We start from the raw sequence: 71,779 nt of genomic DNA on the forward strand, positions 1-71,779 counted from the left end.
GCCCTAGTGCCAGGCCAGGGGACCTGTGGCCATGCTCCCCACCTGGCGGGGCTTGATGGGGGACCTCAAGGTGTGCTTCCTGTCCTGGTGCTGGGCTAGGGGACCTCAGGCTGCTCCCCTTGCCCCAGCGCTAGGCCGGGGGACTTCCGGCCGCACCCCCCACCCTGGCACCAGGCCGGGGGACCTCAGGCCACACCCCCACCCCAGAACTGGGCCAGGGGACCTGAGGCTGAGCCCCCCTGCCTGGTGGGGCTTGACAGGGGACCTCAGGCTGTGCTTCCCACCCAGCGGGGCTTGACAGGGGACCTCAAGGTGCACCCCCAGTGCTGGGTCGGGAGAACTCAGGCCGTGCCCCCCACCCAGTGGGGCTTGACTGGGGACTTGAGGCTGCACGCCCCTGCCGGTGGGGCTTGACGGGGGACCTGAGGCTGTGCCCCCCTCCCAGTGCCGGGCCGGGGGACCTGAGGCTGTGCCCCCCCTCCCCCGCCTGGCGAGGCTTGACAGGGGATCTCAGACCATGTCCCCCACCTGGCGGGGCTTGACGGGGAACCTCAAGGCATGCCCCCACCCTGGTATGGGCTGGGTGACTTCAGGCCACGCCCCCCTCCTGGTGCCGGGCCAGGGGACCTGAGGCTACGTCCCCTGCCCGGCGGGGCTGACAAGAGTGGGACTGGCTGGGTCTGGATCTAGCCCAATGGTGGCAGGGTCCGGACAGGTCTGGGTCTCACGCGATTTTGAGGCGCATGTGGGTGGGCGGGGACTTGACTCTGGGTCCCGTGGCGCGCCCCAGACTCTGACAGGAGGAAGGTTTTCATATACATTTTACTAATTTTCTTTCATCTCTGACACTTATATTATAGAGAAAGGGCAAATAGCAATACCAAATTATTTCCTCTAATTAATCCCCTTTTAATGTGCACGAATTTCGTGCACCAGGTCACTAGAAAATAAAAAAAAGTAAAGACGTGCTATTTGAGCAGCAGCAACCTGATAGAATCTGGTGCGGATCTGGAGGAAGGAGAGAACCTGTGCAGATCGGGAGGAAGGAGAGAACCTGGTACAGATCAGGAGGAAAGAGAGAACCTGGTGTAGATCAGGAGGAAAGAGAGAACCTGTGCAGATTGGGAGGAAGGAGAGAACCTGGTGTGGATCTGGAGGAAGGAGAGCACCTGGTGCAGATCAGGAGGAAAGAGAGAACCTGGTACGGATCTGGAGGAAGGAGAGAACCTGTGCGGATTTGGAGGAAGGAGAGAACCTGTGCATATTGGGAGGAAGGAGAGAACCTGGTGTGGATCTGGAGGAAGGAGAGAACCTGGTACAGATCAGGAGGAAAGAGAGAACCTGGTGTGGATCTGGAGGAAGGAGAGCACCTGGTGCAGATCAGGAGGAAAGAGAGAACCTAATACAGATCTGGAAGAAGGAGAGAACCTGTGCGGATTTGGAGGAAGGAGAGAACCTGTGCATATTGGGAGGAAGGAGAGAACCTGGTGTGGATCTGGAGGAAGGAGAGCACCTGGTGCAGATCAGGAGGAAGGAGAGAACCTAATACAGATCTGGAAGAAGGAGAGAACCTGTGCGGATCCGGAGGAAGGAGAGAACCTGTGCAGATCGGGAGGAAGGAGAGAACCTGTGCAGATCGGGAGGAAGGAGAGAACCTGGTGCAGATCGGGAGGAAGAAGAGAACCTGTGCATATCGGGAGGAAGGAGAGAACCTGTGCAGATCCGGAGGAAGGAGAGAACCTGGTGCAGATCGGGAGGAAGGAGAGAACCTGTGCAGATTGAGAGGTTGGCGAGAACCTGGTGCGGATCCGGAGGAAGGAGAGAACCTGTGCATATCGGGAGGAAGGAGAGAGCCTGGTGCAGATCGGGAGGAAGGAGAGAACCTGGTGCATATTGGGAGGAAGGAGAGAACCTGGTGTGGATCCAGAGGAAGGAGAGAACCTGTGCAGATCGGGAGGAAGGAGAGAACCTGTGCAGATTGAGAGGTTGGCGAGAACCTGGTGTGGATCTGGAGGAAGGAGAGAACCTGGTGTGGATCTGGAGGAAGGAGAGAACCTGTGCAGATCTGGAGGAAAGAGAGAACCTGGTGTGGATCTGGAGGAAAGAGAGAACCTGGTGCGGATCTGGAGGAAGGAGAGAACCTGGTGCGGATCAGGAGGCAGAATGTTCTTAGCCCCAGGGACACACCTGGTGTAATCAAGAAGGTCAAGAAAGCACAGTGCTGAAGCAGAGTGACCAGGGAGTCATGGCAGGGGATGAGCTTGGTGGTAGAGGGGAGCCAACTGCAGGGCCTTAGTGGTCTTTGGTGGGGACTTTGGATTTTATGTCTGACGGGAAAGTTTTGGAGAAATTTGAGGAGGGAGATGTGGGCCTATTTATGTTTGAGAAGATCACTTTGGTTGCTATGTAGACACTAGACTGTGGATAAGCAGGGATACCATGAAGTAGGTGTGCAGAGTCTAGACAAGAAAAGATGGTAGCTCGAATGGGACTGGAAACTGTGATGATGGTAGATATGGTTAGATTTGGGATGGAAGCTATGACGGTGGGAATGGCTGTATTTGGGATGGGAACTGTGATGATGGAGGGAATGGCTGTATTTGGGAAGGGAACTGTGATGATGGAGGGAATGGCTGGATTTCAGATGGAAGCTGTGATGATGATGATGGGAATATATAATTTGGGATGGAAGCTGTGACAATGGAGGGAATGGCTGGATTTGGGATGGAAGCTGTGACAATGGTGGGAATGACTGGATTTGGAAGATACTTGAATGATGAGTCCATGATGCATTGTGAAGTGGCTTAAATGGTGGCCCCTAAAAAAGATATGTCTACATCCTAACCCTTGGAACCCATGCCCATGACCTGATTTGGAAAAGGGTCTTTGCAGATGGACTTCGTTGAGGATCCGTAGATGAGATCATACTAGATTGCCCGGGTGCATCCTAAATCCAGTGACATGTCCCCTGAAGGAACAGAGAGACACAGACACAGAGAGAAGAGGAGAAGGTTGGGAAGAGGGTGGCAGGAGGCAGACACTGGAGTTCCGTAGCCATAAGCCAAGGACGGTGGGGCTCAGCCGGAACTGGGAGAGACAAGGAAGGTTCTCCCCTTGGCCCACGTCTCGGTTTCAGACTCCTGGCCCCAGACCTGTGGCTGTCAGATGCGGACTCCGTCTGTGAGCTGACTTGGAGCTCAGGGAGCGTGCAGGGCTAGGGACGGGTCTTTGCTAACAGCCTGAGTGTAATTCCACTGCCAGCCTCTGCGGGATGGGTGCAGGTGGAGAGGAGGGAAGTGGTTCCCATGCCTGGAGCTCCAGTGTGGGGCGGGCAAGAAAAGCTTCTGCAGAAGTAGCAGAAGCATGTGGGTGTGGGAGCGGGACCATGGACCAGAGGACGTCACTGATGCTGAGGCAAGTGTGGGAAAGAGTAGACAGCCAGGACGACAGTGCCCACAGCTGAGAGAGGTGTGTGTGTGTGTGGGGGGGGGGGGGGGGGGGAGGGCTTGAGCATTGTGTTTGCTGAGGAAGAGGTAATTGTGGTCTGCCAAGGCTGGTCTCAATGGTGAGGTAGAAAAGTGTTTTCAGCGACTTGCCAAGGGCACTCAGCTAAGGGGGCGGCAGCGCTCAAAGAGATAAACCTTTAGAGCGTCCTCATCCTTGATCTTGTCGGTTCCCTGGTTTTGTCATGCTGCTTCAAATGGCATACACAATAGAACAATAAAGTTGGGTCAAAAGCTCCTTACCCACTTCATTGAGATAATAGCAACCTCGTCATCACCACTGTCCTTTAGCAAATGCTTACTTTGTGCTAACCCTGTGCTAAGTGATATGAAAATATACTTATGTAATTTTATTATTCCATCAAGTTTGAGAAGTAGCTTTTATTCCCATTTTTCAAAAGAGAAAAAAGTATAGTCAGAATCCCTATCATCAAACAACTCCTATGTAACATCTGAGGTACTCTACATAATGTTTGGTTAGGAAATTGTTACAATATCTTTTGTTGGAAAGAGAGAGAGAGAGAGAGAGAGAGTCAAAGTCCTCACTCTTCCCCATTTCCACAGAATTTCTGCAACTCCAGAGCACAGGTATGGACGGTCAAGGTGCACCTGAAATTTGTGCTGCCCTACTTGGCAGCTGGCGCACTGACAAGAAGCCAACATCCACGAGGAGAAAATGTTCTGGAGTGATTATTATGTGCCAGACATTTCACATGCGTGGATGTAACAGTGCTCCCAGGGCCCGGAGTGCGGAAGTGACTTTAGCCAAGGACCCATACCTCCTAGGCAAGACTAAGATCTGCATCCACGGCGGTCCAGTTCTAAAGCCCATCCCCTTCACCACGAACTCCTTAAGTGGCCTACACACCGGGATGCTTGTTACCATGGAGAGGGGCACTCGGTTGGACAGGAGGTAGAATGCGTCAGGTCTCTCACTACTTCCTCGCGCTCTGTGCGTGCTCTCCTACACAGGCCCTGTGTTTTAGAAAATGCCTTACATTTTCCTGCCGTTAAGGTTTTGCTCACCATGGCTCCCTTTGTCCTAAAATTCTATTTACCCTCGAAAACCCAGTGCAAATGCTAACCCCTGCACGCGGGCTTGGCCCTCTCATCGCTGGCTGCTCTCCAACGTCCAGTGCCCTCTTACAGGCATTATCCCTAAGTGCCTGGTGCTGGCATCATGTGTTCATGGTTTTTGTGTGTGTGTGTTTTAAGTCTCTTACTGTGGTTTATAATAATACCCTTTAGAGGCAAAGGCTATCTTCTCTATCTCTGAATATTGTCAGTAAGGAGGTTGTCATCTAAACAATACTTAAGTTATAGACTGTGATTTGAAAAGCGATTCTTACTCTTTCATGAGCTGAGAGGAAATGGAGCAGGGCCCCTTTCTCACAGGGTAAGCACAGGGCCAGTGACTTGCTTGTCATGCGCCCCGGAATCCACAGGATGATGCTAAATGCAGGCACTGACTATGGGACTCGAGAGCTTGGCTTGCTCACAAGCTCTGGAGGATGTCGATGCTGCGATGCACAGACACAGCTGGAGCAGCGAGAGATTTCATCCTAAGGAGACGCTGCAAATTACCTTGACAACGGGGTGTGGCATCTACCTGACCAGCGAGAAGTCCCTCCCTCCGCAGGCTGACCAAGCGCCCTCATGCTTCTGGGCGGCCTGTCCCTGGATGCAGAGAAAGAGTGGGTGTGGCTGATCGCCGAGTGGATGTCCTGTCGCTACCGCTACCGGGAGGACTTTGGTAGGGAAACACTTCTCCACAGACTTCTGGGTCCCTCCATGTTCATCTTTGGAATAAGAGTGAGCAGTTCAGCTTGGACATTTGTTAAAATATGGGATTAAGGTTGCTGATAAAGTTTGATGAGTAAAAAGGATTTGCGATTTTAAAGTTTACACAGTATACGCAAGACGTGGGGGGAACACTCACATTTCCCTTTTTATTTTATTTTATTTTTGGTTAATCCTCACCTGAGGATATTTTTCCATTGATTTAAGGGTGAATCGAAGAGAGAAGGAAAGACAGAGAGAAACATCCATGTGAGAGAAACACTTCAATTGGTTGCTTCCTGCATGAGCCCTAACCAGGGCCCAGGCTGGGGAGAAGCCCGCAACCAGGGTATGTGCCCTTGACTAGAATCAAACCCAGGATCCTTTGGTCCACAGGCCAACACTCTATCCACAGAGCCAAACCGGCTAGGGCTTATTTTCCCCTTTTTAACAACTAGTCGGACCTCATCCCTGAACAAAAGTGCCTCTGCCCATCATATGGACCCCTGGGAGCTGCCTTCCCACCTGTGCATCTGAAAGGGTGGCTGGAGCCTTGGTGGGGGCTGCCCATCCCAGGGAGCTGGGACCCTGCCCCACCCCAGGCCATGATGGGGAAGGGAAGCTGCAGAGCACAAAACTGGATGGATACAGGGGGGAGAGAGCTGCCTGGAGGCCCAGCCTCCACCTGCAGGGAGAGTCCCACAGAACAGAGGGCAGTTTAGACACAGAGAGGCCAGAGCTCACCAAGGAAGCCCCTCCCCAATACTGCAGGGCGCTGGGCTTTGGGCAGAAACCTCTCTGGCAGAGAAATGGAAAATAAACGTGGTAAGTGACTGCCTGGCTTTCCCAGCTGTGCAAGTTACAGTGGGGAGACCTGCTTTCTCTCCACCTGCACCTGGATTTCTGAGGCAGGGCTTCCGTGATGGAGGGGAGAGAGAGGAAAGGGAAGGAGGCAGGTAAGAATATCAGGACATTGAAAGAGCACGATTCCTCTGTCTACTCAGGACCTCTGGGAGTACCCCACAGGAGGACCCTCTGAGCCCCTGGGAGCCCCGAAGCCCGGGTGCTGAGCCCATGCTCCCCTTTCTGCTGCTGGTCCTGTGTGCACTCCCCAGTGCATCCTTGGGAGCAGCTCCAGCAGGAGGAACCACACACCTGTGCTAGAGCCATGCCTCCTGGAGAACAGAAGAAAGGTTTCTAGGAACCCAATTATGTAAAGCCTTAATTAAAGAGGTGCCTGCTGCCCTGCTCAGTAGGTAGAGCATGCCCATGCACTGAGGGTTAGGGGTTCGATTCCAGGCCAAGGGCATGTACCTGGGTTGTGAGTTTGGAGGAGTACGTGTGGGAGGCAACCAATCAGTGTCCCTCTCACCTCTCTCTTTCTCTCTTTCTCTCTCTCTCTCCCTCTCCCTCTCTCCATCCCTCTTTCCCTCCCTCTCTCTCTGAAAACCAATAGGAAAAATATCCTTGGGTGAAGATTAACAACAACAAAAGAGGTGCCTGCTACTTCAGATGCAAAAGCAGAAGCACATACCTTTGAAAAAAAATCAAGGCACTGTGGTATCAGAAAAGGAAAATGAGAATTCTCCAGCAATCAAACTCTAGGACCTGAAATACTACGATCTAACTGATAAAGAATGCAAAATAGCTTCAATGAACACATCCAATGAACTATAAGAAAACTCGGAAAGCCAAGTCAATGAACTCAGGAATAAAATTAGTGAATCTGGGGTATTACTTACCAAAGAGACAAATGAAAAAGAACCAAACAGAAATTTTGGTGAAGAATTCAACGAATGAGATGACGAATCCAATAGAAAGCATTGGTAACAGGGCAGACCAGATGGAAGAAAGAATAAATGACTGGGGGATAAGGATATAGAAATAAGTCAGTTAGAAGAGGAGAGAGAACTCAGATTTTTAAAAAGTGAAGAAACCCTATGAGAGCTACCAGAAAGGCAAATATCAGAATCAGTGTTGTACCAGAAGGTGAAGAGGGAGAAAGGGGCAGAGAAGTTATTTACAGAAACAATAGCTGAGAACTTTGCAAACCTGGGGAAAGACTTGGGCACACAAGTCCACAAGGGCAATAGAACACCCTAGTATCTCAAGACCTTCTCCAAGAAACATTATAATAAAACTCACAAGTTAATGATAAAGAATCTTCAAGACAGCCAGGAAAAAAGAAAGTACTTACAAAGGAAACCCCTATCAGCTTATGTCTCAGCAGAAACTCTACAGTCCAGGGGAGAGAGAGATGGAATGCAGAATGTTGAAAGATAAAACTACCGGCTAAGAATACTATATCCAGCAAAACTATCCTTCAGAAAGGAAGGAGTTATAGGCTTTCCCAGACAGAAAAAGCTGGGGGAGCTCACCACCACTAGACCAGCTTTGCAAGAAATGCTGAGAGGATTTCTTCAAGCTGAAATGAAGAGATGCTAATCGGTGGCATGTGAACACAGCAGACTACACAACACTTGGTGAAGGGGAAGAACAGTTTAGGAAACTGTACCTCTTATGAGAATGGGGGAAAGAGCACGATTCCTCTGTCTACTCAGGACCTCTGGGAGTACCCCACAGGAGGACCCTCTGAGCCCCTGGGAGCCCCTTCATTTCAAGCTGAAATGAAGAGATGCTAATCGGTGGCATGTGAACACAGCAGACTACACAACACTTGGTGAAGGGGAAGAACAGTTTAGGAAACTGTACCTCTTATGAGAATGGGGGAAAGAGCACGATTCCTCTGTCTACTCAGGACCTCTGGGAGTACCCCACAGGAGGACCCTCTGAGCCCCTGGGAGCCCCGAAGCCCGTGCTCACAACCACTTATTTATAGGAGAGGAATCGTGCTCACAACCACTTATTTATAGGAGAGGCGTTAAAAGTAGTAAACATAAAGATAGCTACTATAATTTGTTAACTATGCAGCACAAAGTGAAATAAATTGTGATATCAAAAGTACAAGAGGGGAAGAATGAGAGGGTGGAGCTTTTACAGGGAAATGAAGATAAGTTGCTATCAGTATAAAATGGACCTTTTCTATCTGAGATGTCTTATGTAAGCCTCATGGTGACCAGAAATAAAAAAATCTAGTGCAGATCCACAAAACATAAATGTAAAGGAGACTAAGTATACCCCCAAGGGAGAACCAACCAATTTACAAGGTAGGCAGAAACAGAGGGGGAAAAACGGGGAGATGTAAGACAACTGATAGGCAAACAATAAGAGGGCAGTAGTAAGTCCTTACATATCAATAATGGGGCAGGGGGAGCTGGAGGAAAGAGGGTGAACAGATTAGACAAAGAACATATATGCACAGTCCATAGACAGACGATAGTGTACTGAAGGCCAGAGGGAGAGGGAGGTGGGGGCTGGGTGGAGGTGGGCAGAGGGGGTGATGGTGGAAGGACATCTATAATAGTGTTAACAATAAAAATAAATAAATAACTAAATAAATATTTAAGAAATCACTCTAAATGTTAAAGGGTTAAATTCACCAATCAAAAGGCACATATTAGATGAATGGATTAAAAACAAAAAACAAGACCCAACTCTATGCTGTCTATAGGAAACACTCATTTCAGCTCTGAAGACACACATAGGCTCAGAGTGAAAATATGAAAGGAGATTCTTATTACAGGCAAGTGGAAAGCAGAAAAAAGCAGGCTAGCCATATTTACATCAGACAAAATAGACTTTCCACCAAAAATGGTAATAAAAGGCAAAGAAGGTCATTATATAATGATAAAGGGGTCATTAAGAAGATTTAACAATTGTCAATGGGTACACACCCACCATCAGAGAATCTAAATATATTAAGAAAATATTAACAGATCTGAATAGAGAAGTAGACAATACAAAAATAGTAGGGGACGTAAGACTGTAAGTTAAAACCTAATGCAAAAAACTCCTGGAAGATATCAAGGGAGAGATCCACAACAATACAATCATAGTAGGGGACTTTAATACACCACTGACATCACTGGATAAATCTTCTAGACAAAAAATCAGCAAAGAAACAGCAATTCTAAATGACTCACTAGATTAGATGGACCTAATTGACATCTTCAGAGCATTTCACCCCAAAGCCACAGAATATACGTTCTTCTCAAGTGCACATGGGACATTTTAAAAAACAGACCACATATTGGGTCACAGACAAAGTCTCCCCAAATTCAAAAAGATTGAAATCATATCAAGCATTTTCTCAGACCACAATGGCATAATATTAGAAATAAACTACAATGAAAACATTCAAAAAATTCAAACACTTGGAAGCTGAATAGCATGCTATTAAACAATGATTGGGTTATCAATGAGATCAAAGAAGAAATTAACAATATCCTGGAGACTAATGACAATAAAAACACAACAATGCAAATACTATGGGACACAATGAAAGCAGACCTGAGAGGGAAGTTTATAGCTCTACAGGCCTACCTCAAAAAAACACACACACAAAAAAAAAACTAATAAATCATCTAACTCTACAACTCAAAGAATTAGAAAGAGAGCAACAAGAAAAGCCCACAGTGAGCAGAAGGAAGGAAATAATAAAGATCAGAGCAGAAATGAATGACATAGAAACCACAAAAACAATACAAAAGATCAATGAAACCAAGAGCTGGTTCTTTGAAAGGATAAACAAGATTGATGAACCTCTAGCCAGGCTCACCAAGAAGCAAAGAGAGAGGACCCAAATAAACAAAATCAAAATGAAAGAGGAGAAATAACAACAGACCCCACAGAAATACAAAGGATTATTAAAAAATACTATGAACAACTCTATTCTAACAAACTAGACAACCTGGAGGAAATGGACACATTCCTAGAAAAATACAACCTTCCAAAACTTACTCAGGAAGATTCTAAAAATCTCAATAGGCCGATAACTATGGAAGAAATTGAAGCAGTCATCAAAAAGCTTCCAGCAAACAAAAGCCTGGGGCCAGATGGCTTCACAGGGGAGTTTTACCAAACATTCAAGGAAGAACTAAAATCTATCCTCCTCAGACTATTCCAGAAAATTCAAGAGGAAGGAACACTTCCAAGCTCCTTCTATGAAGCCAGCATCACCCTAATACCAAAACCAGATAAAGATAACACAATGAAAGAGAATTATAGACCAATATCCCTCATGAACATAGATGCCAAAATGCTCAACAAAATTCTAGCAAATCGGATCCAGCACTACATCAGAAAGATCATACACCATGACCAAGTAGGATTTATCCCAGGAATGCAAGGATGGTACAATATTCGCAAATCAATAAATGTGATACATCACATAAACAAATTGAGAGATAAAAATCACATAGTCATATCAATTGATGCAGAAAAAGTATTTGACAAAATCCAACACCCTTTCTTGATTAAAAACTCTCAGCAAGGTGGGAATAGAAGGATCATACCTCAACATCATAAAAGCCATATATGACAAACCCACATCATAGTCAATGGGCAAAAACTAAAACCATTTGCCCTAAGAACAGGAACAAGACAGGGATGCCCACTCTCACCACTCCTGTTCGACATAGTACTGAAAGTATTAGCCATTGCAATTAGACAAGAAGAAGAAATAAAAGGCATCCAAATTGGAAAAGAAGAAGTAAAACTGTCCTTATTTTCAGATGACATGATACTGTACATAGAAAACCCTAAAGACTCCATCAAAAAATTATTAAACTTAATAAGTGAATTTGGCAATGTAGCAGGATACAAATTAATGCCAAGAAATCTATGGTATTTCTATACACCAATAATGAACTTACAGAAAGAGAGACTAAAAAAGCAATCCCATTTACCATCCCACCAAAAAAATTAAGATACCTAGGAATAAACTTAAATAGAGAGGTAAAAGACCTATACGCGGAAAACTACACGACACTGAAAAAAGAGATAGAGGAAGACATAAACAGATGGAGAACATACCATGTTCATGGATTGGTAGAATCAACATCATCAAAATGTTCATACTACCCAAAGCAATCTACAGATTCAATGCAATCCCCATTAAAATACCAACGGCATATTTCACAGACCTACAACGAACTTTCCAAAAATTCATCTGTAATAAAAAAAGACCCCGAATAGCTACAGCAATCCTGAGAAAGAAGAACAAAGTAGGTGGGATCTCAATACCACATATCAAGCTGTATTACAAAGCCACTGTTCTTAAAACAGCCTGGTACTGGCACAAGAACAGACATATAGATCAATGGAATAGAATAGAGAACCCAGAAATCAACCCAAATCACTACACTCAATTAATATTTGACAAAGGTGGCGTGAACATACAATGGAGTCAAGACAGTCTCTTCAATAAATGGTGCTGGGAAAATTGGACAGATACATGCAAAAAATTGAAACTAAACCACCAACTTACACCATACATAAAAATAAACTCAAAATGGATCAAGGACTTAAACATACGATGGGAAACCATACAAATACTAGAGGAATCCATAGGCAGAAAAATTTCTGACATATGCCAAACCAATTTCTTCACTGATACTGCTCCTAGGGCAATGGAAACTAAAGAGAAAATAAATGGTACCACATCAAAATAAAAAGCTTTTGCACAGCAAAGGAGGCCATCAATAAAACAACAAGAAAGCCCACTGCATGGGATAACATATTTGCCAATGATATCAACAATAAGGGTTTAATCTCCAACATTTACAGGGAATTCATGCAGCTTAACAAAAAGAAGATATACAACCAAATAAAAAATGGGCAACTGATCTAAATAGACACTTTACTAAAGAAGACAGAAGGAAGGCTAAGAGACATATGAAAACCTGCTCAAACTCACTATTCATCAGAGAGATGCAAATCAGAACAACAATGCGGTACCATCTCACACCTGTCAGAATGGCTATTATCAACAAATCAACAAATGACAAGTGCTGGCGAGGATGCGGAGAAAAAGGAACCCTCGTGCGCTGCTGGTGGGAATACAGACTGGTGCAGCCACTGTGGAGAACAGTATGGAGTTTCCTCAAAAAACTAAAAATGAAACTCCCATTTGACCCAGTCATCCCACTTCTAGGAATATATCACAAGAAACTAGAAACACGAATCAGAAAGGATATATGCACCCCTATGTTCATAGCAGCACAATTCACCATAGCTAAGATTTGGAAACAGCCTAAGTGCCCATCAGCAGATGAGTGGATTAAAAAACTGTGGTACATCTACACAATGGAATGCTACGCTGCAGTAAAAAAGAAGGAGTTCTTACCATTTGCAACAACATGGATGGAGATGGAGAGCATTATGCTAAGTGAAATAAGCCAGGCAGAGAAATATAACTATCACATGATCTCACTCATTTGTGGAATATAATGAACAACATAAACTGATGAACAAAAATAGATCCAGAGACAGAGAAACATCAATCAGAACGTCAAACCTCAGCAAAGGTAGGGGACAGTGGGGATAAGGGGGAGAGATCAACCAAAGGACTTATATGCATGCATATAAGCCTAATAAATGGACACAGACAACAGGGGGGTGGGGGCATGAATGGGAGGTGGCGGGTAATGGGGGAATAAGGACACATATGTAATACCTTAATCAATAAAGAAATTAAAAAAAAAACTAATGCACAAATGCAAGATTATCACTCACTGCACAGGAACCCATTCCAACTTCATTCACACTCACAAACTATGGTTTGCATAAATTATGCTATCTAATAAAAAGCTAATATGCAGATTGTCCCCTCAGGAGTTTGACTGAATGGGAGTTCTACCGCTCGCTATGACGTGCGCTGATCACCAGGGGGCAGCATGGAATGAAGGAAAGCCCAGGGCCAGCAGCCAGGAGGAAGGCCCCAATTGGCCCTGATCGCCGGCCAGGCCTAGGGACCCTACCCATAAACGAATTTTGTGCATGGGGCCTCTAGTATTATATAAACAGACATGTATATTCAGTCTAAAAGGAATGGGGATGCGAAATGAGAAAAGGTTAGGCAAAGCTGTGGTTTGAATATTTTCCTGCAGAATAACTGAAGTGTGCATGTCAAATTTTATTAAACATTATGTATAATGCACACCAATTTTATTTTGCATATCATGTATTGACAGTAAATAAAATAAACCATAAAATAATATTAAAACAACACACACACCAAAAAACACCTCCCCACAAAATAGTAGGGGACTTTAACACCCCACAGTCAGCAATGGATAGATCACCTATACAGAAAATAAGTTAAAAAATTTATATACATATATATATATATATATATCTGTCTCATCTTATCCAACAGCCACAGAATACACATTCTTCTTAAGTGCACGGAGAACATCCTTCAGGAGAGATCACATGACAGGCCACAAAGCAAGTCTTAGCAAATTTAAGAAGATTGATATCTTTCCTGATCACAATGGTGGAAACTAAACATCAACAAAAAGAGGAAAGCTGAAAAATCTACAAATGTGTGGAAAATAAAGAGCACACTTCTGAACAACCAGTGTGTTAAAGAAGAAATCGAAAGGGAGAAAAAAAAATCCTCAGAACATAGGAAAATGGAAACAAACATCCAATCCACGGGGCACTGTGAAAGCAGTCCCGAAGGGAAGGTTCCTGGCGATAGAGGTGCGTGTTAAGAAATAGGAAGGTGGGAGGCAGCTGATCCATGATTCTCTCTCATCATTGGTGTTTCTATCTCTGTCCCTCTCCCTTCCACTCTGAAATTAATAAAAATATATTAAAAAAAAAAGAAATAGGAAGGTGCCCGGCCAGCATGGCTCAGTGGTTGAGCTTTGACCTATGAAGCAGGAGGTCATGGTTCAATTCCCGGTCAGGGCACATGCCGGGTTAAGGGCTCCCCAGTGTGGGGTGTGCAGGAGGTAGTCGATCAATGATTCATCATTGATGTTTCTCTCTCTCCTGTTCCAGTCTTCTGGAACTCTCTGCTTGGCTGTCCAGCTGGAAGAATCAGAGTTCATATTTTGCATTGAACTTAATTGGATTCTTAATATTTGTAATTTTAAGATTGTAATAGAAATTCAAACTTTATATAAAATTATACAATTTCAAGTAAAAATTTTCTTTGCCTCTTCCTCATTCCCACATATGTGTAGTAATTGCTAATTTTCATATGTAAAGCAAAGAAAATTAAACATTAAAATTTAAACAAAAATATATACTGTAGCCGTAACTGTGAAAAGAAGTATTTAAAAATTCCCAAATTAACTTTGTACTTTGTGAGTAGAAAATCAACTTTAAAAACAATTGGTTGAGCTTTGTCCCATGCACTGAAAGGTGGCTGGTTCGATTCTGGTAGGGCACATACCAGGTTGTGGGTTTGATCCTCAGTTGGGTGTATACAGGAGGCAACCAATCAATGTTTTTCTGTCACATCTATGATTCTCTCTCTAAAGAAAAAATATCAATAAAAAACAAGTATATCCAGCCCTGGCCGGGTAGCTCAGTTGGTTAGAGCATCATCCCGATACACCAAGGTTGCGGATTCCATTCCTGGTCAGGGGACATACAAGAATCAACCAATGAATGCATAAAGAAGTGAACAAATCAATGTTTCTTTCTTTCTCTCACCCCTCCTCTCTCTCTAAAATCAATAAATAAAAATTTAAAAACCAAAACATAAAAATCCCAAGTATATCTATGCACAAATAGAGAAAGAAACCAGCATTCCACTTTGGGAACTCAAAAGATGAAATTGGAAGCGGTTCTGTTGACTTGTGTCAAGGCCCATTTCCAGTAGTTAATGCCCTTGCTAGTAAGTCAGTCTCTGGGTCTTAGTTTCCATAATCCTAAAGAATAGCAGCTAACACCACCGAGTGTTTATTACGTATCAGGCACTGCACAGAGGCAGGTACTGGTCATTCCAGTTTGTGATGAGGAGACAGAGACAGAGAGAGGCAACAACCTGCTCACATGTCACAGCAAATAAATGACAGCTGAGGACCTCACACCCTTTGTGACTGCGCACGGAAAGGTAGAGGATGCCCGACAGCCTCCTTCCAGAGTAGATATGAAGACAGAAAGAACAGTGCATATGAAAGCAACTCAAACACTGGATTCAAACCATTAAAGTACTGCAGGTGATACGGGGGTAGACATGCACAGAAGCTGGAAAATCTCAGTGAACGCTGAAGACGAGAACAAAGTTTGATCACTGCCTTACAAAATAAGGCATATTTTTTAATCCTCATCCAAGGATATGTTAGTTGTTGAGAGAAAGAGAGAGAGAGAGAGAGAGAGAAAGGGAGAGAGAGAGAGACCGGTGGCCTGCCCCGACCCGAGATCGAACCCACAACCTGGGTATGTGCCCTGACTGGAAATCAAACCCACAACCTTTTGGTGTACAGGATGACACTCCAATCAACTCAGCCACCCGGCCAGGGCCAGGCATATTTTAAAATTAAACTGATGTACATAATTTTAATATAAGTGTGTGCATAAGGCCTGGAAGCTGATAAGTCCACCAAGTTTACAGTGTACTTTTATATACTTACATTCGACAATATTAGCTGGTTCATAAAATTAAGGAAACCATAAAATTAGGATAAAGACATTCTGCTGCAAATACTTTCTCCGTATTATTATGCCCTTTCTAAGCAGAGTGGGAGTTGGTCATTTCCGTGAGGATGGCTGGTCTGTTTGGGATTTGGGAGCAGGGCTGCAGACATAACACAAGAACACGCCCCCTGTTCCTGCTTTCCAGTCTACCACAGGAAGCGGACACTGAGAACTGAGACCGGAAAGTCTGCCCGTGGAATGCAGAAGCTAACGGGTGGGCGGGGCGATCTAAGTGGCCCGCAGCTCCGATGGCCTGGCTGCACACACCGCAGCCCTTTTGGGGTCAACTCGGCGACCATGACTGCCTGAAGCCACCCAGATAGCTCGGTCACAGCTCCGGCCCTGACTGTTTCTTTCTTTTTTTTAAAAAAAATATATTTTTATTGATTCCCAGAGAGGAAGGGAGAGGGAGAGAGAGAGATAGAAACATCAATAATGAGAGAGAATCATTGATCACTGCCCCCTGCAGGCCCCACATTGGGGATGGAGCCGCAACCTGGGCATATGCCCGGACCAGGAATGGAACCTCAACCTCCTGGTTCATAGGTTGATGCTCAACCCCCAAGCCATGCCGGCTGGGCGCGGACTGTTTCTTTAATAGGTATATCTGCAACTGTTTTATTAACACGACCTCCATTTTCCAGGTGACCGTGTGCACACAGACCCGTCCTGCAAGTGTGGCTGGAAGGAGAGGAGCAGAGGGAGGCAGGAGTCCCGTCTGGAGGGCGGCCCCAATGCATTCATTTGGCTCCCTAAGTAGCCAAAAGCTCAGGAAAAGTCCCTAGGAATCCTGGGGTCTGTGATCACTTGGTTTCCAATGACACGGGTGTTGCACACGTTAAAAAGGATGAAAACTTCACATCTCAGGGGGAGGGAGTCCATCGCTTATGACACCAGCACTGAAGGTGATGGCACTGCCCGGCCCCACCACCCCCCACCAGCTCTGCGGCAGGTGGGGCGGGAGCTGGGGAGTCAGCCGCCCACGAGGACCTTCAGCCATTTCTAAGACAGGGTGTCAACAGTGTCCTGCCCCGTGAGGCAGTCACCGACAGGCTGAGCAAGGCCTGTAGCCAGTCACCCAGAGCCCTGGGGCAGATGTCACAGATCCACGAATCCCACGCCTCTCCCAGACCCTGGAGAACTTGGGCTTCCCTGTCCATTCCATATCAAAGCACCAGACCCCTGAGACGGTGTGGCCCCAGCCAACTGGTTTTCCTTGGTGGACACCAGCCAAGACCCATCGCTGAAAAAGCTGTCCTGCCCTAGCATTGTTGACCCCAGAGAACTGAGAAGCCACTGAACCCAAGATCTGCCAGCAAACCAGCAAAACCGCCAGCAAACAGCAGGGGGCGCTGAGATGGGGGTGACTCTCGCCTGCTCTGCTATTCTGGAAGCCCAGGAGCCTCGACTCACAGCCTGTTTCCCCACCTGAGATCACTGGCGAATGGCATCCTCGGTTCTTAAAGGGTGCCCTGCCTGCCCGTCCCCCTCGGAGAGGCTCCTGTAACACCCCGCGGCTAGGAAGGAAGACCCTGGTAGCGCATTTCCGCAGCGGCGCGGAGGCAACCAGGCGGTTTACAAATGTGGATTTTTTTGAGAAAAGGTACTCCGATGGTGTCTGTTTTACAGATGAACCAAATGCCCAGTGTCCCCAGCAAGCATGGCAGAGCCAGGGACTCGGACCCGGGCATGTTGTGTCCGCCGGCTGTGTGGCCCTGGCAGGGACCTGCTGAGACTCAAGTCAGTGAAGGTGTTGGGACCAACACCTTGTCGCTCAGGTGATGCATGAGGTCGTAAGCAGGTGCGGATGGATGGATGGCCGCTACCTGCTGGCTAAGGGAGGGGCAGCTTGGACCAGAACCACTAAAGAGCTCTTCCCACCCAGCTGGTGTGGCTCAGTGGTGGAGCGTGGACCTATGAACCAGCAGGTCACGGTTTGATTCTGGGTAGCAGGCTCCATCCCCAGGAGGGAGTGTGCAGGAGGCAGCTGATCAACGATTCTCTCATCATTGATGTTTCCATCTCTCTCTCCCTCTCCCTCTGAAATCAATAAAAGTATATTTAAAAAAAGAGCTCTTTCCTAAGCTGCCTGGCCCTCCATTCCGAGCCCCGATACAAATCATGGAGAACTTCCCTGCCTTTGTTTGTGGCCCCACATTTGGTGGCTAAACAGCACGCAATCCATTTCTTCAGAAAATGTCGCTTCCTCCAAATCACCGTGTGCAGTTCTGGCTGCCGCATGGCTCGCCCACCTCGGGCACTCTCACCTGAGTACCGTGCCACGCGCTACCTGGTGGCCGGCCTCCCTGCAGGCCCCAGCTTAACCCGAGCGAATGAGCAACACATGCTCCAATCTCCCCTCAACCAAAAGAACTGTCCGCTCCTCAGACTCTGAAATGGAAGCTGATTTCCCCTGCATGACCCCTGGCGTTCCCGGGGAGATGACCTCTGGCTTGCCGGGGAGATGCAGCCTGGGGAACTATTTTTGTAGGCGGGCCCTGGGGGAGGCCTTTGGTGTACCAGTGGCATGCACGCTCCATGGTCACACGGGTCAGTACTTGTGTGTCACCTCTGCCGTCAGCCAACCACAGGCCGCAGGGCACACACCCACTGAGCACCCTGAGCAGAGAGGACTCTCCCGTGGGGCTCCCCATGGAGTGCCTGCTTGCTGGTCCCTTGCTCCATCCACCTGGCGATAATTTCTTGCTGTGCATGGTTTTCACTGTCATCCTCACACATGAGAATCATAAGCCCAGCATCATGGCTCAAAGCTGACACCTCCCACGTTTGGGTCACCAGGAGGTTCTGCATCTGCAGTTTGATCAGTGTCATTAGTGGAGAGGTCAGACTCATCTACAATAGAGATGATCTCTACTTAATGAAACAAATTTCCCTAAGTAGCACGGGGAGTTCTGCACAGTTGTGATTCTCAAACTTGGTTCCGCTGTGGGATCTCCTAGGAGCTCTCGCACTCCCCGACACCAGGCTGCGCCCAGATCAGCTGCGCCAGGGGCCGGGGGGCTTGCGTCTTAAAGTCCCCAGGAGAGTCCCCTGTGCAGCTGAGTTTGCGACCCTGATTCACAGGGAGGCTGTGAAATGGTGATGCTTACTAAGACTCGCCATCACCGGGACACTTGCTCCGTGCTCTGTTCCGTACCCTGCTCCAGGCCCTGCACGGTTGTGAGCGTGTATGCGTGCAAACTCAGTGAGTCCTCACCACCACCCTACGGTACTGTCCTTACCTCGGCGTCACGTTCGAGGGGATAGGGGCAGAGTCAGGATTTCTGCTCTGTCAGCTTTCCTCTTAGCCCTCATATTATTCGGCCTCTCACTGTATTTTTCTGTCTTTAAACAGAATGGTTGTGGCAGGGGCAGCTTTCTCACACACACACACACACACACACACACACACACACACACACACACACATGCTGACAGAACCCGGAGTTCCCCAATAATCCCCGCTCTGCCCAGTCAGTGCTTGACCTGATTCCATTTTTACTTCTTCAGCCTTGGAACAAACTCCTTCCGGGCACTTCAGCCCCTGACATTAAACCACAGGCTCTGCGCCAGGGACTCCAGCTTACTGCCATTGGTTAGCGCTGGCAGTGTGCTGGCTGTGAACTCTGTTAATAGAACCATCCTGCCTTTCATTCTCCTAAACAAACAAGGGGTTCTTCGCCCCAAAGGAACAAGCCAGCAAGCCTCCATGGAGCCTGGGAGAGCTCCCAGCCCCCTCCTCCGGCAGCTGGTCGGACCCCATGCTGGCTTCCCAACCTTCCTGATTCCCCCCCTGTCGGCTTCCTTGACCCCAGCTCAGCACAGAACCAGCTGCTCATGGGCCCACAGGACCCAGAGGGGGAACCTGCCTTCCCTCCTGAGGTGTCCCCGGAGGCGGAGCTCCCCTAGCCCTAGGCTCCCCCAAACCCAGGCTGCCCCAGCCCCAGGCTCCCTCAAACCCAGGCTCCCCAGCACCAGGCTCCCCCAAACCCAGGCTCCCCCAAACCCAGGCTTCCCCAGCCCCAGGCTCCCCCAAACCCAGGTGCCCCAGTCCCAGGCTCCCTCACACCCAGGCTCCCAAGCCCGAGGCTCCAGGCCGGGCTGCTCTTTCTGCTTGGACTTAGTCCACATGCCTGGTGATGACCGGCGGGCACTGATGGGGGCCCTGCAGCTGCTGACAGCCTGGCTGCTCCCCGGAGAGGGGCGGCAACGGAGTCCCACTGTGAAGTCAGAGAACACGGTCACGGGTCCCAGTCTGACCTTGAGCCCTGGGTCCCAGTCTGACCTTGGGCCCTGGGTCCCAGTCTGACCTTGGGCCCTGGGTCCCAGTCTGACCTTGGGCCCTGGGTCCCAGTCTGACCTTGGGCCCTGGGTCTCAGTCTGACCTTGGGCCCTGGGTCTCACTCTGACCTTGGGCCCTGGGTCCCAGTCTGACCTTGGGCCCTGGGTCCCAGTCTGACCTTGGGCCCTGGGTCCCAGTCTGACCTTGGGCCCTGGGTCCCAGTCTGACCTTGGGCCCTGGGTCCCAGTCTGACCTTGGGCCCTGGGTCCCAGTCTGACCTTGGGCCCTGGGTCTCAGTCTGACCTTGGGCCCTGGGTCTCACTCTGACCTTGGGCCCTGGGTCCCAGTCTGACCTTGAGCCCTGGGTCCCAGTCTGACCTTGGGCCCTGGGTCCCAGTCTGACCTTCAGCCGCCCTCAGTTAGGCTGCGACACACTTCCATGAGTACATCTTTCTTAAACCTTTGTTTTAAGAATTCTCTCTCTCTCTTCTTTGCACTTACCTTCCGTCCGAGGCTCCGGTTCAGGCTGACCCAATAGAGTGGCCGATTCTAGCCCCCTGTCATCCCCGTGTCACCCCTGTGGGGTGTCTTCCATGTCCCTGAGTCCAGCCCCAGCCTGGCTGCCCCCTGCCTACAGGTCTCGCGGACTCGCAGCCGCTCTCGTGGTCCCGGCCTATTCCTGGCCTCCCGGCATCACCGTGCCCACCTCCCCGACGTTTCCCCCTTAGACCCACTGCTGAGACTTGCCCCGGGGACCTCCTCTGCCCCTGCCTCTTCTGCTCACTCCGCCCGTCCCAAGTGCCAGCAGAGCCTGAGGCTGGGCAGCCCTCTCCCCACGGGCGCTGGGGTTTGTGATGACTTACATGTACCTGCACCTGGAAGTTTGTTTTCACAAGGGAGGCCCCAGGGTGGCCGGCACAGGTTGCACCTTCATCACAGGGGCCAGGTGCTTTTCAGTGAAACAGGGCACTCTTGTGAGCGGGGGCACAGAGGACCTCACTGGGCACCCCTCCTCCCAGCCGCTCCACCACCTCTGTCCAGCCTCCGCCCAGGCTCTTCCTTCACCCCTCGTGTCTTCCAGCAGACTCAGCATCCTCCCTGCAGGCAGGGGCTGCCTCTGAGTGTCACCTGAACCACCTGTAATCCAATCAGAACCTGCTCGGGGCCTGGGTGGGGAGGTGCCTGGGCCTGGGAGCCTGGGAACATCTGACTTGGGGAAATTTGGTTTCTGTTCTTTTTGTGTAAAGGCCAAGAGCCTCTGCCAGCAACTGTACAGTGTCTCGCAGTGACCACGTTACTCCTGAAACAGCCCACAACATGCGGTGTGTCCCGGGAACAGTGTGTTTGATGAGTAAGTGGGCGGGTGTTCTGATACGCTTTTTCCTATGGCTGGAGGCAGCGATTCCTGTTGGCCAAACCCCTGGGCTAGAACATTTTAACAAGTGCATTCCATGTGTGTTCACACCACATCCTACAAATGTTAGATCTTGACATTCCTGGTCGCTCTACCTTTTAAAATTCAGATATATTTTCCTCATTTATATATTTTCATTGTAGGAGGAAATAGAAAATACTTATAAAAGACAAAGTAACTAAAAGAATATGTTCTTCCCTGACCAGTGTGCCTCAATTTTTATTGATTTCAGAGAGTGAGAGTGGTTAAAACATTGGCCTGAGCACCAAAGGGTCGTGGGTTCGATTCCAGTCAAGGGCATGTACCTGGGTTGCAGGTTCAACCCCAGCCTCAGTTGGGTCATGTGTGGGAGGCAACCAATTAATATGTCTCTCTCACATCAATGTTTCTCTCTCTCTATCCTCCATTCTCTTCCTCCCTTCCACTCTCTCTAAAAATTAATGGAAGCCAGGTCAGCATGGCCCAGTGGTTGAGCATTGACCAACGAACCAGGAGGTCACGGTTCAATTCCTTGTCAGGGCACATGCCCAGGTTGTGGGCTCGATCCCCAGTGTGGGGCATGCAAGAGGCAGCTGATCAATGATTCTCTCTCATCATTGATGTTTCTATCTCTCTCTCCCTCTCCTTTCCTCTCTGAAATCAATGAAAATATTTTAAAAAATCATATATAGGGACAAAAAATTTTTAAAAGGAAAAATATCCTTGGATAAGGATTAGAAAAAAAAAAAAAGAATCTGTTCTTATACCACGAAGAACCAGTTAACCTTTACCATCTCTCCATGTACTACAGACTTGCATTCTCTCACATACTAAATTAAATCATACCTTATTCATTTAGTAATATATTGCATGAAATCTTTGTTTTATTAAAACAACTTGTGGACAAGTCAGCTAATATTAGGGAGGTTAAAACTTAGCTGTGGCCTGGATGGTGTGGCTCAGTGGTTGAGCATCAACCCATGCACCAAGAGGTCCCAGGTTTGAATCTGATCAGGGCACATGCCCAGGCTGTGGGCTTGATCCCCAGTAGGGTGCATGCAGGAGGTAGCCAATCATGTTTCTCTCCCATCAACATTTCTCTCACTCTCTCCCTCTCCTTCCTCTCTCTAAAAAAAAAATAAAAGCATATTAAAAATAAACAACAACAGCCCTAACCGGTTTGGCTCAGTGGATAGAGTGTCGGCCTCCGGATTAAAGGGTCCCAGGTTCAATTCCAGTCAATGGCATGTACCTTGGTTGCGGGCACATCCCCAGTAGGGGTTGTGCAGGAGGCAGCTGATTGATGTTTCTCTCTCATCGATGTTTCTAACTCTCTATCCCTCTCCTTTCCTCTCTGAAAAAAATCAATAAAATACATTAAAAAAATAAACAAAAAATTTAACTGTGAAAGTCCCTTAGAAGGACCCTAAGGCCTCTCTGATACTCAGCTACTCTCTCACTCTCGTGTGCGTATCCGTTAATAACACCTGTGTTTGAAAGAATGAACCTCAGGAGACTGCGAAATAGAGAGTTACTCTCCAGCGACTATATATAGGGACTGAGAAAAAGTTTAATGGAAATGAACACATTTCCTGAAGGGGTTCAGGTTAAACTCAACATTCTTTTAAACCCATGCTTGCTGTTTGTAGGGAGCAGCTATAGGGTCAAGCGTGGGACTGACCTGTGGCAGAGCCACATACAAGCCCCAGCTTGGAGGGCAGAGCCCTCCTAGCACAATTAAGCTTGACCTTCTAGTCCTTCCTTGTTCCTAGGTAGCTAATGGGCTGTGGGAGGTGCTGCCAAAACAAGGCTTGAGTAAGGAAATAGATGTGAAACTCACAAGTACATTGTAAACATGTTGACCACCCCCCTTGTTTTGCTTTGTGTGCTCTGACTATAAAATAAAGCTTCCGCTTATAGGCTGGGTCACTGTTTCCTCATCCAGGCAGTGATCTCCCGGTCCCAACTGTATTCTCTTGTCTGTCTTCTTTAATCCTTCACCGCCCCTCCTCAGGTTCACCCCTGGCTGTGCTGGACCCGGTTCACTGTTTTTACAGGAGAAAATCATAATAGCTCATGTTTATCATCCACTTTTTGTTAGGCAAGGTGCTAAACAGTTTACATGAATTTTTTAAAACTGCTCACAATAGAACCATTAACATTCCATAGTTCTTGCAATCTCAAGGCTATAGTCATGGAAACGGGAGCCTAAACAAATGAGGAAGGTCAGCTGGGATCCAGGGGCAAACAGGTGGTCCCAGACCACAGGAGCTGCTGTCTGCCTAGCAACCCCTGTGTAACGCAGTCTTCGCCACAACCGTTCTCCCAGAAACCTGTGCTGACGACACCTGCTCCTTATCAAGGCACTCTGCAATCTCACTGGCCTTGTGTGTGTGTGTGTGTGTGTGTGTGCGCGTGTGCACGTGTGTGTTTAAATACATTTTTTATTGATTTTAGAAAGGAAGGGAGAGGGAGAGAGGGATAGAAACATCAATGATGAGAGAGAATCATTGATTGGCTGCCTCCTGCATGCCCCCTACTGAGGATTGAGCCCCCAACCGAGGCATGTGCCCTGACTGGAATTGAACCTGGGACACTTCAGTCTTCAGACTGATGCTCTATCCATTGAGCCAAACCAGCTAGGGCACATGTGTGGTTTAAAACCCCATCTGCCTTCTGGTGGAAGCTGACCATTTACCCATGTCCAGCTGACACTGGTTTTCTCGGCCTTCTGATTTCCTGAAGGTTTTCAGTGGCGGCTCTTCAGTCACGTCGGTTAAGCGAATTCTCAGGCTGCACATTACACAAGCAGGTGCTGACCTTGCCGGAATCCGGAGGGTCCACCTGAATAGCAAACAATGCAGCTGAGCCCCTTAATGTTCTGAAACTAACAAGGGGACACACTGTGTGCGGAACACGTGATCTCTTTTCAATCCACCGCGGAGATAACATTTGTCTCACTGTGGCTCCGCACCCTCTGCAGCGCCCTGCCCACAGCCTGGCAGTGAGAGTCGGGATGGTCTCTATGAGAGGAATGGTGATAACTTCCCGAAACTCTCTTCCGCCGAGCCCAATCAGCAGGCAGCAGCACACCGAGGTTTTATTCTCCTGGTCTTTGTACAAATCACTTTCAGAACCATGACTGCCACTAGGCTTGCATAGTGAACAGCCACCTGCAGACTGCTCCCTGCTATTGGACACATCGTACATTGTGTCCTTTGATACTTTTTATATAAAAACTAAGGTGCTAGATTCCTCCCTGAGTCCAGAGCTAGGGAAATGTCTGCTTCCTTCTTTTTTTAGGTCACGAGGGCTGCAATGGTCCATGATGTTTCTCTTTGGGCCCCGGCTTCCTCATTGTCAGGAAGCTGGTGGCTGGGTAACCCACCCGGCTGTAGCGTCCTGGAACCGAGGTTTGCTGGTATGACGCCTGCCCACAGCCCCATTATCAGCCTCATGCCGCATGCCGCCTCCTCCTCATTGTCTTGTCCCACTACTTTACAGCTCCTTGCTTTGTAATAAAGACAGCATGGGCTTAAGAGTCTGACTGTCTGGAATTTTGAGAAGCAAACTAACAGTTTGTAACGGTGTGATCTTGAGGGAGTTTCATAATAGTCTCTCTGCCTCCCCTTTTCATTTGTATAGAAAGGACAATGAACACACCTGCCTTCGACAGCCATTGTGAAAATGAAGTAAGATAATGCGTATAAAGCATGGTTCAAAGACATCATTATTGCAGTCTTTTCCTTTTGGAAGAAATTGTGGTGAAATATACGTAACATTTACCATCTTAACCACTTTTGAGTGTACAGCTCAGCAGTTAAGTACACACACATGGCTGCCAGAAGTCTTTTCATCTTGCCAATCTGAAATGCTGCACCTGCAAATAACAAGGCCCCATGCCCTGCTCCCTGCCCCCATGGCCACCCGCGTTCTGCCTCTGTGATCCTGACGCCTCCAGACGCCACAGGGAAGGGGAACTTCGCTGTGCTGTCCTTTTGTGATGGGTGGATGTCACTGAGCACGCTGTCCCTAAGGCTCATCTATGTTGTAGCATGTGTGAGCATGTTCTTCCTTGTGAAGGCTTAGAAAAATGGCATGTGTACGGCACATTTGCTCATCCACTCATGATGGGCATGGGAGTTATTTCCAACTTCTGGCCTTATAGAGAAAGACACAGAAGCAAATTTGGGGTCATAGGACTTGGTGAAGAATTAGATGGGACATCAAAAGTATAATCAATAGAAGGAGAAATTGATCAATGGGACTTCACTGAAATGAAAAACTTTGACCTGTGAGGCCCTGTTAAGAGGATACATAACAAGGTAAGAGACCGAAGGAAATATGTGCAAACCACTGATTTGGCAAAGGACTGGTGTTTAGCCTATAAAAGGAGCCCGTAAAACTCAACAGCTAATAAGCCAAACAACTCAATTAGAATATAGGCAAAGCACACGCTAGACACCTGGAATGGCAGATCAGCACCCGGAAGGTGTTCCGCAGCATCACTGTCAGGCACAGGCAGGTGAAGATTCAATGAGGTACCGCTACACACTCAGAACACCTTAAAAAAAAAAGACAGCATCAGAAGATGCTGGCAAGGGTGTGGAGAAACCAAACTTCATACATTGCTGGTGGAAATGTAAAATGGTACAAGCCACTCTGGAAAGTGATTTGGCAATTTCTTAAAAACCTAAACATACCAACCATAAACTCAACCAGCACACTTCTTGGCATTTCCCAGGGAAATGAAAACGTGTGTCTACACAAAAAATCTGGACATGACTCTTCATAGCAGCTTTATTTGTAATAGCCCCACACGGGAAACACCTGCATGTCCCACAGCAGTGAGTGGTTAAAGGAACTAGGTCATCTTCAGCAAAAAACAGGAGCCCTGACATCCCCACAGCTGGCGTGGATCTGAAGGGCGCTATGCTGAGTGGGAAAGCCAGCATTCACAGGCTGTGCCCTGTACGGCCCTGTGCACATAACCTTCGTCAGAAGTAGAACTGAACTGGAGGACAGATTGGTGATTGGGAGGGGTGGGAGGTGTTGGGAGGGGTGGGAGGTGGTGGGAGAGCTGGGGGCAGGAGGCAGGTCTCCCTGGCCAGAGAGGAGGTTTCTAGCTTGATTTTGGTGGTGGCTCCAGGGGTCTTCACTTGGAATAAAATGACACAGGCTCCCCCCTCTCCGCCCCAACACACACACACACACACACACACACACACACCTTGTGCCGAACTCTCCCGGATTTAGTAAGATGGAATCAGTGGGAGAAACCAGGTGAGGGACTCACAGGACCGCTCTGTGTTATTATAATGATTTTTTAAACAACAGAAACGACGGTGGCCACATTATTTCATAAGAGGAGAACGCAAACAAACGAGGGGCGGTGGGAAACGCCAGTCCTCAGCTCTGCCCATCCGTGTCCTGGGGAAGAGGGTGCCACAGAGTGGAGCGGTGCCTCCCTCCCTGGGTGGGCGGCGACAGCGCGCAGCCAGGCGCAGCCTCACCTCCCCGCCAGGAGTGCGGATTGGAGCGCGCAGGGCGGAGCGCTCAAGAGAAGGACGGAGCCGCACTTGAGAACGCCTGTCGGTGCGCGAGTCTTGCGGGGTTGCCCTCTCGGCCCCTGCCGGCGCCCCGTGGAGCCAGGCTATCCCGGCACCGGCACCGGGCTGGGCCAGCGCGATGCAGTCACTCAACATCACCCCCGAGCGGTTCTCCCGGCTGCTGCGGGACCACAACCTGACCCGCCAGCAGTTCATCGCGCTGTACGGGCTGCGGCCGCTGGTGTCAGTCCCAGAGCTGCCGGAGCGCGCACAGCTGGCCTTCGTGCTGGCTGGCGTGCTCATCTTCGCGCTGGCGCTCTTCGGCAACGCGCTGGTGGTCTACGTGGTGGCCCGCAGCAAGGCCATGCGCACCGTCACCAACATCTTCATCTGCTCCCTGGCACTCAGCGACCTGCTCATCGCCTTCTTCTGCATCCCGGTCACGACGCTCCAGAACGTCTCCGACACCTGGCTGGGGGGTAAGTCCGCCGCCCGGTCCCCGGCCTTCAAGGGGACCTCCCTTACCCTCTCACCCCCTCACCTTCTCACCCTCTCACCCTCCCACACACAGTCTGCTCCTCTGACCTCCTGACTGTCTCTCTAGCCGAGCCCGGCCTTAGAACTTCCTCACTTGTGCTCACTTGCAGAAGTTTTTTGCCTCTTGTGATCTGTCCCGAATTTAATTTTTTTCTCTCGTCACTTAGAGACAGGGTCAGGGGCCGACTTGGGAAAGAGATCCCAGGTAGGGAGATGGGGTGCATCCCACTCTCCAGCCAGTTCAGCTTCTTTTGATAATTACCAAGTTTTTTCTAATCCTATATAATAAAAGCCTAATATGCTGTGTCCCACCCTTCCACCATTGGACCAGTTGCTATGATGTGCACTGACCACCACGGGAGATGCTCTGACCCATAGGTTAGCTTGCTGCTGGAGTCTGGCCTATCGGGACTGAGTGAGATGGGCTGGACACACCCTGGAGCCCTTCCACAGTCCCTCCCCGGCCCGGATTGTGCACCGGTGGGGTCCCTCAGCCTGGCCTGCGCCATCTCACAATCCGGGACCCCTCAGGGGATGTTGGAGAGCCAGTGTTGGCCCGATCTCGCAGGCCAGGCCGAGGGACCCCACTGGTGCACAAATCTGTGCACCAGGTCTCTGGTTTTTAATAAAGGATAATTACCAAGGTTTCCCCCCCCCCTAATTTTTAATAAAAGATAATTACCAAGGTTTTTTTTTTCTAAACATGTTTCAAGTACTAAAAGCCCCAACATCCCCACCTCCCCAACCCTGGCTCACTCCCCAAGGTGCCTGTGTGGCTTCCAGACAGTTACCTGCAGCCCAAGCACACATGTGGACTTAAACCTTTACAGAAACTAATGTAATACATTTACAGAAAAGGGCGCATGGACCCGTCATTTATAAAAGGATTATCAGGGCCAGGCGGGGGGAGGAACACAGAACCTGACAGAGAGACAGTTCCTCCCCCTCCTTAGTGGGGAGCGGAAACAGCGGGGCCCTGGGGGTCCCTGAGTCCAGGGCAGTGTGTGGAGGTTGAGAAAGTAGACACTGCACTTCCAGAACAATCCAGTCCTTCCAGAGACAGCTAGAGAGTGTGTCCTTGTCACCCACAAGCATCCTCAGGTACCTGGGTGTGCCTGGGAAGGAGGCATTTCCCTGGGTGGGTGTACTCAGATCCTCAATCCACAATCCTCACAAAGTGGTGGAGACGGGGAGACTGTGAAAGAAGTTGACCTTATGCCCTCAGCCCCTGCCATGTCCAGCCCCTTGCTAATTCCTTTTAATCTCCTGCAGGATATTCCTTGCATCCCACAATCACCAATTTGAGGTCTTCAGTTTCTCTCCCTGGCATTGCTTTCCTCCCCACTCATTCCCGTCTCATCTGCAGTGTAAATGTTTCCCCACATGCGTACAACACTCCAGTCCGGAGCAGTGACTGGGAAGTGGAATGCAGTGCCGGGAGCGGGAAGTGGACTCACGGGTCAGAGACTTCCTCAGGCACTCGGTGGAGTATCTTAAAGGTGCCCAGTGCAACCACCTCCATAAAGTTTATGTGGAATCTTTTGATCATCTTATATAATTTATTATTCTTAGAAGGAGGCACAGGCGCTTTTGTTTCTCAGTTTGTGAAGACAGACTTAGGAAGCAAATGTATTGCTGGGAGATGGTAGCTCCATGTTTAAAGGACAGCATCATCTAGCAAAGCGGACCTTCTACTGAGGATCAAAAGACTGGATTCCTCCTGTGGCTCTGAGATATGCTGATTCTACGCGTCTGGACCTCAGGTGTCTCAATGAAATGTGAGGGATTCTGGACACTGGGAAGCAGGATGAGGCAGACCTCAGAGCCAAGCCTGGGTGGAGAGCGATGCCAGGAAGGAGCACCTGCCTCTTCCCACCTTAGGATTCGGGTGGGCCCGCACGGGCTTCTTTCACACTTCCTGTTTCTTCGCTTCCGACATCATGGAGGGCATTTCCTTTAGCTTCTAAATGCTGAAAAAGGGTAATACGTTGCTTATTTATTTTACAGGGTTAGTGTGAGGATAATGTGTGCTAGTAAAAGTACTTTGAAAAACACTAACCATTGCATGAAGATGTAAAGCAGTAATTCTGTTAAAGAGTGTTGGTTGGATGTGGCCTGTGTTTGTCTGGGGCCAGATTTGTAGAATAAATATTCTTATAACCTGAGTAAGCAACACAGAGATGCACACTCAGGGAGAAGAGAGAGTTGCTGGGGAGAGTGAGCTGAGGGGCATGGCGTTTGACTGGGCAGGATGGGATAATATTATAGAACTCCTGAGGTCAATTAACAAGAGAAAGGTCAGGAGAATGAAGTCCAAGAATTGAAAATGAGCTCGGCATTTATTTTTTTCTTGAAGCTACTGAGGATCGCCTTACTGGCAAAGCATCCATTTATTCAGAAATGAATAGAGCTCACCTGTGCCTCTGTGGGCCTCCGAGAACAGGAAGTAACCCGAAATGAACAGAACTAGGATGGGACAGGAGTGGCCCGGCCGCAGTGGGGGCAGGAAGGCCTCGCCAAGGCTGGGCCTGGAGAACAGCTCTGGCGTTTCCAGAGGAAGGAGGAGGGAGTGTGTTCTAGAACAAGGGAAATTTGAAGGAAAGAAGGCAAAGCACTCCAAGAATGGCGTGGAAGGCTTTTCAAGAATATTGCTTAGATGTGGGACTGGTGGCAGTGCCAATGGGGGGCATATTGAAAGGTACCTGGTATATAACCCTCATAAACTATGACTTCCCCTCAGATGAGTCAGGGGAGGTGGAACTTCAGCACAGTGGCCACCAGGAGGTGACAGCGGAGGAAGGAAGACTTGATGCCCTGCTCTCTCCTCCTCCCCCTGGGGCAGGATTGCTGCTGGGGAGGGCACAGGTGGGGGGTTTGCCCAGTATTGTCAGATCTTCTTTTATTGCTGTTATTTTATTATTACAGATTTTGATGATGTTGGTGTTTACTTCACATTTAAAAAGTAAAATGCACTTGGGGGAAAGAGAACCTTTCTGTGGGTTTGGCCCCAAATAATTCACAGACTTCCAGGTGGGACTAGTCTGCAAAGCCTCTCCAGACGCTCTGACCTTGGCAGGGTGGGGATGACCGACTGGGTGTTTGTCTGTTTTTGTCACTCATGTCCCTGGCTAGGGACCAACAGCACCTCTGGGTAGAGCCACATTTTGACAAGATCCCCTGGTGAGGCCCATGGCTCTCAGGCCTGGCTGCACAGAGATACTCCTGAAAGCCTATGAAATTGATTTCTGAGCCCCAGTCGGGTACACCGAAAGGTCACAGGGTCAATTTCATCAGGGCACATACCTACGTTTCGGGTTTGATCCCTGGTCAAGGTGCATACGGGAGGCAGCCAACTGATGTTTCTCTCTCACATAGATGTTTCTCTCTCTCTCTCTCCCCACCTCCCTCTCCTTCTCCCTTCCTCTGTCTCCAAAAACAATAAAAACATATCCTCTGAGGATTAAAAAAAACCCCAGCCTGTGTGGCTCCAGGCCAGTCGATAGCCCAGACTCGGTCCCTCTGAGCCAGGAGCCAGCTCGCCCTGAGCCCGCCCCCGCGTCTCTGCCCAGGTCCTCAGTTAAAGCCCTCGTGCTGCTGCTGCAGGTCACGGTGGGAGATTGGGAATCGATGGCCATGAGTGAGGCCTTTAAAACAACCCCACATGGTTGGTGTCCAGCACACCACTGAGCAGACATCGACTTCCTGTGAGGGAGACAAGGGGATCTAAAACAGTTGGTGTTTTATTGAGTGACACTCACCAGAAGGTGTTCCAGGGATGCTCTGCCCTCAGCCAGCCCAGCATGAGGCAAGCTGCCTGTCAATCCCCTATGCACCTGCATTAGCATCCCAGCATCAGCCAGGTCCCATCCACCAGCCGCCACTCCCACTCCCTGAAACCTCTCAACACAGAGTGAGCAGGCATGGGGGCTCCTTCCTCCAAGAAGAGTAAATGGGCTTGCTTATGGCTTTCCTGTTACCACCAATGTGCGAATGGGTTGTGTTGCCATAGCACTGAGGAGTGGGACCCTGGAAGTTCTGACTCCCGTCTGCTTGCTCCCCTATGTGGTCAGGTTCCAGCTGTGGACTTGCCGTGGTGCCCGTGGCCGTGGCATTTACTGTCGGACCTGCAGCCGGTCCTCCTCATGTGGTCTCCGACTCCCTTCTCCTTTTAGCCGTTTCGTCACAACATCTAAAACTCTTCCAAATCCACGGACCGCACCTGCCACTTTTCTTCTAGGTAATTAAGAAAAACAATGTTCTGTTTTATCCAGTATATTCAGTGGCATTTTCCAGGTAAATCCAGACACTTGGCTCTCTTCTGGAGGAGTCCACAAATGCCTCTTTTCCTTCTTGTTTTGTTTCCTTTGTCCCTGTCCACAGTGTTCTGCCTGGGCAGGTTCTCACTCCCTCTTCCAGTCTCTTTGCTTTGCTTGTTCATTGCTGCACAGACGCTGCCCTGGGGACTCATGCTTCTTTGCGGGTGATTCTGAAATCAGTGTCCAATCGTCGTCTAAGCCACAGCTCTCCCCTGATGTGAAGACAGACACTTACACGCGGGGTCTTACCAGCATCCCGCGTTCCCTCACCTCTGCCCAGGGCTGCACTAATGAATAGTCCTGAGAGCCATGCTCCTATTCAGTATTTCCTGGCTCTGCTGTGTGGGGCGTGGGTGCTGAGGAGGGTGTCCTGTGGGGCGTGGGTGCTGAGGAGGGTGACCTGTGGGACATGGGTGAGGAGGAGGGTGTCCTGTGGGGTGTGGGTGCTGAGGAGGGTGTCCTGTGGGGTGTGGGTGCTGAGGAGGGTGACCTGTGGGACATGGGTGAGGAGGAGGGTGTCCTGTGGGGTGTGGGTGCTGAGGAGGGTGACCTGTGGGACATGGGTGAGGAGGAGGGTGTCCTGTGGGGTGTGGGTGCTGAGGAGGGTGTCCTGTGGGGTGTGGGTGCTGAGGAGGGTGACCTGTGGGACATGGGTGAGGAGGAGGGTGTCCTGTGGGGTGTGGGTGCTGAGGAGGGTGACCTGTGGGACATGGGTGAGGAGGAGGGTGTCCTGTGGGGTGTGGGTGCTGAGGAGGGTGACCTGTGGGACATGGGTGAGGAGGAGGGTGTCCTGTGGGGTGTGGGTGCTGAGGAGGGTGTCCTGTGGGGTGTGGGTGCTGAGGAGGGTGACCTGTGGGACATGGGTGAGGAGGAGGGTGTCCTGTGGGGTGTGGGTGCTGAGGAGGGTGACCTGTGGGGCGTGGGTGCTGAGGAGGGTGTCCTGTGGGGTGTGGGTGCTGAGGAGGGTGACCTGTGGGACATGGGTGAGGAGGAGGGTGTCCTATGGGGCATGGGTGAGGAGGAAGATGACTTGTGGGGTGTGGGTGCTGAGGAGGGTGACCTGTGGATGAGCCAGGCCTCACTCAGAGCAGGAGGGGAGGGGGTCCTAAGAAAGAATGGAGGAAGTGTGAGCATCTGCTGACATCAGGCCTCCGGACGCGCAGTGGGGAGTGCGCAGTGGGGAGCGCGCAGTGGGGAGAGCGCAGTGGGGAGGCACAGTGGGGAGCGCGCAGTGGGGAGGCACAGTGGGGAGCGCGCAGTGGGGATGCACAGTGGGGAGAGCGCAGTGGAGAGCGCGCAGTGGGGAGCGTGCAGTGGGGAGCGCGCAATGGGGAGGCACAGTGGGGAGCGCACAGTGGGGAGGCACAGTGGGGAGAGCGCAGTGGGGAGAGCGCAGTGGGGAGAGCGCAGTGGGGAGTGTTGGGAAGTGGGGGCCTTGGGTCAGGTTGGGGGATGTTCAGGTCCTGGCTGTCTAGGGCCTAGGGAGGGGCTAGGACAGGGATGGGCAAACTTTTTGACTCAAGGGCCACAATAGGTTCTTAAACTGGACCGGAGGGCTGGAACAAAAGCATGGATGGAGTGTTTGTGTGAACTAATATAAATTCAAAGTAAAGGAGCAGAGGGGAGAGCAAGAGAACCCTCTGCTCTTTCGGCTCCGCGGGCCGGATAGAACAGCCGAATGGGCCGGATCCAGCCCGCGGGCCATAGTTTGCCCACGGCTGGGCTAGGAGAAGGGGGACTTGTGGTGACTGAGGTTATGGGAGCTTAAGGCCTGGGAGGGTTCCTTCTGAAGACTCCCAGGAGCTGGGAAGTCAGCTCTAACCCAGTCTCCTCTGTGGTGCTCAGCATCAGGAAGGTGAGGCGGGAGTGCCTGGGGCCAGGGAGAGTGTCAGCCCAGCCTTCCTCCTGCGGTGGGTGCAGCCCCAGCGAGACAGGAGCCACCTTCACCCTGTGGTGATGCAACCCAGCCAGGACAGGATGGCCCCCAGCACACGGCGCTATGGCTCTCCCTGCAGGCCTGCGGTGCAGTGAGAAGGACTGTCTGACGGTGGCTGGGAAACTGACTGAAAGCAATTCCGGGAAAGGACTTCCAAACACCCCGAGTAACTGCAGCATCACTGGGAACCGCACACCCACAGGCATTTGCTGCAGGTGAAGGCAGCTGCTTGGGAAAGAAAGTGTGGGACTCAGCGTTCTCAGCAGCTGGTGTGAGACTTCCTCCTAGAGCAGGGGGTCTCAGGCTTGGCAATGCTGGGCATCACCCGGGAGCTCACAAACAGCGCCTGTTCCTGCCCTTGGAGTCCAGTTACCCGGGCTGATTGTGGTACCCGCCATCGGATTTTCAGAAGTTCCCAGTAGAACTTCAGTGGCTGGGCCTTGACCTAGGAACCAGGAGGTCACGGTTCCATTCCGAGTCGGCACGTGCCCGGGTTGCTGGCTCAATCCCCAGTGTGGGGCGAGCAGGAGGCAGCCGATCGATGATTCTCTGTCATCGTTGATGTTTCAGTCTCTCTCTACCATTCCCTTCCTCTCTGAATTCAATAAAAATAAAAACAAAAATGAAGAAAATATTCTAACTTGCAGCCAAGGTTGAGAACCACTGATGATCTGTAAATGCTGACAGGCCTGGGCTGTGAGGAAGGCCGAGAGGAAAAATGGATATAAAGCACTCAAAGTGGTGTACAGCTGTTACCGTTTTTAAAAGGGCAGTTGGAGACCAATGCTGGGACCTGCAGAAGCAGGCTGCCCGGAGGGATCCCACGTGGAGCTCGGAGCAGCCGCTGTGTGGGAGCAGCTACACTTTACTAAAGCCCCCGACCTTGCTGGCCTCGTGCAAGAGGGATGTGCAGGGAAGTTAAAATTGATGAAAATCTGGAGAAAGGGGACACATGGAGAAAGATGAGAAGAACGGTTCTTTGTTTAAAATATATTTTTTATTGATTTCAGAGAGGAAGGGAGAGGGAGAGAGAGAGAAACATCAATGATGAAAGAGAATCACTGATCAGCTGCCTCCTGCACACCCCACACTGGGGATTGAGCCCTCAAACCTGGGCATGTGTCCTGACCAGGAATCAAACCGTGATCTCCTGGTTCATAGGTCAACGCTGAACCACTGAGCCACGCCAGCCAGGCGAGAACGGTTCTAAGTTAGCACAGCCCACAACAAGGTTTCACCAGCGGCGCCTGGAGCCCGGCAGGTGGGGCAGGAGCAGGCAAGGCCCAAGCTCCACCACGGGCTCCCTTCTCCCTTCTGCGAGATGGGGCTCGCCCACCCCTGGTCAAGCATGGCGTGCGGGTTTTGTATACACTGTGCTCTCTGGATCCACACAGCGGCTTTCCTCCTGCGCTGTGCAGAGAGCTGCTCCGCGGCCACCAGCAGCAGCTGGCTTGTGTTTGGGGGTGATACCACATGAACATGAGACTCTTCCGCCCTACACAGATACCACTGGGTTTGCAGAAATGAAACGTGTCCCTGAAGTCATTGCGTGTAGGGAGAGCCATGGAGCACGCGCTGCCTCTCTCTCCACACTGTGCAATGCGCTAGCAGACACCGCTTCTTCAGTGCACGTGGTGTTATGTTCATGTTTTGGTTCTACACTTCCTGAGTCTTAGCCTGGGCCCGCCAAGTTCTTTCTTCTCTTACCTGTCATCAGCAAGCTAGCACTTCAGTCTGCTCTTTGGGTGTCTTCACTGCCACATCTCTGGCTGATCTGAAGTGCAGGGCGTTACCCACGTGGCCTCTGGGTCTGGGTAAACCAGTTTCAAATAATGGTTGTATCAGTAGCCTTCCCTTTAAAAAACTGTAAATGTCCGTTCATGTTTTTTTAATTTATTGGGCTGACATTGGTTAATAGGATCATATGGTTCCAAGTGCACATTTCTCTGATACATGATCTGTATATTTCATTGTGTGCCCACCACCCAAAGACAAACGATTTTCCGTCACCATATGTCTCAGCTCCTATACTATCCCCTCCACGCCCCCCTTCCCTCTGGTAACCACCCTACTGTTGTCTGTGTCTATGAGTTTCCGTGTTATATCCCACATATGAGTGAAGTCATATGGTTCTTAGCTTTTGCTGACTGAGTTATTTCACTTAGCATACTGTTCTCAAGGTCCACTCATGGTGTCACAAATGGCAGTATTTCATTTGGCTGAGTAACACATATGTACCACATCTTTTCTTATGGCTAAGTAACACGTATGTACCACATCTTCTTTAGCTAGTCCTCTATCAAAGGACACTGGGTTATCTCCATGTCTTGGCCACCATTAATAATGCTGCAATAGCTCTAGATGGTTTGGCTCAGTGGATACAGCGTCGGCCTGGGGACTGAACGGTCCCGGGTTCGATTCCAGTCAAGGGCGTGTGCCCAGTTGCAGGCTTGATCCTGAGGGTGGGGGGTGTGTGTAGGAGGCAGCCGATCAATGATTCTCTCTCATCATTGATGTTTCTATTTCTCTCTCCCTCTCCCTTCCTCTCTGAAATCAATAACAATATATCTTAAAAAAATAATGCTGCAACGAACGGGGTGCATATACTATATCTCTGTGAAAAAATGTTTTTGAAATTTTTGACCCAGAAGAGAGATTGCTGGATCATATGCTAATTCTATTCTTAATGTTATGAGGAACCATCATACTGTTTTCCATGGTGGTTGCACCAGTCTACATTCCCACCAACAGTGAATGAGGGTTCCTTTTCCTCCACACCCTCTCCAACACTTGTCATTGCTTGTCTTGTTGATGATGGCCACTCCAACAGGTGTGCGGTGGTATCTCATTGTAGTTTTGATTTGCATTTCCCTAATTGCCAGTGAGGTTGAACATCTTTTCCTATATCTGTTGGCTGTTTGTATGTCTCCTGGGGCGGGGTGTTTGTTCAGGTTCTTTCCCCATTTTTTAATTGGATTGTGTGTTTGTTTGGTTTGAGTGTGTGAGTTCTTTATGTATTTTGGATATTAACCCCTTGTCAGAGCTGCTGTCTGCAAATACCCTCTCCCATTTAGGTTGGTTGCCTTTTGTTTTGTTGTCGGTTTCTTCTGCTGTGCAGAAGGTTTTTAGTTTGATTCACTTATTTTTGCCTTTACTTCTCTTGCCTTTGGGGTCAAATTCATAAAATGTTCTCTATGACCAAGGTCTATAAGTTTAGTACCTATGTTTTCTTCTATGTAATTTATAGTTTCAGATCTTATATTTAGGTCGTCTTTGATCCATTTTGAATTAATTTTGTACATGGGGACAAACTGTAATCTAGTTTCATCCTTTTGCACGTGGCTTTCCAATTTCCTCAACACCATTTATTGAAGAGGCTTTCTTTTCTCCATTGTGTGTTTCTGGCTCTTTTGTCAAGAAAGATTTGCCCATATACATGTGGTTTTATTTCTGAGCTCATTTCTGTTCCATTGGTCTGTGTGTCTGTTTTTCTGCCAATACCATGCTGTTTTAATTATCATAGCTCTGTAGTATAATTTGAAGTGAGGTAGTATGATACCTCTGGCTTAATTCTCTTTTCTCAGGATTGCTTAGGCTATTCAGGGTCTTTTGTAGTTACATAAAAATCTGATGACTTTTGTTCTATTATTTCAAAGAATGACATTGGGATTTTGATGGGGATTGCATTAAATCTGTGTATTGCTTTGGGCAATATGGTCCTTTTAACTATGTTGATTCTTTGAATCCATGAACATGGAATATCTTTCCATTTTGTTGTGTCTTTTTCAATCTCTTTTAATAATGCTTTGTAGTTTTCAGAATATAGATAGGTCCTTCACCTCCTTTGTTAAGTTTATTCCTAAGTATTTTATTATTTTTATTGCTATTGCAAAAGGAATTGTTTTTTTCTCATTTCTTTTTCTGAAGCTTTAGTGTTAGTATAAAGGAAGGCAGTGGATTTTTGTTCATTGATTTTGTATCTTGCAACTTTACTGTATTTGTTTATTGTTTCTAATAGTTTTTTGGTGGAGTCTTTAGGGTTTTCTATATACAGGATCATGTCATGTGCAGAGTGACACTTTTACTTCTTCCTTCCCGATTTTGCTGCCTTTTATTTCTTTCCCTTGTCTAATTGCTCTGGCTAAGACTTCCAGAACATGTTGAATAAAAGTGATGAGAGTGGACATCCTTATTTTGCTCCTGATTTTAGAGGAAAAGCTCTCAGTTTTTCACCGTTGAGTGTGATATTGACTGAGGTGAGGGCTTGTCATATATGGCCTTTATGATGTTGATGTACTTTCCTTCTATACACATTGTATTGAGTGTTTTAACCATAAATGGATGTTGTATTTTATCAAATGCCTTTTCTCCTCTATTGATGAGATCATATGTTCTTATCCTTGTTTTATTAATGTGGTGTAGTACATTGATTTGCATATGTTGAACCATTCTTGTGCCCCTAGAATAAACCCCAGTTGGTCGTAGTGTTTTATTTTTTTAATGTATTGTTGTATTCGATTGGCTAGTATTTTGTTTAGGATTTCTGCATTCATATTTATCAGAGATATTGGTCTGTCATTCTCTAGTGTTATCCCTGCCAGGTTCTGGTGTCAGGGTTATTTTGGCCTCATTAAATGTGTTAGGAAGTATCACCTCTTCTGCAATATTTTGGAAGAGTTTGAGAAGGGTAGGTTTCAAATATTCTTTGAATGTTTGGTAGAATTCATTAGTGAAGCATCTGGTCCTGGACTTTTATTTTGGGGGGAGGATTTTGATGTTTGTTTCAATTTCCTCAGTGTTTATCAGTCTGTTTAGATTTTCCATTTCTTCATGATTCTGTCTAGGAAGGTTATATATTTCTAGGAACTTATCCATTTCTTCCAGTTATTGAATTTGGTGGTAGGTAGTATTTCATAATACTCTAGTATGATCCTTTGTATATCTGTGATGTCTTGGTGACTTCTATTTCATTTCTGATTTTGTTTATCTAGGTCTTTTCTCTTTTTTTCTTAGTGAGTCTAACCAGGGGTTTGTTAATTTTATTAATCTTTTCAAAGAACCAGCTCTCTGTTGTATTAACTTTTATATAGTCTTTTTGTTCTCTATTTCATTCTGTTCTGCTCTAACTTTTATTATTTCCTCAAATCCCAAGAACCTAACATTGCATCTTAAAAAACTAGAAAAGAAGAACAAAAGCAACCCACATTGTTTTCTTTTAATCATCCCTGGAACAAATTCTTCAGAGTGGATATCGTCATTAGATGCTTTCACGCACTTATAGCTCCTTATACCGTTTTCTAAATTAATCTAAGAATGATTTTCATCTTTCCTACATGAGTACTCTGTTCGTTTCATTCTGACCTTTTCACTTGGATCCTTTTGAGAGTCACTGTTACACTGGGGTGAAAACAAATACTGGCCCAATTGCTTTCTATTTCCAAGCCCCATTTTTAGAAATAATGAGGTCTTATTCCTATTTGAATTATTGAGGCCTGCACTGTGTGTGATGGGAGGTGAAGGTGGGGTTGGGTATAGGTCACCATTCATGCCCCAAAACGACTTCACCTTCTGGAACTAAAACTGCATAAGCAAGTTAAGGCAGGAAAGCGATAAATATTAAACCAAATCATTTGCTTCTAATCCAGTAGGCAAAGGGAAATTATTGCAGTTTTCAAGTAGAAATGGAAGCAACAATGGAGGCAAACTGAAACAGTCAAATTTGGACTGAGCTGTTTTAGCATTGACAGTGCACACAGAAGGAGCAATGACCAGCATATTCTGCATTTTAGGCAACATACCTTCCAGAGAAAAAGTAACAAACAAAAAGGATGTCAAGTAAATTTACTTCGTTCTGAGAATAGTTGAGAAGGAAATGTACTAGAAGGATGTTGGAGGCACACAGGATCTGTGTGAAGCTGGAGGGACAAGCAGGGGCAAAGGGTGCTCAGAGGTCGGCAGCAGTCTCTAAGCTGTGGTCTGTTGTCACTCATGACCTGATGGGCTCCAGACTGCATTCCTTCAACCCTCTTCATCTTCACTGGCTCTTTCAACACTGGAAGGACCTATATCTGCCTGTCTCCCCAGCAGGGGCTCCTACCTCACCTGCCCACAGGGAGCAGAGTTCATGCACCAGAGGAAATTGTATTGGATTAAGAAATGCAGGTAGATGGACAATGAAAATATAAGAAATAGCCATTCTGGGCAGGCTCCGAGAAACACTCTGATTTAAAACCTGATGGTCCCAGATGGAAAAAAGGGAAGAGCATCCCAAGAAAACAGTGCCCTACACTAGGAATTCTAGGATTATCCCAGTTTATTATTACTATTATTATTATTATTATTATTATTATTTAAGCCTCACCTGAGGATATGTTCTTCTTGATTTTTAGAGAGAGAGAGAGAGGAAGGAGGAGGGAGGGAGGGAGGAAGGGAGAGAGAGAGAGAGAGAGAGAGAGAGAGAGAGAGAGAGAGAGAGAAACATCAAGGGGTTGCCTCCCATACACTCCCTGACCCCTGACCTGGGATTGAACCCAAAACCCAGACATGTGTCCTGACCAGGAATTGAACCCACAGCCTCTTGGTGTACAGGACTACACTCAACCAATTGAGCCACTTGGCTAGGGCTTCCCATAAGTTGCCATTTATGTGAAGAAATGTCACAAAGGACACATTCTTGCAAAACAGGACACATTCTTGAGTCACACTGGGGAGTCACACTGAAGAGCCACCAGAAACAGGAGCTAAAGATGAAGGGAGGGTCAGTGGTTGACATTTTGTAAAGGGCAGAGACAAAACCAAAGTCCTCAGTGCCTCCTTCGCTCCAGGCCACCAGACCTTGAAAAATGATTTCCGAATTAAAAAGGGCAAAGCAGAGCTGGTTCGAGAGGGACTAAAGATTAAGATAAATGAATAGGGAGCAAAGAGCATCTACCTACTTTTTAAAAGAATTCAGATCTTCAGCGTAAATTGCATGCAGGACATGGACGACACTTAGAGATGTGATCAAGGAACAGTGTTGACGACTGCTTAGCAAGTTGCTTGGAGAAACGTCAGCAGTAGCGTGTTGGGCAAATGCTGTCTGGATTCATAAAAAGGGTAAGATGACAGATAGTAGAACCAGGGCTTGGTGCAAACCTGTCCCGCGGACTGTTGAACAGGTGACTTGTGAGCATGTGGGTGAGAGCTGCCACAGAGCGGGGTCACTGAGACAGGGCGCCGTGACCTGGGCCCAGCTCCATGCTGTCACACACAGCTGTGCGGCCCTAAGCAAGGCACTTCTCCTCTGCGCTGCGGCATCTTCACTGGGAAATAAGGCTACGGAACGAGATGTCCTGTCCTGGACAGGTGAGCCACAAACAACCTGCCAACCTCCGCTGGACCGCATTGAGCTCAATGCTTTCCATCTGGCTGCCTGATGATGACAAAAAGCTGCCATTTATGAAAACACATATCCGGTACCGGGTGCTTATCTCATTGTGTGAAGTGCTCGCATTGTACTCACGGGACAGGTGGATATTATCCGTCCTTTTTCACAAAGGGTGACATTGAGCTTTAGAGCACCAACCGCAGAGATCGGATGAATCAGGTAATACCAGGAAGTCCAATGTCCTATGTGATTATGATGGACAAGATGGATAGCACTACAAGGAGATACCACTGCGACAGTAATTTTTTTTTTGAGATTTGAAGAACATTTCTTTTTTTTCCTCTATTGATTAAGGTATTACATATGTGTCCTTATGACAGTAATTCTTATTTGTTTGGATAGTTATGCCTAAACTGTGTTGATGATGGTTCCATGTCCATTTCATGGAAAGTTTCTTCTGATGCTCATTTAACCTTGGACTGTCCAACTTAAGAAAATAACAACACTATTTGGTTGAAAGAATAGAAGAAATTCTGATCAAAATTTCAAAGAAAGGATAGATGCTGTCTGGATTCATAAAAAGGGTAAGATGACAGTAGAATGTATTCACATGTTCATTTATACAAGGATTACTTACAAAACAGGATTTGAAGTAAGCTACATTATTCACAGCAGGATCAGTGCTCAAACCACAAAATATGTTAGTATTGAAAGGAAATTCCTGCACTTTGCATCTAAACAATCATGCCGGGCAAGAGAAGCCTTGACTCTGAGCAGGGTTAGGATCTGGGGAACTGGAACCAAGGTTGGGGCTGTGACTGGCTCTTGGGTCGCCCTTTGGAGCTTCCAAGAAGGGCGGGAAGGGCAGTATCTGGAGCAACACTTAACTACATTTACCCTGGGTCACAGGAATCTTAGAGTCACAGAAACTGTCTATTAAGTGGACCTCGTTCATTTCAAGTTTGACTTCAAGTTCAATGTAAAGCAACCATTTGAAAACTCTAGCACAAAAGGTGTGAAAATTTCAGCTACAGTCACTGAAGAGGGTGTTTAGACCCAGGAAGACAGGGCAGTCGTATGGTTTCTGCGTTAGCCAGCGCTCCCTGAGCACGGGGATCCCCTGGACCATTTGAGGAACAACTGGGGCCGCTGGGAAGACTCCGCGGGGACATGAGAGCTCCCTTCAGACAGATGCAGAGCTGACTTACGGAAACGGTGGCTGGTGTGTCTGAAACTCCCTGAGAGCTACAGTAGAAGTGGCGGAATCACCGGGAAGCAGCGTTTCCAGGCGAGCCTCTCCCAGGTGGAACGGAGGCCCCTGCGTGGCTAAGAGCCTCCTGCGCTCGCGCTCGGGTGTTGTTGAGCCGCCCGTGTGTACTGTGCGTGCCTGGGCGCACCACAGCCGGAAATGGGCAGCAGCCTTGCGCTTGGTGTGTTTACCTAGGTATGGGGACGGTCAGTAAACAATAAAACAATCCGTCAGTGCATGAGACAGTGAGCCGGCAGGCAACAGAGCGAGGGAGGAGAGTGGAATAAGACTGGGACTGAGAGGAGGGAGGGGACAGGTGGGTTGGCCTGACCGAGAAGGTGACATCTGAGCAAAGACTCCAGTGCAGGACTTGAGGGTGGGACTGGGGAGGTCGTTCCATGAAGGAAGGGATGGATGGGTGAGCCTGCCCCGCAGAGCGTGGCAGCGCGGTTGAGAAAAGGGGGGGCTGGGCTTCAGCTTGGGGTCAGGGTGGCCCACAGGACTTCTCAGGCATCTGCCAGTGATCTCTGTCCCCGAGCTGATGCCCAGGGTGACGGTGCAGAGCAATGCATATGGTGGCAACGAGTGAGGCACATCCACCACGCAGATGGCAGACTGGGCTCACACACGCAGACAGCGAAGACATCAGACACACACAATGTGGCAGTGGATTCACAGATTTAAAACAATATCGCAGCAGCCATGTCTGTAGACCAAGGCTAGCCAGGGGCCACGGGCTTAAGACCTTGGTTCTGTGACAGAGAAAGGGAAAGCAGTGGAGGGAGGAATTGGGTGACCAGGGGAGTCTCGGGCAGGAGGTCAGAGGAGAAGAGAAATAGGGATGTGGGCGTCTTTGAGGAGAATGGTCCTGTGTGGTGACTGACAGGGCACCGGAGGGAAGGACCCAAGGCGCCTCAGTAGTGTGGGATGCAGGAGGCCGGCCCCCACCCCCCGCCCCCGCCTGCTCTCCTGTAGGGAGGGCCACACCACCTTCTGCTGCCCCTTTCCAAAGGCCCTGTCACTGCTCTGTCCTGATCACACAGCCTGGGAGCTCAGAAGCCCCTCAGGGATCGAGCCTGCCCGCCTGTACCCTCACGGCATGGCTGTAGACCAGGGATGGGCAAACTTTTTGACTCGAGGGCCACAATGGGTTCTTAAACTGGACCGGAGGGCCGGAACAAAAGCATGGATGGAGTGTTTGTGTGAACTAATATAAATTCAAAGTAAAGGAGCGGAGGGGAGAGCAAGAGAACCCTCCACTCTTTCGGCTCCGCGGACCAGATAGAACAGCCGAATGGGCCGGATCTGGCCTGCGGGCCATAGTTTGCCCACGGCTGCTGTAGACGGAGCCTTTGAAACAGAGGCTCAGCACCAATGGATCGCGATACACACCCAGCGTTTCTCCCTCTGATGTGTCCCTTGTCTCCCTTCCGCAGGTGCCTTCGTCTGCAAGATGGTGCCATTCGTCCAGTGCACGGCCGTGGTAACCGAGATCCTCACCCTGACCTGCATCGCTGTGGAGCGCCACCACGGCCTGGTGCACCCGCTCCGAGTGAAGTGCCGCTACACCCACCGCAGGGCCTTCACCACGCTGGGTGAGGGGTGAGGGTGGGCGCCTCAGCAGGGGTGCAAAGGGAAGGTGATTGGCTTCAGTCCTCTCCGCCTCCCCCCTCCCCCTCTCCTCCAGGGCCCACCCCTCCTCCTCCCTTCTGGCCCCTCTCCCTCCCCTCTGGATCCACCCCAGCACCATGCCTCTCATTCCAGATGTGCCCCTTGAGTTTAGGGCTCAACCTTCCTAGCCAACTGGCATGACCTAAGCCAGCCCTTGGGTGGCAGAGCTGCAGGAACAGTCCTTATGACTTCCCCACCCAAGAAGTGGCTACGATGCCCTGTTAGTGCAGGTGGATTTTCACAGGGGGCAGGAAAAGTGTGTGTTTAGAAAAGCGGAGAACAGGGGTGCAGCCCAGAAGGCTGGGCCCGCGGGAACACTGGGTGCTGGATGCTGCTGACGACCGACAGAGACCCAGCCACTTCTTGTGTCTGCCAGGCTGCTGAGCAGCCCTGGAGAGAAATGTCACCGGGAGGACTCTGCCCCATAATGACCATCCAGCCACTTATAACCCTCATGCCCCTCGCAGCGTGGGCGTGCATTAGGGCGAAATAAGCTCCGCTCGCCCAGAGCAGCTAAAGTGACTGTCCAGGGAGCCATTAGCACTGCACGGGGAGAGGGGAGCCAGCCTTTCTCGTGCCCGCCCGAGAGCGCCGTCCGCGGGCCCTGGGAAGCCACTCATTTCAAGGAGACAAACCAGGCGGGACAAAATTGCTAGTTTTAGTTCAGCCCAAATGTATGCCGTGTCCTTCCTACAAGCAATTCAGAGACCTCTTGGCTTTTAATAATTGACAACCGTCCTCCATCAGGACATCTAGAGACAGCGGGTGGTGTGGAAGGAGGGCCGGGAGCGAAGCCCTTGGTGGGAGGAGTTATTAAAGGGAAAGAGGCACAGAGCGGGGCTCGCCATCTGAAAGCAAAGTTGATAACAGGCAGTCCAGGCGGGTCCTGCTCAGAGAGCCCAGGACCCTCTCCCACCTCCTCCTGACTATGTGCCCCTGCCCCAGTGGCAGATGGGAGACTTTCCTGCTCAGAGCTCACAGACCCCCTCCATAGTGTTCACTGGCCTCAAGTGTCTGCCCCTGAGCCCACCCTGCAATCGGGATTGGCACTGAGCTAAGCTAATTAGACTCAGCTCCGCCCAAATACTACTGATGGCTGGAGAAATGACTGGACACAAGGTAACATAATACAGTGAGGAGTCGGGTAGAATAGATGTACCTGGCCATGTGCAGAGATAGATAGATAGATAGATAGATAGATAGATAGATAGACAGACAGTCAGACAGATGATAGAGAAATGAGGGATGAAAGAGAGGGAGGGAGGGAAGGTAGAGAGAGAGAGAGAGGGAGGGAGGGAGGGGACTGTCTTGAATCATACAGTCTCTCTGGGCAGTGTGCCAGGTGGTGTGTATCTTTATAAAAAACCCCAGTGTGGCTTAAGTGAGTCTTAGTTCCTTGGTTCCTTGAACCCAAGACAATCCACGGTGTCCCTACTGTGCTGCTCGATATGGAAAGAACGGAAGAGTGGGAGCGGGAAGTTTTCCTTAAAGTTGATGTCAGGGCTCTTGGTTCCGGCCTCATCCCAGGCTCTGAAGATTCTCTTGCTCCTTGCTAAGGACACGTCATTAAAGCAAGTCTCCCAGCAGCCTGCTGGTTTCTGCTGTTGTGTTTGTTATGTAAATAAGAAAATAGTGCCCATCTTAGGATGGTGAAGGTAAGTGGACTTTCCACTTTAAGAAGAAATTGTACAGGGTGATCTGTGTCATGGTTAAGTTTTTCATCCATTCAACAAGCACCTACTTTGATGGGAAAATCCAAGTGGCCCATTTCTATCTGGAAAGGGAAGCGTTGTTAGAGAAGGTGGCTCAGAGTCAAGGCCTGGAGGAGTGCACAGAGAGCGTGGGAGCAGGTGCCAATCGGGAGGCCAGCATGGAGGCGTGGGGCACACAGTGCCTTTGGGTGCAGGGACGGAAACCAGCTCTGTAGCCCCAGGAGGGGGCTCAGTGTGAAGAACATGGACTGACATGTAGGAGGGAAGGAGAGCTGGGTGAGATTACAAAGGCCCTTGTGGACCATGTCAGGGAGTCGGGTCTTATCTCGGAGGCAATGGAACACTGTTACAGACTTTCAAACATTGGAAATGTGTTCTAGGGAGACTCTTCCAGCAGCACTTTGAGGGGGGTGAGAGGGTGGAGGTGAGAACACGTGAGGAGACCATTGCATGGCTCCTGGGGAGGTGACGGGTGCACGGGGCATTGGGAGTCTGTATGGTTAGAGGGCTGAGCATGACGTGTTTTGCTCGGCTGAGTCGTATTCTGATGACTGTACCCCTGTTACAGGTGTGGTCTGGTTGGTGGCGGTCATCGTCGGAGCCCCCATGTGGCACGTGCAGCGACTCGAGGTGGGTTCGGGGCTGGGGCTGATATTTATACTATGAGAATGTCCCCGCCCTCTTGATTATAATCATTTTCCTTCTTGCATGAGGTTTCAGCGAATCTGCATGATCTCCATGATTTCACTGGAGGTTTTCCAACTGGACTCAAATAACATGTTTTAAGATTTCCCCTCGCTCTTCCATGACCTTCTGTGGGTAAGACTTGCCAGGGTTAGCGTCTGCATTTTCCTGCAGCTGGACGTGGCTCTCCGAGGGTTCTGCATGGCCAGTCAGGTCGTGAGCATCCAGGGGTCACTCCAAATACTTTTACAGGCAGTCCTCGGGTTACGTCAAACTCCACGAACGTCGTTTCGTGGTTATATCGCCATCTCCCATTTATTTATAAAAAAAAAGTTCCATCATTTCAACGTATGTACATATGTGCTGTATGTTTTTTATTATTTATTTGCCACAAGTAAAGGTCAGGAATTGTTATCTTTCTTTTGAATTTTTTTACTGTTTCACTTTATTACTGCTGTGTATGTGCTCCATGTGAGTGACGTAGGTGCTTATGGAGGTAGGTTCCAACTTACGGCGAAAATCGCGTTATGTCACGGGGTAGGAATGGATCTCCGACGTAACCCTGAGGACCTACTGTGTTTTGAAGTCACATAAAAAAATTGTGACCGATTATCTACTTATTAGTTGATTCTCTGTCCTAAGTCCTTTCTTACCTGTCTCCTATTCAATGACAAATTGCAGTTTGAATTGGAAACGTGAGGGGATTGTCTTATCCAGCCTCTCTCTGCCCCCCACTTGGTCAGCTGGGCCCCCGCCTTACCTGGGGAGTCACAGTGAGGGCGGGGCCCTGCTGGTTTCCAGTGGCCCCGTCCATTGGGGGGCATGTCCAGCACAGACAGTGGTCTTCAAACCCAGGTGAGGGTTGCACAGGACTCCCTGAGACAATGTTTAAACTGTGCATCCTTTTGTGCTTTTGAAATCAACACAGCATGTGATGTCCACCAGCAGGGGTGTCACATGTGCCTCAGACAAGGGTCCACTTAAAACCTGGCGTTATTTATTTGTTTTTATTTTTTAAATTTTATTTTAAAATATATAGTTTGTATACAATCTTATATTGGTTATATTAGTTTCAGGTGTACAATATAGTGACTTGACATTTTTAGATCCTATAATGTGATCACCCCCTGGCTCTAGTGGTCATCTTCATCCGTGCACTTACCACAATATTGTTGACAATGTTCCCCTTCCCCTTCTCACCCGAACTCCCTGCCCTTCTGGTAACCACCTTGTGGTTTCTGTTTCTATGAGTCTGGTTATGTTTTGTTTTGTTTTTAGATTCCACATATATGTGAAATCACATGGTATTTGTCTTTGCCTAGTATAATTTCCCTTAGCATAATATCCTCTATATCCATCCATGTTATCACAAATGGCAAGATTTCATTCTTTTTTATGGCTGAGTAGTATTCCATTGAACACATATACCTCATCTTCTTTTTAAAAAAAATATATTTTTATTGATTTCAGAGAGGAAGGGAGAGGGAGAGAGAGATAGAAACCTCAATGATGAGAGAGAATCATTGATCGGTTGCCTCCTGCATGCCCCCTGCTAGGGATGGAGCCTGCAACCCGGGCATGTGCCCTGACTGGGAATTAAACCATGACCTCCTGCCTCATAGGTCGACGCTTAACCACTGAGCCACTCTGGCCAGGCTACCTCATCTTCTTTATCCATTCATCTATCGGTGGACACCTATGTTGCTTCCATACCTTGGCTACTGTAGATAATGCTGCAGTGAACGTAGGGCTGCATATAAATCAGTTCTCGTTTTGTTTGTTTGTTTTTTGAGTAAATACCAGAAGTGCAATTGCTCGGTCATATGGTAATTCTGTTTTTAGTACCTTGAGGAATCGCCATCCTGCTTCCCACGGTGGCTGCACCAGTCGGCACTCCCACCAGCTGAGCACGAGGGCTCCCTTTGCTCCGCATTTTCACCAGCACGTGTGTTTGTGGCCTTTCTGATAGTAGCCCCTCTGCCAGGTGTGAGGTGGCATCTCATTGTGGGTTTGACTTGCCTTTCCCTGCTGATTAGTGCTGTTGGGCCTCTTTTCCTAGGCCTGCTGGCCACCTGTATGTCCTCTTTGGAGAAATGCCTGTTCATGTCCTCTGCCCACTTTTTTGATCAGATTGTTATGTTTTTGTGATTGAGTTGTATGAGTTTATTCTCTATTTTGTATACCAACCTCTTATTGGACATATCATTTGTGAATAAGCGCTCCCAGTCCGTTGGTGGTCTTTTCATTTTGTTGGCAGCTTCCTTCACTGAGCAAAAGCTTTTCGTCTGATGCAGTTCCATTTGATTATTTTTATGGTGGTTCTCTTGCTTGAGGGGATGTGTTCAAAAAGATATCACTCAGACGGATGTCAGATAGATACTTGCTGTGTTTTCTTCTCGGAGCTTTATGCGTTCAGGCCTTAGGCCGTACATGCAACCTGTAGCCCATTGGGAGTTTATTTTGTAGATGATGTAAGAGAATGGTCCAGGTTTGCTTTTCTGCACGTCTCTGTCCGGGAACATGCGGCTTGATTCTTGATGTAAGTGGATGCTGAGTGAGCCAGACTCCACCGTGAGGGCAGGAGGCAGGCTCCTTCCCTTCCCTGCTACCTGGTAGGACGCCACCAGGAAGCCTGGCGTGGGCCTGGCGCTCCTCCGGTCATTCAGACAGGACAGTTCTTCTGGTCACGTCACTGCCAGGACAGTGCTCATTTGTCGCTAAAATGTCCAGCCCAGTGTCACGACCCCGTCAGCCTGAATCTTCAGTGAGTCTGCAACGTCTCCCTCCCCTGTGTGAGCTGCTGTGGGCCTAGCACCCGGCCCTCTGGAGGGGGCATGACCATCCCCTTCTTCTCTGCCTCCTCGCCTGTCCCTCTACAGGAGGGCAGGTGTCCCCCGAGTATGACTGTTGCCTGTGACTGAGTCCTGACTTCATGGATGTCTCAAAGAGAAAACCGCTGTGGTTCCAGCTGCTGCTCCCGGGCCGCGGCTGCTCCAGAAGCGTGGGCTCCTGCACTCTCTGTGACCCACTCCCTCTCCCGAGGCCTTTTCTCTGGCAGGAAACCCGCGCACAGAGGGGCCGTTCAGAAATGGCCCAACCCATTTCCACCGCGGGGTCCATTTCCTGCCCACAGAACTCTAGGAGATTTGTCTGTTTTTAAAATACAATTATTTTAGTCCTAGCCAGTTAAGCTCAATGAATAGAGTGTTCACCTGCAGACCAAAGGGTCCCGGGTTCGATTCTGGTCAAGGGCATGTACTTGGTTGCAGGCTCCTGGTCGGGGTGTGTGCAGGAGACTTAACAATCAATGTCTTTCTCTCACATCAGTGTTTCTCTCTGTCTTCCCTTCTCTCTTCCACTCTCCCTAAAAATCAATGGAAAAATGTTCTTGGGTGAGGATTAACAAAAATAAATACAATTATTTTAGCACATGCTCCAAATATATTTTAAATCTATAGGACTAATTTAGTTTGTAGAAAATACACATAATCTAAGTGACAAAGCCAGTCCTTGCTGTGGGGTAGAGCAGCCAAATCAGATTTGCTTTCTGTCAGGAAAACATGAGTTCGTTCTTCAAAGCAAATAAACGTATTTATATGCATCCCACGGCCTCCCTCTCGCTCCTACATTCCATCAGAGCCAGTGTGTGCGAGCCTGACCGAGGCTGGCCCTGCACCTGGTGACCTAAAGTACCGCCAACCCCTTTGCTTTCTTCTTTCAGGCTCCCTCTCAGGGCTGACATATAGAACAACCAGTGGCCCGGTGCTCGAAATTCGTGCCTGCGCCTTCTCCCAGGCCAGGAGCCCTCAGGGGATGTCCTACTGTTATGGAGGTGGGAGAGGCTCCCGTCACCGCCACTGTATTCGCCAGCCGTGAGCCTGGCTTCTCGGAGTGGTGCTCCCCCTGTAAGAGTGCACTGACCACCAGGGGCAGCTCCTGTGTTGAGTGTCGGCCCCCTGGTGGTCAGTGCATGTTATAGCAACCGGCCGTTCCACCAGCGCACACCCGTGCTGTGTTAGGACATGCCAGCGAGCGAGCAGTCCCCGTGGTTGGCCCTGCTGGCGCCATCTGCAAGGAGTCAGGTGGATTTAATTTTGATGTCCTGTTCCCAGGGAGTCTGGATCTTGAACTTACTCTTCATGGAGTGTTTTCATTCCCAGTTAGTTGTGTCTGTAAATAACGCTTAGATCAGAGCGTGAAGTTTATGTTTGGTGAGTATACAAAAAAGCCCCCTCCCCCTTCAATTGGCATTGAAGAGGGGATAAAATTTGCTGGGGATGGAGGCAGAAGAATGTCTAAGACCTAAGTATCTTTCATCTGGAAAGTGCCAGAGTGGGTAAAATGACAGTCGCTTTGATAAATTTGCTAACGTTTATTCCTATTATCTAGAGAAATGACTTTTGAATATATGCTAAATGTTTACTTTGTCTCTTATTTGCATTGCTCTTTTTCTTAATATTGTTATTAGTAATACATTTGAACTGATGAGATGAGTCTGTCAGAAATGGTATTAATAAACAGACATTGACTTTCTATAGAATACACCCCTCAAAGGCTTATACCTGAGTCTGAATATTTTTAGATCAGCAATAGTTTGGATCCCACTTTCTCATTCACCTCAGAATCTCTTGTTTTATTAAGTTTATTGGGGTGACATTGGAACTAGCTGGCACACGGCAGAAAACGTTATTTTCATTCATACGTCGGTCATTGAAGTGCTCTTGTACCCCATTGAAAACTTATGACCAGAGTGGAAAAGTAGAGAGAGATAGGGGCAGGCTTTGGACCTCAATCCCATTTAAAATAGAAAAGAAAGTACTAAAACTCCGAAGAATTTAAGCAGCGATGTGGGAAAAAACCCCACAGTTCAGAACAAAAGAACAATCAAAATTGTATGTCATTTGAAGCATGTTCCCTTGGTAACCACAGGAGGGTCTGCATCCCCAGGCCCGCGGCTGCTGGCTCTCCTCACCCAGCCATTCTCACTCCAAAGGTTAAGTACGACTTCCTCTACGAAAAGCAACACGTCTGCTGCTTGGAGGAGTGGAGCAGCCCCGTGCACCAGAGGGTCTACACCACCTTCATCCTCGTCATCCTCTTCCTCCTGCCGCTGCTGGTGATGCTCAGCCTGTACAGTAAGATAGGCTACGAACTCTGGATCCACAAGAGAGTGGGGGACAGCTCGGTGCTTCGAACCATCCATGGAAACGAGATGTCAAAAATTGCCAGGTCGCTTTAATAAAAGATTCTCCTCAGTTTCAAATATACATATTTATTTATTTCAGAGAGGAAGGTGGAGGGAGAGGGAGAGGGAGAGGGGAGGGAGGGAGGGAGGGAGAGAGAGAGGGAGTGAGAGCAAAATCAATGATGCAAGAGAATCATTGGCTGGCTGCCTCCTGCATGGCCCCCACTGGGATCGAGCCCGCAACCCGGTCATGTGCCCTAACCAGGAATCGAACCGTGACCTCCTGGTTCATAGGTGGACATTTCAACCACTGAGCCATGTCAGCTGGGCTCAGATATTTTTAATTAGTTGTGCTGGATGGGACAGTTATCAGGGACCTCAGAATTCTGGGGTGCGTTTGTTAGTGTCATTTGTCCTTCACGTGTAGGGCATGAGCTCTCTGTACACTTTTGAGATTCCATGTGTGGCAGGAGGAAAGAGCAAGCTCACCATCCCCCACATCCACCTTCACAGATAGAAGCTTCCTTGGGGTTTAGACAGTGTCTGTTCCATTGATTTGTCAGCAGGACGAGGTGGGAGAGCTGTGGACTCCCCTCCCTGCCACTCACAGCTCTGAGATGCCTGGAAGTCTCCTTCCTCCTGCCCCTCCTTCCTCACGGGTCCCAGGGAGCACGGAGTCCGTCCCTCCTGCCTCCCACCCAGGCACGATGCTAAAACGTGAGACAATGCTTAGCAAAATCCTTGGGAAACCAGAATGTGCTACTTTCTTTAATTATTGATATATTTTATTTTTACCAAAGGGCATTGCTTTTTGATTGCATTCATTAGCAGAAAATTTAAAATGCAACTTATGGTTAATTTTACAATTGACACCGAATGGCCATTAAAAACAAAAACAAACAAAACCTGGTAAGTCCAGTGGTTTGATGAGACTTTGGCATTTCTTCACATGTGCAGCGCCCCCTGGTGCCCAGTTTGTAGGAAGATGTCCTCCCTCAGTGCAGGAGATGCTTAGCATCTTGGAACTTCCCGCGACTCAGCTCTCCTCCCTACTGGGAAGAAAGGGCTACCACGTTGAAATAAGAAATAAGGACTATGAACTTTTATAAATTTAAAGCACCATGCAAATGTGTCGATGGCTTGCACATGCTTATCTCCTTTACAGAGTAATGGTGAAAACTAGTTTGAAATCCTGGTTAATAGTGTTATTTAGAGATATAATAAAGGTTTACATTTTAATTATATCCCCAGGGATGCTCATATTTCATAAATATTGATATTTTCCTATCACAGGGGCTAGTGGTCTTCAATGTAACAGAATAAGAGCTTAGGCACGGAAGTTAGACACTCTAAATTTAAATCAAAGGAGCCATTGTTTGTTTAAATTCCTTCCTAGCCAATCTGACCTTTCGGGCTACTTGTCCTTCTCGGGGCCCCAGTTTCTGCATCTGTCAAAGGCTTGCTGGGAAGACTGAGACATCAGCCCCTTACTGAGCACACGTCCCAGGGTGTTTATCATGTGAGGGATGTGGGAGTGAGGGTGATAGCGATGGGAAAGGTGGTGAACAGTCCACATTGAACTGAGCGTTAACTTCGTTAATGTTGGTGGAATGAGGGTTAAAGTCTGGGCTCAGGCTTGATTTAATAGCTTTGCTATCGATCTGACACACTTGCCAGGGAGAGGTTAACCGACACTGTGTCCCTGTGGGCCCAGGAAGAAGAAACGGGCTGTGGCCATGATGGTGACTGTGGTGGCCCTCTTTGCCGCATGCTGGGCTCCTTTCCACGTCGCGCACATGCTGATGGAATACGGTGAGTGCTGGTCCTGCCCTGACGGAGCCCTGCTTCGTCTCCTGCCAGAATGCACAACGCATCTGTGAAATGTGTTGTTATACCCGGGGGCCATCAAGTACCAACTGTTGAATAGGTTTCTTTCGTGTTTGCAAGACGACTAGACCATTCCATGGCAGAGAGTTCTGTCTGATCGTGACCACGTCTTTAATAATTACAGACGATGCAGGAAAGCTCCTGACACCCTCCCTCCATGCTGTGCCTTCTGCGCCCCCGAGTCACACAAGTGTCAGGAGAGAGGCAGCCTCTGTCCCCCAGTGAGAGCCCTGCTCTGAGCCCGGTGAACTCAGTACCCTGTGCAGTCCCGCCCAGCCGAAGTCTCCCCGCTGGCCTCCGATGTGGCGTGGCCCTCGGGTGACAGTGTTTCTGGAACCCAGGGAACATTTGAGGAGCAACCACAGCTCCCGAGTTAACTGCAGCTTGCAGTCGGTTGAGATGCATGAGCCCCCACGTATGCTGAGCCCGGCTCTGCTCTCAGCCTCGCTGCTCTGAGAATGAAGGCCCCTCACAGGGCTGTGTTCTGCAGACACCCCCACTCCCTCCAAAGTTGCCTGGAGCAATTTCCACATCTTTAGCCTTCGTCCGAGTGTGTTGGGCAAAGACGGATAAGATGCAGAGGTTTGATGTTCAGTCGTTAAGACAAGGGTGTATTCTCAGGCATGCCTCTATTTCAGGCAGTTTTGAAGAGCAGTACGATGAGGTCACAATCAAGATGATTTTTGCCATCGTGCAAATCCTGGGCTTCGCCAACACAATCTGCAACCCCATTGTTTACGCCTTTATGAACGAGAACTTCAGAAAAAACTTCCTCTCCGCCACGTGCTGCTGCGTTGTGAGAGAAACCCTGTCCCCCGCGCGGAGGCGTGGGCCCTCGGGGACGGCCATGAAGCAGAAGCGAGCTGCGCTGGGCCGCGGGGAGGATGCTGTGGAGGAGACCAAGGGCGAGGCGTTCAGCCACGGCCACATTGAGGTCAAGCTGTGAGACCTGCCCGAGGAGACAAGGTGGCCCCACTGACGGCCCCCTCACGCCCGGAGCCAGAGCAGCTGCATCAGGCCGCCGCGCGCATGGCAACAGCGTCGTCCTAGTTAATGTCACATCTCCAGCAGAAGGGAAATTACTTTGAGCAAAGGTCAGAGACTTCACTCACTGGTAGAATGATGAAAAGGAGTAACTTCAAGTCATTTCCCCATAAAAATCTGACATTAAACATGAACACGCAGTTTTGAGAAATTAGTGACCCGTCCTGTGGATCATATGTGTGGATTTAAAAAGTCTCGTACACACGTGGCTAGTAGTTTCCCCTCCAGTCAATGTCACTTGGCTTTTCTGTATTGTTGAAATTGGATGAGAAAATAAACGTGTAGGAGTTGAGCACTGTAATTCCAGGGCCCACTGAACTTGAAGCTTGGGGATACTGCTTGCGACAAGGTCTGCCCAATGTTAATGTCGAAGAAGATGGGGAGCAGCAGATGGCAGGTGAGTGAGTTAGAGGCAGACACCTGGGCTTGAGCTGCTGTTTCTTCTTTTTTAAATCCTCACCCGAGGATATTTTTCCATGATTTTAGAGAGAGTGGAAGAGAGAGGGAAACATAGCAAGACACATCAATGTAAGAGAAACATATTGATTGGTTGCCTCCTGCACATGCCCTGACCAGGGCCTGGGTGGGGAGGAGCCTGCAACCAAGGTACGTGGGTTGACCGGAATTGAACCCTGGACCCTTCTATCCTCTGAGCCAGTCTGGCCAGGGCTGGGCTTGAGCTTCTGGTGGTCCCACCAGTCACCACCGCTGTGCCCATGAGCACGCTCCGTGACCCCCACGCTCACGCCCTCCTGTGGGAGCAGCGGCTGCCAGGGAGCAAATGGCCGTGTGTAGCTCTGTCCCAACCCCTCGCCCTCAGGCCTCCCTCTTCCCCCGCCCCTTTCAGAGACTGGTCCCGGCTCTGCCCGACTTCCCACTGTGCCCACATTGTAACGGTTTCTCCAGTCGCAAGGAGAAGGAGTCTCTTCTGAGGGTTACATGCGTAGGCCAGTCTACCTTGAATGTTTGCATTTCTGAGCCCTTCTTTTTGCCAGTGGGATGAAAGGCTTCTGGCTCCACGAGGGGCTGTTGGTGCAATTAGCAGAGTGAATCAACCCCGAGCCCATGGCATTCACTGCGCCTATGATGGGACACAGGAGGGGCAGGCAGGCCCACAGGGTGCCCCACTCTGGGCCTCACCTACATCTCCCTTCACCTCAACTTCCTACTTCTTGGCTCCTCGGCTCCTTGGCTGCCTCCCAGATGTCAGGGACCAGTGGCTGCGCCCCCCCAGCACCGGAGAGTCCCAGCCAGCACGCGGCAGTTTCCTGTGTGGTTTCCCACAGCGGAGGGCCTGGGAACCAGGGAACGGCGGGCGTTGGCGTCTTTCTAGAGGCAGACACTTCATTTTCTGTGGTGACGTAAGCGTGAATGACAGGAAGCAAAGGTGAAAGAGTGTGGTTTCAGGAAGGTGTCCGCAGGACACGGCGATCAAATGGCCCAGGTCGCCCAGGGCGGTGCAGGGGGCCGCGAGGGCGCTGTGGCTGGTGCGTGGTGAAAGGCCTCGTCCTGGGCTGGTGATGGGTACTCTCTGCAATGCCTGGGCACCTGCAGCCATGACGATCTCCAACTCATCAAGCCGTTGAAGATGAGCCGGACTCACTGATTTTGGTTATTCTCAATCAGCAAATATCCAGCCCCTCTTCCTGAACGCGAGGTACACGCTCCACATGGGACTTGGAACGAGGTACACGCTCCACATGGGACTCAGAAAAGCATGTGAGTCGGCGCTGTGAGTGGCCCCGTCCTCCCAGGGTGGGAGCTGCAGCCCTGAGCCCTGAGCAAGCAGGCAATAACCTGAGTGTTTCCTGCAAGACCCCCAGGCAGCTGGGAGGACGCTCCTTTCTTCACTCGCATCGTGTTAATGCCGCTCCAGAAACAAAAATAGTGGCAGCCCATTCCGTTTCCATTAAACATAGCTCTTTGCTCTGCTGTCAAGTTTGGAAGAGGAAGCTGTCCAAGCCATCGCTGAGAAACGCCTACTCTCAGCTGGAGAAGCGAGTCCTGAAGGGGGAGCGCCGCTGTGAGGCCATGGGGAACCCCCACATTCGCAAAAGGGGCCCTGGGACAGCCTCCTCTCTCCCTCCCCTGAGTCTCTTCAGCCCCTTGGTCTCGCACCCTGGGATCCGCTCTTTCCCCATTTTCTCCCTCTTTTTTCTATCCGGGTTCCCCTTATCTGGTGCTTGGAGTGAGAATGGAAAGGGCTTGTGGATCCAGGAGTGAGGCTTAAGTGGGGGAGGGGGAACAAAACCGAGCCTTCCTCTTGCCAGCATTTGGGTAAAAAGACGAAATCCTGAAAGGATGCATATCACAGACCTGCAAGCCCTGTTTCATGATGGATCACGTGGCCACACACACTGTGTGTCTGCTCTCCTGCTCTTCCCACAGAACGCCCCTCCCTTTCCGCCTGTGGGTCAGGACACCAGCCTCAGGCATGCCAGGCCGCCTCGGCTATTCCAAATCCCAAACAACTTTAAAAAGAAGGGCCAAGTCGCAGGCTGTGTGCCTTATTTAAAGACTTATTACAAATGACAAGGATCGAGAGAGTGGCATGGGCCTAAGGATAGATGTAAATGTGCAAGAATAGAGATGCCAGAAGCAGAAACACACGTATACGGTCAGCTTTCTCTGATCACAGTGGCGACACGATTCAGTGGGGAAAGGCAACTCTTTCAACCAAATGGCTCTGGGACAACTGGTTGTCCCAGTACCAAAACCAGGCCCTTTATACTTCTACTGCTTTTTTAAAACATATATTTTTTATTGATTTCAGAGAGGAAGGGAGGGGGAGAGAGAGATAGAAACATTGAAGATGAGAGGGGATCATCAATTGACTGCCTCCTGCTTACACCCAACCAGGAATCAAGCCCGCAACCCGGGCCTGTGTCCTGACCAGGAATTGAACCGTGACCTCCTGGTTCATAGGTGGACACTCAAACACTGAGCCATGGCCTGTCCTTCTACTGCTTGTAGAAATCACTACCCCTGGTTTCTGGAGCAAGCCCATGTCACCTGCAGCAAAGAATTACTAGCCACCAAAATGTAGCCCCTGTGGCTACTGGGCGCCCGGGGAGACCACGTGCCTCATGTGGCCAAACTGCATGGCCTGAGCCGAGCACTGTCCCATCCCCCAAGTCACAGGCTGAGGGGTCCCAGACACAGTTCATAATCAAATGGACCAGCTAGCGCAGGCCCAGAGGGCACAGGTGAGCGCACGGACAGGTGTCACCTTCCTCCCTGTCACTTGTCACCCTTGCAGGGTCTCCTCTCTAGCTCGTGCCCACATCTCACATGGGTGGGTCATCAGTTGCTGGGAGAGGTGCGCTCCGACTCCCACTTGCTTCGCGTGTGTCCACTCCCTCCACGAGCCCAGCTTCCTCCACCCGCCAGCCAGCCTGCTGATGGGCTGCGGCTACGTTATAGGTGCCGCACACAGGACACACGTCTTTCTTGGTGATGGGCCAGTTTATAACTATGAAATGTTCCTTTTCATCTCTAGTAGCTACAGGGAGGTTTTCAAAGAAAAAAGCATTATCAATAGACCTTCTTTAAATATATTTAATGAAGTTAAAAATGATGCGTACCCTTATTCATCAATAGAAACAATAACTCAAAAATAGAAAAACAAAGCAACAAACCTGAGTGCCCAGCCACAGGAATGACAAATCAATTACGTCACGTCCATATGATCTTCATTTTCACAGGGTGTTTGCTGCCATGCGTGGCAGGTGAAGTGATGCTGACAAAACCCATGAACTTCCTCCTAATTCTCCATGGGATCCTTCCCACCCCTCGAGTGGACCATAAAGACAAAGTTCCTTTCTTTCTCCCTCCATAACGAGTTACTTTTACATGTTCGGCTCCCCACCATAGCCGGCACAGCATTTTCTGCTTTGTTGCCCTAAAACTCAACCAGGAGCAATTTAATCCCATCATCGGTAGGACCAGCAGCTCTTTAAGTACAATGCTGAGTTGTTGAGATGAGTAGCAAGGAATTAAACAGTGCAGCGACTTCTCAGATGGAGTACCTGCAGACTGCTGAGGCAAATGGGAGCCTGGAAATGTTGAACCAAAGCTAGGCCCATCCATGGAGTGCAGATCCAAGGCATGTCCTCATTCACTTATTCAACAAACATTTGGGAGTTCCTACTATGTGTCAGACCTGCACCTCCTCTGTCCATTTCAAGATCAAGACATTCCCCTCTAGCCCTAGCCAGTTTGGCTCAGTGGGTAGAGCATCGGCCTCTGGACCAAAGGGTTCCAGGTTGGATTCCGGTCAAGGGCACATACCTCGGTTGCAGGCTCCTCCGTGGCCTGGGCCCTGGTCGGGGCTCTTGCAGGAGGCAACCAACTGATGTGTTTCTCAAACACAATGATGTTTCTCGCTGTCTTTCCCTCTCCCTTCCACTCTCCTTAAAAACCAATGGAAAGATACCCTTCAGTGAGGACTAACAACAACAATAAATAGATATTCCCTTTTGCTCTGACCCAGGTGGAGCTGAGCTGGGTCGGCAGGCCAATGAGAATAGAGGAAAGAAAGTCATAACAGGCAGATCCACACACTTTAAAAAACATACATCATTTTACTGGCCTAGATCTCAGGCCTTTTAACTTTCACTCACCAAAATTTTTGTTTTCCGGAACTGTGCTTATGATTTAGCTACCAAAGAGGAACATCAGCCAGAAAGGAGAGAAAGTGACACGAACTGCTCCCATAGCCTCCCTGGGAGAGGGGAGGACGGGCAGGGGTCAGTGACCCGCTGCTCCCTTCCACTTGTTCCCTGGCACCATGCCCGACCCCCAGCTGCTGCTGCTGCACTTACAGAACTATCTTAACTCAGGAAACCCTGTAATGAAACTGTTTTTAAAATTACGTTTTAATAACCGGGCAAAGGCAATTTTAACAGAGGGCATGTCAAGGGAAAGAAAAAGCATCTGAGAAACCCACCATCACACCTCCTCTCTGCAGGGCGTGGGCATTCCCAGTGTAATAGCTGCTCTCTACACTCGACCCGCCCGAGGGGTTTCAAGGGTCATGCAAGAAGGCAGTGGGGGATGATCCGGACTCAGCTCCTCCCACAGGCACCAGGCGTCCAGGGCTGCACGTGGAATAGCCACCCTGGAAAAGACCCACAACCAGGGGCGGATCCTTCACATCCTGAGAAAAGGACCACACACAGGGGGACTGGAACCCCGGGAAAGAGCTTGGCCATCAACTCCACCCCTAACGCAGGACCCCCAGTCCGAGGCTCTCACAGACAGGAGGAGGCTTCTCCCCAGAGCCAGGGCTGTGCCCCACATTAGGCCCCAACCCTGCGCCTACCTGGGGCATGAGTTCCCAGAACCTTGGGCTTCAAAACCAATGGGCTTGTGTCCAGGAGAACCGAGGGGATGGGGAACAGTGACCTGCTCTTAAAGGGCCCTTGCAGCCCCACTCACGGGATCCAGAAGCGCAGTTCAGCAAGTGCTCAGACCACACGAGAAGAGTCCTTTGCTGATCCTAAAGCGCCTGCAGGCAGAGCCTGCCGGAATGCTCCCAGGGGCAGAGGCCATGTAGGGCCATTTCTGCATCCTCCCTCTAACCTGCTAGTACCAGTGGGTGTGCCTGCCTCTACCTCAGTCCTGTGACCTTGCCAAAATGAAAATGGAAACACAGCATACCCCTAGGGGGACAGCAAAAGCAGTTCTAAGAGGAAATTTTATCTATATATAAAACCCTAATATGCAAATAGACCAAACGGCAGAACAACTGAACAACTGAATAACTGGTTGCTATGACATGCACTGACCACCAGAGGGTGCGCACAGAACATGGCGGGCATTGGCAGCAGGAGGCAGAGTGTGGAATATGGCGGGCGTCGGCCGCTGCAGGATGGTGGAGCAGGTAAGCAGGGGCGCCAGACCAAGGTGGGGTGCTGGTTGCTGTCATCGGGTGAGCCTCTGGTGGTTACTGAAAATTCTTTGCTCCCACACACTGCGGCCCCTGCTCGCACCTGCTGCTGGTGCTGGAGCCGCTACTAGCACCCGCTGCTGGTGCCTGGCGCTGGCCTCGATTGCTTGGCTCCATCAGTGGGTGTGAGCAGCGGCTGCCGGCCCCGATTGCCCCTCAGAGCTTATCCACCTCCCTCCGCTCCTGAGGGGCAACTGGGGCAGCAGCTGCTGCTCACACCTGTTGACGGTGCTGGCCCCACTGGCACCCACTGCTGGTGCTGGCCCCAATTGCTCCGTGCTGTCAGCAGGTGTGAGCGGAGCCAGTGCTGTCAATGCATGGGAGCAGTGGTGGTGGGAACGGGGCTACTGGAAGACAGGGGACTGGGAGCCGCGGTGGAGGGGCCAGGTGGGGGCATGGAGGATGGGCTGAGACCTGCCCCTATGCCCACCGTAGCCCACAGTTCCTTTCAAGGTGCACAGATTTGTGCACTGGGCCCCTAGTAGAGATATAAGCCTGGCCTGAGGAAAATGAAAAATCTCAAATAAACAATTTCATTTTACACTTAAAGGAACTAGAAGAGAACAAAGCCCAAAATTTGTAGAAGGAAGGAAATAATAAAGATCAGAACACAAATAAATGAAACAGACAAAAAGACAATAGAAAAGATTGCTGAAACTTAGAGCTGGCACTTTGAAAAGATAAACAAAACTGATGAAACTTTAGCTAGACCCAATAAGAAAAAAAAGAGAGAGGACCAAATAAATAAAATCAGAAATGAAAGAGAAGTTACAACTTATACCAAAGAAATACAAAGGATTATAAGAGACTAGTATGAACAATTAAACGACAACAATTTGAAAAGTCTGGAAGAAATGAATAAATTCCTAGAAACATACAATTTTCCATGACTGAATCATGATAAAATAGAAAATCTAAACAGACTAATCACTAGTAAGGAGATTGAAATAGTCATCAAAAACCTCTCAACAGACTCCAGTCCAGGACTAGAGGGATTCACAGGTAAATTCTACCAAACTTTCACAGAAGATTTAACACCTATCCTTCTCAAATTTCCCCCAAAATGGAAAAAGAGGAAAGACTCCCAGACATATTTTATGAGGCCAGTATTACCCTGATACAAAAACCAGACAAGGACACTGTAAAAGGAGTTATAGGTCAACATCCCTGATGATCATGGATGCCAAAATCCCCAACAAAACATTAGCAAACTGAATTCCACATGCATTGCAAGGATCACACACCATGATCGAGAGGGACTTACTCCTGGAAGGCAAGGCTGGTTTAGCACCGCAGATAAGTCAACCTGATACAGCACGTTAAAAAAATCATAGAATCATCTCAACATATAAAGAAAAAGCATCTGAGAAAATTCAACATCCATTTACAATAAAAACTCTTAACCAAGTGTGTATAGAGGGAACATACCTCAACATAATAACAGTCATATGTGACAAGCCCTCAGCTAACATCATACTCAACAGTGAGAAGCTGCAAACTTTCCCCTTAAGATGAGAAGCAAGCCAAGGATGCTCGCTCTTACCACTTTCATTCAGTATAATATTGAAAATCCTAACCAGAACAATCAGACAGGGAAAAGAAAAAAAGGCATCCAAATTAAAATGTAAAAAGTAAAATTGTCACCATTTGCAGACATAATTTTATATACAGAAAACCCTAAAGATACCATCAAAAACTGTTAGAACTAATGAATGAATTCAGCAAAGTTGCAGGGTATAAAATTATTATACAAAAATATGTTGGATTTTTATATGCTGACAATAAACTAGAAAAAAGAGAATTTAAGAAAAAAAATCCCATTTACAATTGTATCAAAAAGAAAAATACCCAGGAATAAATTTAACTATGGAGGTGAAAGACCTGTACTCTGAAAAGCACAAGTCATTGATGAAAGAATTTGAAGAAGACACAAATAAATGGAAAGATAGTCCATGCTCACTAATTGGAAGAATTAATATTGTTAAAATGTCCATATTTCCCAAAGCAATCTACAGATTCAATGGAACCTCTATCAAAATTCCAATGGCACGTTTTTACAGAATTAGAACACACATTCCTAAAAATTGTATGAAACAAAAAAGATCCAAAAAACCAAAGCAACCTTGAGAAAGAAGAACAAAGGTGGCTACATCATGCTTCCTGACTTCAAACTGTATTATTACCAGACAATAGTAATCAAAAGAGCCACCTACCCATCCTGGTTTGCTTCTTTCCCCCTGGGCAACCCTGGCCATCTTACTGTGCAATCAGCTGAATTCCTTTTACAAAAAAACAAAACAAAACAAAACAATAAACAATTAAAAAAATAGTAAATTAACTAATTAACTAATTTTTAATCCTCACCTGAGGATATGTTTTTATTGATTTTAGGAAGGGAGAGAGAGAGAGAGAGAGAGAGAGAGAGAGAGAAGAAAACATCGATGTGTGAGAAACATTGATAGAACCTTTTGGTGTATGGGACGATATTCCAATCAACGAGCCACTCAGTCAGGGAGGGAGCCATGCACATTTTTTAACCCCATCTATTTACCCATCCATCCAGTATATATTTGTTGAATGACTTCTATATGCTAAATTTGCACCTGCCAAAGTATTAGCTCTAGATACTGTCAAGTCCAGTCCAGAGAATAGGATATAGCTTTGAACAAAGCTAACTGATGATGTTGGAAACAAGTACATACTTATAACTTTGGTAATAGTCATTTCTAAAGCCTCAAGAGCATGATAAAGCTAGAATTTATAAAATGAGCAAAAACTAAAATATTAATGCCTGTAAAATAATATATAGTTGAAAATGCAGCCTTATTACATTCAAACTCTGAGACACTGCAGTAAGAATTACCTTGTAACCTGCTGTGGTTATGGTCTGTCACTGAGCACAAAAGGGTCTCCCTGGTGGAGATCTGCATTGTCTTGCTTTTCTGTGTCGTGGTGTTTGTAATAAAAGTAGGGACGGTAGAGGAATGGTGTTGTGATAGATCCCTTTGGTGTTTCCCCTTGAAGTTTCAACAAGTTGAACACATGACTCAACAAAGAATTCCCTGTTCTAAGCACAATATGCCTGAAAGATCCACGCATCGAAACATCTTAAGGAAAATGCCAAGTTGATGGGATAAACTGCAGGATACTATTTTGAAGATTCTGTGAAAGAGCAGGAAAGCTATGAGATGCACTTCATTAGAGGGTGACTTCTGTGAGAATATCTAACACGGCTGCACTGGTGAGATCCAAGATGGCAGTATAGGTAAACACTGGTACTCGCTGCCTCCCACAGCCACATCAAAATTACAACCAAATCACAGAACAACCACCATTCAGAACCACCTGAAAGCTGGCTGAATGGAAGTCCTGCAACTAGAGAAGTAAAGAAGAAAGCACACTGAGACTGGTAGGGGGGTGGAGGCGTGGAACGGGCTGGTCTGACACCCACATGTACCTTTTTTTTTTTTTTTTTTTTAACCAGGAGGGATATCTCAGCTGCGGAGGCCTCCTGTAAGGAGCATGGGGTCCCAGCCGCCCCCCCCCCCCGCCCCCGCCAAGCCACCCCCCAGCTCAGGATTCCAGAACTGGGAAGAGAAGTCCCCATAACTTCAGGCTGTAAAAACCAGTGGGGATTGTGGCTGAGTGACACAGAGGCTGCTGGAGACCCAAGTGTTCCTCTTAAAGGGCCAGCACATGAACTCACATGGCTTCACTCCCTCTGAGCTCCAAAACTGGGGCAACAGCTCAGGGAAAGCCAGGGACATACATGGAGGAATTGGATTGTCTGGCATTGGAGCAAGAACTCAGGGGCAGTTTCTCCCAGACTGGGGTGTTCACATGGGTCATTGTTCCTGTGCTGAGCTGACAGGCAGGTGCAATATTTGAATATCTATCAGCTTGATTCACACTGTTCACTCCCCACTGGTGATTCCCTGAGATCCTGCCCCAACCAATTTGCAGCCCCACCCAAGCTGTTTGCAAGCAGCTTTTCCATATGAATGGTCTGCCCTTGCTTAGGTTTAGACTTTCCTAAAATCTCTCAAACAAGTAGCAGTTGGCATCAGCGTGCCCAACCCTATCAATAAAAGACCTAAGACCCAGCATTAGAGCCAACCCTGCCTTGCTTCACAGCTGGGCCTCGCCTGGGCACTTCCTAGTTCAACACAAGTAACAGCCATCTGCAGATCTCTCTGTAGCTCTGCCAGGTGGCCCCAGATGTAGGGAGCCCTTATAGGGTTAATCCTCAGACTGACCTGCTGACAAAGTCACAAACAAGTCCCAGCACAGTCCTCTAAGCATAATTAAGCTTGATCTTCTGACTGCTCCCTAGATCTTTCCTGGGTAGCTAATGGGCTGTGGGAGGGGCAGCAAGTGCTGCCAAAACAAGTGAAACTTACAAGAACATTGTAAATTACCTTGTTTGCCCCTGACTATAAATAAAGCATCAGCTTTGCAGTCTGGATCTGTTCTGTGGCCTCAGCAAGGCACAGAAGATCCACCTAGACCCAGCTTATTCTCTTTGTCTGTCTTTTTCTTCATTCTTCACCCTCCCTCAGGCTCGCCAAACCCTTGGCTGTGCTGGCGAGGCTCACCCAGGCAGTGGCTGACTTTGCACTTCCTGGGAGGCCCTAGAGCCAGTGCACCTGATAGACAGCTTCAGACCATACCAAATTATAACTCTTCACATCCACAAGCGACACACTCAAGGGGAAGACGCAGTGACGACCAAAGCCCCACTGAAATAAGTCCTGCTCCATAGGGGTGTCTCCTGCATAGCAGCTCCCCCACTGTAGTCGCAGCTGGCCCTCACAGCCAATTGGCCTGGAGGTGAATTTGTCCCAGTGACGCCAACAGCAATCAAGGCTCAACTACAAGACTGTGCACACAGCCCACACGGGTGCACCTAGAGTGCCCAGCTCAGGTGACTGGGGGGGCTGTGCCACTGGGCCCTACAGGACACTTACTACACAAGGCCACTCTACCAATTCCAGCAGAAATAAAGCTCTACCTAATACTTAGAAACAAACACAGGGAAATAGCAAAAATGCAGAGACAAACATGTCACAAGTGAAAGAACAAGAGAAATCTCCAGAAAAAGACTTAAATGAAATGGAAACAAACAAACTACTAGAGACAGAGTTCAAAACAATGGTTATAAGGATGCTCAAGGATCTTAATGAGAGCTTCAAAGGACTTAGTGAGATTTTCAAGGATCTTAGTGAGAATTTCAAAGACATGAAAAAGTGTTGTCAGAAATGAAGCATACACTAACGGAAATAAAGAGTAATTTACAGGGATTCAACAGTAGAGTAGAGGATTCCAAAAATCAAATCACCTTTCCCTCCTGGGTCCCTGTACACCTCCTCTCCCTTATCACCCCATGACCCTCTGCACACCTCCTCTCCCTCTCACCCCCTGATCCTCTGCACACCTCCTCGCTCTCACCCCCTGACCCTCTGCACACCTCCTCTCCCTCTCACCCCCTGACTCTCTGCACACCTCCTCGCTCTCACCCCCCGACCCTCTGCACACCTCCTCTCCCTCTCACCCCTGACCCTCTGCACACCTCCTCTCCCTCTCACCCCCTGACCCTCTGCACACCTCCTCTCCCTCTCACCCCCTGACCCTCTGCACACCTCCTCTCCCTCTCACCCCCTGACCCTCTGCACACCTCCTCTCCTTCTCACCCCCTGACCCTCTGCACACCTCCTCTCCCTCTCACCCCCTGACCCTCTGCACACCTCCTCTCCCTCTCACCCCCTGGGTGAAGGATGGAGAATGCTACTCTTCTATGGGGTCTGGCCTTATATTAGCAAGAATTCTTCTCTGAGAATGGAATTTCATTGAGGCTTTCAAAATTCGGTAGAAGTGCTAGCTCCTAAGATTGTCCAGACACTGATTAAAGCTTGTGTTTCCATGGTTACACGGAATAACTTTCCCCTTAGGGGGTCCTCCATCAATACATGCCCACATCACAAAGAGTCAGGCTAACAAATGGGGCTGAGTCACTTACAAGATGTTTCTATTTACTGGGGGGAGGAAAGCAAGTAAAAGCACATATTTTAACAATTCCTGCATCACCCTCTGATGTGAAGGGCAAAATATGATGTCTGCCGTTGTCCATGAATTGCTTGGCCTCCACTCGTCTCTCTCCCCAGACTTCAGGCACGTGTGGCCGGTAGCACATCCCTGGCCCTTAGTCCTGCTCCCCGCTCTGTTGTCTTAGCCCTTGTTGCTTTCATGCTTTTGTGTACCTCGCATATACATGCACATTTCTGCAAAAGTGAGGAGTGCCGGGCTTCGCCCACCCTGGATCCCAGAATCTGAATAACCATAACTATATGAATATGTGGGGCGTCTTTTTCAACCAGTCGTCAAGTTTGCAGTCAGTCCCCAGTAACCCCATCCGTGGTGGAAAAGAAGTGCACGCTTCTGTATCATGTGGCTCTGGCCTCACGGTCTCGCCCAGTGAGGCTTCCCAGTCTTGTTTTGAGGCCCATCCATGTAGGTTTGGGATTTTATTTTATTTGTTCTAATATGTTTTGTATGTGAGCACCCTGCCCCAACCAACCCCTGCACCAGGGCAGGGCCATGGTGGGTGCTACAGTTCTTTTGCTCCAATCTGAGCACCCTATGTCTACACGCTGTTCTGTAGACATCAGTGTTCATCTGCCCTGGTGACAGCAGTAACCAGAAGGCATCTGTGGTGGGCTGTTTTATTTAACTAGAGGTCTGGTGCATGAAAATTCATGCACTGGAGGGGGGGTCCCTCAGCCTGGCCTGCCCCCTCTCACAGTCCGGGAGCCCTCAGGGGCAGGAGGTGACCCGGCGATCTGGGAAGGCAACACCCCATCACACCTCTGCTGCTGCCACTGCCAGCAGCACAAGCCTCTGCCAGCCCTGGTTACCTGAACCTCTGGTGGCCCTGGGTGGCTAAGCAGCCGACATCAGAGGCTTGCCTGCTCCTCGGGCCGGCCCTGGGTGGCTGGCGGCTGAGGGTGGGTCCGGCCGCACCCCGCGCCTGCCACCATCTCCCTCCCTGCCCCCCTCCCCCGGCCCCCGCAGGGCTGAAAGGACTGGGGGACTCCGGGGACTGGGCGCCACCATCTTGTGGCTATGGATGCCGCCATCTTTGTGACATGGTGATGGTCAATTTGCATATTCCCTCTTTATTAGGTAGGATTCCCCTACTGAGAACATTCATCCTTCTTATGGCAAAGTATTCCTCTGGGAACGCATTCCTTCTCCGAGTTAGACAAGGGCGTCTGACTGGGATTGTCTGTACTCTTAGCTCCAGGGATGTCCCATGATTAGTGTAAGCTGCACCAGTTGGCTTAGGTTTAGGCACGTGATCCAGTCTGGCCAATGAGAGTCAGGCCCAGAGCATCCTTGCCAACTTGGGAAGAGAAAAGCTTTGACTTTCTTGTTGGGCTCAGGATAAGCACTGAGCTGCCGCCTGGGGATCATGCACCACTGTGACTTATGAATAAGCCTCCTCTGAAGAGCCGAGGCTGGAAGCGGAAGAGAAACCAGCCCTGGATGGAGCTTTGCTAGGAGGCTTCGCTGAGGAAAATGGTCTGGGATGCTCAACTATGCATGGCGGTCAGTTCAATCTTGCTCAAGCCACCAGATGTTCTCTCTCTTTCTCCTTTCAAATGAGAAAAGATAAGGCATTGAACAAATAAAGCTGCTTTGGACATATGTGTGCAGGTTTTTACATGAACATAAGTTTGCAAAACCCATGTGGTGACTATGGTTGGCGTTCAGAATGAAAGTGGAGCCTACTGGATCCTGCCTCTCTCTGGGTCTGCCCAGTCATTCACTCCATGTGCCCAGGGCCTGTTCTGTACCAGCGGTCCTGCTAGATTCTGAGGACAGTGCACCAGAAATAAGGTGGTCCGATGGGTGGAGCTTAATGTCTACTGGGGAGGCTAGACATTAGTAAAGAGAGACACACATTGAAATCAAGATGGGAGGAATGAGAGAGACTGCAGAGATGTGAGTGGTTAGGATGGGAGGTTTGCTGCTCCGTGGCCTGGGAGAGGGTGACTCAGGGGGACCCCAGGTCCCTGGGTAACACACGGGTAGATGCAGGTATCAGTACCGGGACCGAAGGCACTGGAGGAGAGAATGGGATTTTTCTCTTAGACATGTTGAGGTGTTTTGTTTTTGAAACTTTGGAGAGCTCTCAAATATCCAGTTGGATATATTGGTTACGGTAGTCAATATTTTCTTCGCTAAACAGCTTAGGAAATTGCTATTGAGTGATTTCATGCTCCATGTTGTGTGAGTGGCTTTCATATCTTATCTTGCCAATGAATCTGTAGGCTCCTTCAAGGGAGGTCTCTAAATCCCTACACACTGATGATGCATAAAGCACTGTGCCTTGCATTTGCAGTGGTAAAATATTTATTGCGGATAAATTCATGTTTCCTTATTTATTCCCCATTATTCTTGCTCTGTATTCAGAAACAACTGAGCCACACAGCCCAGCAGAAGCCCAGCAGATCCAGAGCATGTGCAATACTCATTAGAGAGAAGACTGCGCGGGACAGATTGCAAGGACATAAGCCATGAGGTGGAACCACTGCTTCTCAGGGTTATATAATAAGGTCTCTTGTCGAACATTTAATGTCTCCTGATTATGAAATTCCTGACATTTCTGGCGGGAGGTCTCAGGTGTTCTTTCCATTGTTGAAGCTGTGTGCTCACCTGGATGGAAGCTGGGTTGGAAGGCAAATGAAAGGTCTGAGTTAGGTTGGCTTCACTAGTGATCCCGGGACCCTACCAGCCGCCACGGAAAAGCCATCGCCACGGGACCACCTTTACCAGCAGGACCCAGGGCAGCACCCACCCTCGTTTCATTCATTTCCAGCGGTTTTGGTGTTTGTTATAATGTATTTTAGTCACCATAACATGAGCCACTTAAAAATGTAGGCAAACTTTAAAAGCAATCTTCTCTAGACTAACATCTCTGTCTCCAGTTAAACCTTTGTAAATGTGCCCTTTGTTCCTCTCAGCTGTTACATCTATTTTAGAGACTTCATTACACTCTTCCTTACAGACCGTAAGTCTACACAATAGCTAGTGTTGCCTGCTCTGTTTTCTGTGTTACAGCTTCCTCTCTCCATCTGCATTGGACATTTCTGAGATAAAAAGTACTTTTATTGTCCAACTGTTTGAAAAGAATAGCTATATTTCAAATGCCTGTGACCATGATGATATAATGCTACCGAAACAAATATTTACTTGAAGCCGAAAGGAAAAAAAAACAAATTATATGACAAAGGGTGGACAGTATAATAAAAAAAAACACCATAATCTCCATTCAAATCAGTGGGGGCAATAGCCAGTTTAGATCTCTGCATGAAAGGTGATTTTCAACAATTTTTCTTTTGACTCTAATCCATTTGTATTATGGTGCAAAGTAAGAGACTCCTCTTGAAAAATTATAGTTTTATTGTTTTCAGAGAGGGAGGGAGAGGGAGAGAGAGAGAAACATCAATGATGAGAGAAAATCATTGATTGGCTGATGCCTGCATGCCCCACACTGGGGATTGGGCCCTCAACCTGGGCATATGCCCTGACTGGGAACTGAACTGTGACCTCCTGGTTCATAGATCGACACTCAACCCCTGAGCCACGCCGGCCAGGCTAAGAGACTGAGACCTGCATGGAGAGTCCCAGGAAGCTGTCTGGGCCTTTCTTCATTCCACCTGAATAGCTACTCCACGTCCATTGCCCATTCTGTCCCTAAAAATAGCTTGTCTCTAACTTAGTCCATCCACGACCAAGTTTATTTGAATGAAATCTCCTGGGAGTTCTCTCTTTTCATTATAAACTTTTAGTGGAGTCTACCAGCCGCAGAGGAACACACAGACCACAGGCATAAAGCTTACGTTCATACTGCTGCCAGTGTTGGCGTTATCATGAACCATGCCCCATAGTTCCTTATCAAGTAAATCCCAGCCTAGCCCATTGGAAATCACTGTCAAATGTATTTAAGTACTTCAGTTTCCAGAGAGACGTGACTATAGGAACCTTGGACAGTTAGAAAGTGTCTCACAGGTTACAGTTTGGGGAGCCATGGGTCTGTGGCTGCTCCCCTGCCCCACCCTCAGGTGGAGGGGAATCGCAGTGAGGTCCTGGAGGTGAAGCCCAGGCGTCGGTCTGCCCAACACCGACGCCTGGGCCCCGTCCACCGGCCCGGGTGCTCTGAGGGTCCCGCAGGTGAGTTTTGGGGTGGGATGCTGTTGAGCATTTTAAAACTAAAATGCCATGTATGTAGCTTAATGTGGCCTAGAAAACATATAATGGTTATATCCTTATGGTTTCTCAGATATACTTGTCTAGAACAATGCTTAAGTTAAAATATTCAGTAGATTCCAAAAACATTAAACAAGTATGAGGCCTGACTGTGGTATAAGGACTGGAGTTTGGGGTCACGGCGCATTCCCCGCTGCCTTGGGGAAGCTAAACTCCTGGAATAAGGACAGAGGGGCCTGGTGAGTCCAGGAAAGGGAAGGACTTTGGGGCTGAAACCCTTGCACCAGGCTCCACCAACCTCTGAGAGACACTCCCATCACTCCTCCCTGCCTACCTCCGTGCCTGCCTCCTTATGATGACTTAAGAGCAGAGCTGAGTCGGGGGCGGGGCGGGGCGGGGGGGGGGGTGCTGCTTCAGGACCAGGAGCACGGACCCCGCCCCCCTCAGTCCTGCGTCTCTGTCCTGTGTCCGTGGAGTGAGGGTTGGGCTGAAGACTGCACGGAACTGGTCAGTTTAGACAACACGAGGTGAGTGAGCAGGTCGGGGGCGACCCCCACATTCCTGCAGGGGCGGGAGGAGCGGGGTCTGGGCTGGATTTGCAGGAATTATTCTCACAGGGGTGATTTCTGAGACCAGATGCAGCCACTTCTGTAGCCACAATCTGAAAGGTGCCGGACCCCTTCTCGTTTGCCAGGGCGCATCACTACCAGATTTGATGTGTTCCTCCACACTTACTATTTTCCCTATTTTGTATGCCTCCCTTTTCACATTTTAAAGTAAAGTACACGGTGGTTGGTGAACAATACAGAGCTGCCCTGTCCCCAGTGCACACGGAAAGCACACTGTGCTTCAAAAGTTACCGCAGTCCCGCTCCCCGAATCTGAGCCCCATCGCCGAGCGCGTGTCATCC

The 71,779-nt window shown here is 48.9% G+C and overlaps 1 protein-coding gene across 1 annotated transcript; it reads left to right on the forward strand.

Moving 5' to 3' along the window:
• Positions 1-27,017: 27,017 nt before the first annotated feature.
• On the forward strand, positions 27,018-54,949 carry QRFPR (pyroglutamylated RFamide peptide receptor). Its single transcript, XM_080673890.1, has 6 exons — positions 27,018-27,542; positions 43,904-44,062; positions 46,419-46,480; positions 51,528-51,763; positions 53,434-53,531; positions 54,245-54,949. The coding sequence occupies exons 1-6, from the start codon at positions 27,203-27,205 to the stop codon at positions 54,550-54,552; spliced, it is 1,203 nt and encodes a 400-aa protein (XP_080530016.1). The 5' UTR covers positions 27,018-27,202; the 3' UTR covers positions 54,553-54,949.
• The last annotated feature ends 16,830 nt before the right edge of the window (positions 54,950-71,779 follow it).

This window comes from Plecotus auritus (assembly GCF_963455305.1).
Source record: "Plecotus auritus genome assembly, chromosome: 6".
NCBI lineage: Eukaryota > Metazoa > Chordata > Mammalia > Chiroptera > Vespertilionidae > Plecotus > Plecotus auritus.

What these genes read in the sequence shown, in the direction of transcription:
- QRFPR (XM_080673890.1), top strand. Translation starts at nt 27,203, where the DNA reads ATGCAGTCACTCAACATCACCCCCGAGCGGTTCTCCCGGCTGCTGCGG. An exon ending in CAGGGCCTTCACCACGCTGG is followed by an intron (nt 44,063 to 46,418) that starts GTGAGGGGTGAG and finishes CCCCTGTTACAG; the next exon opens with GTGTGGTCTGGTTGGTGGCG. An exon ending in GCACATGCTGATGGAATACG is followed by an intron (nt 53,532 to 54,244) that starts GTGAGTGCTGGT and finishes CCTCTATTTCAG; the next exon opens with GCAGTTTTGAAGAGCAGTAC.